General features: G+C 38.3%; 1 protein-coding gene and 2 long non-coding RNA genes across 3 annotated transcripts; 1 reads left to right on the top strand and 2 right to left on the bottom strand.

The window, feature by feature from the left end:
• Positions 1-19,537: 19,537 nt before the first annotated feature.
• On the bottom strand, positions 19,538-60,040 carry LOC148675365 (uncharacterized). Its single transcript, XR_015935496.1, has 2 exons — positions 59,752-60,040; positions 19,538-21,128 (listed from the first exon to the last, which is right to left on the bottom strand). It is a non-coding gene; the product is annotated as an uncharacterized LOC148675365 (long non-coding RNA).
• Positions 39,930-43,415, top strand: LOC148675366 (uncharacterized). Its single transcript, XR_015935497.1, has 2 exons — positions 39,930-40,101; positions 42,720-43,415. It is a non-coding gene; the product is annotated as an uncharacterized LOC148675366 (long non-coding RNA).
• Positions 60,041-63,098: 3,058 nt separating the features above from the next.
• foxa2 (forkhead box A2) lies at positions 63,099-65,839 on the bottom strand. Its single transcript, XM_088626633.1, has 2 exons — positions 65,489-65,839; positions 63,099-64,676 (listed from the first exon to the last, which is right to left on the bottom strand). The coding sequence occupies exons 1-2, from the start codon at positions 65,555-65,557 to the stop codon at positions 63,504-63,506; spliced, it is 1,242 nt and encodes a 413-aa protein (XP_088482759.1). The 5' UTR covers positions 65,558-65,839; the 3' UTR covers positions 63,099-63,503.
• Positions 65,840-72,089: the final 6,250 nt, after the last annotated feature.

Below are 72,089 nucleotides of genomic sequence, written 5' to 3'. Positions count from 1 at the left end.
TCCATTACAGATTGGCTCTGGCTCCTCCACCATCTTGTATTGGATAAAGCAGTCAGAGATTTATTTGGCGAACTTTAAGTAAGATGGAGAAGAGGCACAACTGGAACAAAGAGCTTTATTGTGGTAACTGGCTACGGACACTGATGGCAGGTCTGTGAGAGTAGAGCTGCTGGAATCCCCAAAAGAAACATGTGAGATGTGTATATAGGTAGAAGAAAGTGGGTGAGATTAGAGTTTGACCTCTTCCCAAAACTCTATTAAATCTTAATATCTTGCTGTTGTATTCCTTGTTTCCATTTTGAAATGAACATGAATAAGCTATGAAACATACAACTTTAACATTTTGCACAATTTGATAGACAAAACAACAAAACAAAAAATTTTATTGATGACTTTTCCTGACCTGATACACAAACAACATTTATGACTTTAACTGAACATTCCACATGTTTAGCTAACAGAGAATATTTTTCTTATCAGTTATCGTGTCATACTTTGAATTTCCTGGAGATGTTCGAGAGGTTGAAGTTATCATTGTTTTTATCCGTGCATTTTATCTTGCGTTTAGCTTGCTTATTGATAGCTTGCTTCACCGAGAAGCCAGCCTTTAAAACTATGTTGCGTTTGTCACTGTGCTGCTGACTCTCCTCAGCAGCCGCTTCAACAAGACTTGGTGTGGCTCAGAAGAGCCCAGGCCCCCTGCTATCCTCTGTATATGTACACTTGGTCAGACTGTGTAAACTTTGACATGTGGATGTCGATCTTTCTCATATTTGCAGTTGGCTTTATCAGACCGTGATTAGTTTCCAGAACAAATTTGAGCAAATGAAAACATTACCTACAGTATGTAAGCCAACAGACCAGCTAGTTTTCAGCTTTGTGTATTTACATGGGCATTGGGTGTTTTGCTAAGGCTCTCTTAAAGTGATGATAATTGAATAGTGCCAGTGAAGGATGATGAGTTGTAAAGGTTTTATAAACAGCAAGGGGGAGAGATCTGGCCAGTGCTTTTCCAGCAATGTTTGTTAATCTTGCTGAGTGCACTTCACTCAGTGTAAATACTTTACAGAAGGGGAAGGTGTCAATAGTGTAACTTTACTGTTTGCGAAATCATTCCCTGATATCATCAGCAAGTTTGCTGACGATCCCATTGCCAAATATATTGAAAAGCTTAAGTGAGTTCTTACAGCGCAACAAGTAGAAAATAAATAAATTAAATATAAAACACTTCATCTGTTTACCATTTTTATTTCCTTTGCTGTTTGGAGAAGAAACTCAAATAAGGGTAACAATAATAAATACTGTCAATACTATCAGGGAGTATATTTGTAGATGTCTCCCATTGACAGACTGGAGACCCAGTAGTGTTTGCTGAAACAAATGTACAAATCAAGCATGTATTTAAGCAGTAGTACATGATATTGTTGTGATTCTGGGTCAGATTTATTTAAGTGTTTGAGGAATATTTATGATTGCTACATAGAATCCCTAAATTGGCTCTACAGTTCACACTCATCTGTTGCGCAGAGGATGTTCAAAGTTGTGTCCTATAATCAAAATCTGACTGTAGTAACAATACTTAAATTAGTGTTGTTTGATTTTTGATATTGACAAACAGAGAAGACATTAGTTATACAGCCTAACAATCTAGCTGCTATGTCTCAGCAGGGTAAGGTTTTATGTATTTATGAATGTAAAGAAAACAATAATATAAAATGATTTTAGCATGTAGGATCATCCTCTGTCATTTTTATTTACATAATGACTTTTAAGACACAGGATAAGTATAAGATTATATTTAATTCAAATAGACAGGATCATCATGTCTTTTTATATCAGTGATATATTTTAGCAGTATCTTTGTTATCTTCAAATAAACATATACAGTCATTCAAAAATGATATTGTACAGTATATTACCACTATCAGTAAAAAAGCATGAATCTTTACTGCTACTAATGATAACTCCTCACATTTATATAGTATCTGCTATATCCCTTTCTGAAGTGCAGCCATCACCTAAACGGTACACAGCTGTCATTATGCACAGCAGATCAAGTGGAGAAGCATGGAGCTTTAGGTAGCTTTAGGGCAGTGCTTGGGAGCTTTAGGTAGGTCAGATCCCAAGGGAGCACCTCTTACAACTCAGTGTCTCCAGGTCCATACTGGGGTGTTGATTAAAACAATTCTGATCCAGAGAGATCTGTGCCATTTACTGGATCATCAACACCAGCTACAGCAGCACTCCAGATTATCTTGGTGGTCTCCCATCCCAGAACTGACTGGGCCCAACCTTGCTTAGCTTCTGATGTCTGTCAAGATCAGCCTATGAGATGGTAACACTGCAGAATCAATCCATTATTTGGGTAAAATCCTTGTGGTAGAACAAGAAAAAGAAAAATGTCTTGGCAATGGAAGTGCACCTGAAGTTATAATCCTGTACATTTGTCCTCAACAGGGCTCGAAGCCCACGTACATAAACAACATTACCACATTTGAAGTATCACTTTATTAGGCAGACATATGTTTGACAGATCCCAAACATCAAGAACCATCTAAACCTCTTTGGATTCTGGATACAACGTCTAAGGGTATTGCATTGGACAAAAATCACCATCCCAGAAAACCATACCTTTGGTCCAACACAGCCAGGCTCGTAGGCAGACCAACAAATGGAAATGATCACAGACACACCTTTTCTGCAGATACCGTTTCCCTGATGTATGCCAGCAAGTGAGACGCAGAGGTGCAGAACGATACTCTAGTGGTTGTGTACAACTGACCAGTTGATGGGGAGGTCCAGGTGTGAGGAGGAGTGCCTTCATTGGCACAGTGACTGTGCGGCACTACATTGGTCGAATCCTGGCACCACACTGGCTGTCCCACCTGTGTCATATAATGATACAACAGTAGTAATGTTGTGGGTACAGTGCGGTTTGCAGCACTAAGCAAGGGTACCCAACAGTTACTATAGTAATGGACGCTTGCGGCCAGCGGTGTTTTTCTTTCATAAGATTAAAGAAAACATCCAGCTGAATAACATACTTCCTCTTGCTACTCATATCACAAAGGCATTCTCGCGAAATGGGAATGCGTCAGGATGTGCATGCCTTGCTTGCTAACCTCCGCTGAGAATTTGCGGGATGAGTTGAAACAACATGTGGCATTTAGGGCTCACTGACCAGGGATCAAAGAAAAAAGCCACAATCTTACACAACACAGCAGTTGTAACTTGGTGCAAGGTATGTGTCACAAATGAACGGCTCGTCTGTTTGTCATATAGAGCACCTTATGTGTCTCTCTTGTTTGTTTGTCACATATAGCACCTTGTGTGTCTTCTCTTGTCTGTTCACATCAGTGCGGTTGCAGTTAAACAGATTTTTCACTGATAACTGAAAACTTTGTGAATTTTTTTGGGTGTTATAAGTGCTACGTTTTTTAGGCTCAGTTCATTTTAGTAAAACGCATAAAAACAGAAGCAACAGAATTTGAGTGAAATGTAGAGGATAAATGGCAACATCTCTTTGTTATGATGCCCATTCACCAGTACATGTGAAAGGGGGGGCAAACTAACTAGATGAATATACTGTAAGTACCTGGGGACTGCTCTGGACTGCAAGTCGCATTTTGGGACAAAAGGGCACCAGCATCTATTTTTCTTAAGGTACAGTAGCTTCAACATTTTCAGGTTGGTAATTTGTTGTTGATCATGTCTTATCAGTCTTTTATCAGACTTATACCCTGAGATGTTAGTTTGGGAACCTGATTCTGAGGAGTAAGGAGAAAATGAGGAGTATTCTTAAACTATGTCAGAAAGTTATTGTTGCTGATCTTTAAGACCCCAAATCACTTCTATCAGTTATGAGTCTTACATAAATCATATTCCATCCTAGAGGAGCCTTCACACCCTTTAATTAATTTCCGTTACTCCTCTCAGAATGCAGGAACAGACTTCCCCATTCAAAAACAAACAGGTTTAAGGTCTCATTTATAGTTTTGGCTTTGACCTCGCTCAACAAATGTTACTTTGTGCATGTATATGTGAAGTGCTTGTTGTGTTTTCTTTATATTGTCTGGTGCTGTAAAACAAATTGCTCATTGGGAATAATAAAGACTCTCAGTTTTGTTAACCTTCAGCTAACTTTGACCTGCCTTTGGAACTCACAGTTGAAAAATATTCAGACACTCCCTGTGGTGTCCCATTTTATGAACAAAATGATTTTATTTACAAAATGATTTATACACTTTTTAAAAATGTAATAATTTAAACCCTGAAAGCTCAAACTGATTTTTTTTTTAATTGAACCATGTTTATTGCAGGAGTATTCAGATCCGTGAACTTGATATATTGATATATTGATTTGTACATTGTACATTTTCCTCTAAGGTTTGCCAGTATTTTGCTCCATGTATGTTCCCATCAGTCTTAAAAATCTTTTTCAGTCCCTGCTGATGAGAAACAAAACTGTGATATAATGATGCTGCCGCCACCGTGCTTGATAGTAGGGAGGGTGTTGACTGAGTGTTGCACGTTGCTGGCTCACTACTGTAGGTCAGATGTAACTTTGCATTGATATTAAAAAGTTCTTATTAGACCACAAAACTTTCTACCATATGTTTTCAGTATCGCTTAGGTGCCTTGCTGCAATCCCTATGCAACAAAAAAATTATCAGATATATTGGTACTGAATGTGAACACTTGCGGGTTAAGGTTCATGGTTCAGGTTATCATTTTTGTACACAGTTCGAGAGTTTAGAGCTGTAGTTTAACCATAGTCAAGGTTCATGACTGTAGGTTAAAAGCACGATTTGGTTGATACCCAATTCCCCTCAACACCCTGGGAAGCTTGGAATATCACAGAAGGCAGAGTCTGGACTGAGGAGAAAAGAATTTGGGTGACAGTGTCCCCAGAACAGCGAAGCAAGGGGACAGTGAAGAAAAACACGGCCCATATCAGCTGAAATGTTACCTTTTAAACAGGATGTGAGTGACTAGTGTAAGGGTTGTCAAGGTGCTCACGCTGCTGACAAGCAGAGACATGTCTACAGGTCTTTGAAATGTTTTTGTAACCTTCTCCTGATCGGAGCCTTTGTACAATTGTATCACTGAGTTGTTTCATGTGTTCTTTGGTTTTCATGGCAGAATCTTTTGCTTCATATTCACCCATGAAGGATCTTAAGAGGTAGATGTATTCTGAAATCCTGTAAACTACTATTGTCCCCCACACACAGTGACCAAACAGCACATTTTGTGGCTCATTAAGGTAATTTTGTACACCTAAATTTAGATTTGCCACAGCAAAGGGTTTGAATAGCTATGCAGTCATGACACTTCCATTTATCCACTTCTTTTTGCTTAAAAAGTGTAGAATGGGTTGTACAGTATGTAAAATACACATTAACTGGTACTTTAAAGTGAGCTGCACAGTGGTGCAGTGATTAACATTGCTGCCTCGCATTGCGGGGGTCCTGAGTTCAATTCTGGGCCTGGGGTGCTGTCTGTTTGTTTAGGTTTCCTCTGGGTGCTCCAGTTTGCCCCCACAGTTCTAAAACACAGTGGTAGATTAAATGGCTTCTGGGAAAATTGGACCTGGTGTGAATGTGTGTGCTTGTGTCTGTCTGCCCTCTGATGGACTGGTGTCCCGTCCGGGATGTGTCCTGCTACGGGCCAATTCCTTGGCTGGATAGACTCCAGCTCCCCTCTGACCCTGAACTGGAAGAAGAGGTTAGAAGACGGATGGTGCGTCAAAGTGTCATGACGACAAACTTTAAAACAACAAAATGTGACAACTGTGCAAGGGTCTGAAAACGTGTGCGAGGCACTACACTGAGCAAGCAGATGTGGCTTAATTAGACCCCAGTGACCTACAGAGTGTTACTTTTGCCACTGAAGAGCCTTTTGTAAGGATTACAGAGTAAGAATACTGAGATTTCTTCTCACAATGAGGCTAGGCTTCCATATATATACTATATTCCATTTTTCCACACAGCAGTATATGATCTGTTGCTGGTGAAATCTGCTTATTTAGAGATTAAATATGAATTCATGATTATTGTGTAAAATGTCACCAATTGTGTATACTGAAGGAAAGGAGACCAAGACATGCAGAATTCCAGATGTATAAGCTCTATCAAGAAGACACGTGAATAGAAAAACAAGACTTTGAAAAATGTCACATCCCACACAATCTATTAACATCCCACATAAACTGCCCAGGTATTCACACTCTTGAAAGGTGGAATTAAAGCCTACACAGCATTCATACTGGAGCTTAGGACTTCCCTCACTAAACACAGCATGGAGTTCAGCATTAAGACAGTACCCTTAACATTTTGATCTTCACGTTTTGTCTGCCTCATCGCTAAAGCAGGGACATCGTGGAACCTGACTAGCGGTTTTGTTCTGTTTAATAAATAGCATTTGTTGAGAAAATTCTGATATTGACCACCGCTGGGGAGATGAAAGACTGGTGACATTTTAAATGTGGAATTTGCAATCCACAAATATGAGCCTGACAGACCTGGCATGACAGCACATAAAATCAATACAAATAACCTGAATCCTTAATACCTTGATCCTGTTAGTAGACGAATGCATTACAACTAAGTCACTAGGATTGGAGCAATAGCATTGGATGTAACTGTTCGTATTCTATCGACAGTCTCAAGGCTGACACTACAGTAATAATAATTAGTCTGGTCTGCAATCACCTATTTTCTCTTCCTCTCTGTTCAAACCTAAATTATGAACAACATTGTTTCAGACTTTAAAGTTGTGACTACAAAAATGTGTTTTCAACCTAATGCTGAGTGTGCCTCCTAAAACATACCTTGGTGTTAGGTTTTAAAAGACCAACACCCATGTTCATTCCTGTTGCCAGTTGCCTGTTGCCAGAGTTTCTGAATGCACCTTAAAGATTTAAAAGGCATGCATTAAAACCAAGGAATTGCTAGTACCTCTTAAGATAGTTTTCTTTACTTCCTGATGAGTGCAACCCAGAGTAGCAGGTTTGGTCAACTTCCAAGCTGACATGTGATTCCAGCCACTGGCATCTGAACTGGACACACTTCAAAGGGATATATCTCTGAAGGTAAGACCACACAAACACAGTACAGTCCTCCTACTTTATATCTATACCCCGCAAATTGCTGTGGTCTTGACATAAGAGAATTTGCATTCAAATTATATTCAATGGAAAGTGCCATGAAAGAGCAGAATGAAATGATCCGAAGATACCAAGATGGCTGTGACACAAAATGTTTGTATTATTTCTCAGATTGTATTGTGGGTACTGAACTCTTTTCTAACCTTTGAAGAGAATAAGAGATTCCCCTCCGTGGTTTTGTGCACTGACTGTTGCGGAGCAGATATGGGGGCAGTGGCAGGTGTGGAGGGAAGACTGCTGACGATTACCGGGGGAGAGCAGAGGTGCTGACAACTGGAAAACAGGAAGAGGAACTTAATTTGCTGATGGCTGTTGAGCGGAAGGTAGAAGGTAATCTTCATTATGTGTAGTTTCTGTGACAGTGATGTTTTGCCACTTGGTCTCTAACTATCTGACACCCTTTATTGATCCCAGTTACAGAAGGTGTCTAAAAGGGTGGCATGACGCATTAGTCCACCTTTCCCTCCTGGTGTCCTACACTCCCAACAAAGGCTACAGATTCCCATGAGCCTTACTGGGATTTCTACCTCAAAGCATTCACCTTCAATGTTCTTCTCCACTGGAACCTAACAACATATACTGTATGTTGGGGCCTGCTTTGTAGCCAGGCTTCTCCAAACAGGGTAGACGAACGAGAAAAGAGTCCTGAAGAATGGGCCACTTGGCAAAGACAATCAACATATCGTCATGCCTTTGAGAGGCTGGAAGACAACACAGCAACCACAGAACACCCAGTGCAAACACGGGGAGAGCATGCAAACTCCACACTGACCTCAGTCCAGTCTGGAAACAAATGCAAAACCACATTGACCAGCATTAACCATCACGCCTCCTTGCTGTCCACAGCATTTACCTCCCGTTTCAACTCCACAAAACCATTCAGGAAACAAGCGTGACTAGTATTATTACAAAGAGCATTTGCATTGCTAATAATTCATAACAAAATAATAAAAAGTCAGATTATAACATGTACTGTTTTGGTAAAATAATGTTTTTTTTTTCAGGATTGCCCAGGCTGTTTAATCTCCTGTACTACATAGGCTATCAAAATGGCTGGCTTTCTCTGTTTTTGACACTGCTCACAATGCTGGATTACAGAAGCACTTCATCACCACCAAGGAGTGTTATTCATCAGCAAAAACACAAATATAATACCTAGAGGGGGTATTCCAGCTCTGTGAGACATGCCATCTTTCATCTGACTTGCCAGGGGGGAATTACCTGCTAATTCTGTTCCCACGTCACGTATACATTTATCAAAACTGAGCTGGGCGTAAAAAGGAGCTGATAACTCTGCACCTGTTCACTTTCCTTCCTGTGCTGAGCACCTGACTCCACCTTGTACTCACAGTGCAGCCCGGTCCAGCTGAAACAATATGCACCCTGGCAACGGGTTCTGAAGGCTGCATCTGTGCACGTCATGACGCTGAGTCATAGACTCCTGCACCACCACCAGTAAGGTCTGACTCACACTTTGTCACTTATTATTAGAGTGCAATACTCTCACTACCTCTACTACCTGTACAGATCTGCATCCGCCCAGTACAATTGAAAGCCTGCAAAGGATCAGGTGATCTCTGTGTGGGTCCTTTAGGAATGGTTCCTTATTAAAGTGTCATTTTTCTTAGAAGAGTGCATCGCTTCCAATCTTGAAATTAATTATAGTACAGGTATGGTACTTATAGAGACGTTTCTGAAAATATTCTCCGGCTGGTCATTTTCAATACGTTCTTTAAGATTTGTTATCAATAGACTGAAATGCTTGTCCCTCTATCCAATCTCTCCTGAATGTGAGCCTAGAGAGAAATGGCTCATGCTTCAGCAGTTTTAATGAGACCCTCAGTTCAATAACAGATGAGGCAGGTGCTCTCAGTCTTGATTAGGACGATAATAATAATAATCGATAATAATTGCTTACACTTATATAGCACTTTTCTGGACACTCCACTTAAAGTGCTTTACAGGCACTGGGGACTCCCCTCCACCAACACCAGTGTGCAGCCCCACCTGGATGATACAACAGCAGACATAGTGTACCAGTACGCTCTCTTCACACCAGCTATCAGTGGGGAGAAGAACAGAGTCATAATGCCAGTTCAGAGATGGGGATTATTAGGAGGCCATGATTAGTAAAGGCCAATGGGACATTTGGCCAGGACACCGGGGTAACTCGCCTTCCCATTTCGAGAAGCCCCCTGGAAGTTTTAATGACCACAGAAAGTCAGGACCTCGGATTTACGTCTCATCCGAAGGACGGTGCCTTTTTACAGTTTAGTGTTCGCATCATTATACTGAGGCATTAGGACCCACACAGACCGCAGAGTGAGCGCCACCTACTGGCCCCACTAACACCTCTTCCAGCAGTGACCTTAGCTTTAGCTGTCCCAGGAGGTCTAAATAGCAAGACCATGCAATACCATGCAATAGTTCATAAGATACAAATTACTTATTATGTTTTAATCTCCTGTATGTGAATATATATATAATGTTTATTTAACACACCTCCAGGATTATGCTTGCTGATGTTTTCCTCGTAATGTAAGATGCATGAGGTTTGTACAGGTTTCCTTCAATGATCAATAATAATCTGAGCACTAATTGTGTTGCCTAGCGCCCCTCTCACTATAAAAGCTCCACCATCTCCTTCCTCCTGTCAAGGAGCTTCAGTATGTATGAGCTTCAGTCAACTCCTTAATTGGAGCTCCATTAACCCAGGATATAAATATTTGAAAAAATACAGTATAATTCAGAATAAATCAGTAATTGACTAGTTATTTCCATACATAATTTTATGGCGGTTATTTCGCTTTACTGGTTAAATATCAATGCTTTTTTTTTCGGATTGTTTCATCGGAATTACAGCTACATTACGTTTACTTGGTAGTTACATGGATGTCAAAATGGTAAAATGGTTTAGTTTTCTTTGATAATGTCTGATTTCATTAGATGTTTTTGCTCAGAATTTTTGTTTGACTGACAAGAACAAATTTTCTTGCATAGTAATGTAAGCAATATATGAGGTCACAAAGTGCAATGAAAATCTGTTTTGGCTTGGGCCAATTTTACATGTTGTACAATACAATAAATGTACGTTGTATTATACTTTATATATACTTTATTTTAATTTATGTTTATTCTCCAGATACTATATAGCAATGTTTGTACAGTTCCTACAATACTGTAGTACAATAATGTATTATGTCCCTGAATGACTGTTTTATAAACAATATTGCAATGTCATTTAAAAAGTGAGAAAAGTTCAAACTTAGCTGTGGGTGGGTTTGGTCTATGCTTCTTTAGACAGCCTTCAAGAAATCTTCAAATTCGAAACCTGGGCCACCTCACAGCACCGCTGGTGAACCGTGAAGGTGGTGACAGCGGAGTTGCCACAGGATTTTAAGCCTGTGGTATCCACTAGAAACTGTTTGCCCCCTGTTTCACTTTAAAAGCTCTGCAAAAGTAAAAAAGGCAATCATCATTATGTTGAGAGGCTGAGATGTGATTGTTAATGTGTGTGCAGAGTTTTTCTGTTTGTTTGTAGCCTCTCACTAGAAGTGTGTCCGGTGTTGACTTTTTGAATTTAATATTGTTTGAATTTTTCATCAAGATTCCTGGCTCTGCGACAAGAGCGCTTTGTTTCTGGGTTGTTTGTACATGCTTTGTGTGCGCGTGTTTCTTTTTCTCCCACTTTTCAAGTAGCCCCCCCAAAAAAGTTTTCTCGGCCACTCCACCATTGTCGCAGGAATCAAGAAGGGGGGAACGGCGGCCCATCTGGAGTTGATGTCTCACAGGCACCTTTGTGCAAAGAATGCTGGAGCTGCCTTGTTAATGCAGGTCACAGCAGGTTACTGACAAAACCAGTGAAAAGAAGGTTTTGTGTCTTGCAGAATGGATGATGCAAGCGTTTAAAAATAGCCTTCCTCTATCAATGCACTATGACTTAAAACAGCTGGCTTGGCTGAAATGCAGCTTTCTTTCGGGCGAATGAAAGTTTTTTTTTTTTCCTCTCATTGTTGAACTGTCTCGGCGTAATTGTTCCTTTTTATCTGGTTTTGTTCTGCGCTTTTTTTTTATTATCCGTGTCCTTAAAAGTGGCAGAGGTAGTAACTGCAAATGTTGGAGAATGAGAAAAAGGTGTATTCTTTAAAGTTGTTGCTATATACTGGGCTACAATATCTTTTCTTGCATTCCTTTTACTATTTCATGTTAAAAAGTGCCTAGATTTGCAAAGATACTACCTACAAGTACTGTGTTGGAGAGCATGTCTCTTGGAGTGCCTGTCATTAGCATGCTGATCAGCAGATTTGTGATTAGTTTGGTGGGGGGTACAGTCTATTCACTCATTCAATATGATGATATTATTGAAAAGGGTCTTTATGCTAATTATTATTTAAAAATGAAACTTTTTTAATCTTGTTAAAAACTAATCATGCAAATATTCGGACATGTTTTTTTGCTGGTACTCTATATTAAAAACGTGTGTAAAATTAGCCAGCACGATGGCGCAGTAGTTAGCACCGCTGCCTCGCAGCTCTGGAGCCCTGCCTGAGTGTAGCTCCTGGGGCGAGTGCCGTCCCTGCTTTGCGCCTGGTTCTGGCCAGGATAGAATCTGGCTCCCCCACCAGTCTGTGCTGGAAGAAGTGGAGGGGTGTATCCCATTAAAGATCCACAGTGATATAAGCGTTAGTGACAGGGACACTATACTGTAAAAAGGCGCTGTGCTTTGGATGAGACGTAAAACCGAGGTCCTGTCTCTCTGTGGTCAGCACAAACCCCAGGGCGTTTCTCGAAAAGAGTAAACGGGCCAAATTCCCCCCTGGCCTTTAACAACCAGGGCCTCCTAATAATCCCCATCTCTGAACTGGCTTCATCACTCTGTTCTCCTCCCCACTGAGAGCTGGTGTGTGGGGAGTGTATTGTGCTGTCACATCATCCAGGTGGGGCTGCACACTGGTGGTGGTGGAGGGGAGTCCCCATTACCTGTAAAGCCCTTTGAGTGTAGTGTCCAGAAAAGCGCTATATAAGTGCAAGCAATTAATTATTATTATTATTATTATTATTATTATTATTATTATTATTATTACCTGCTGCCGCACTGCTCCTCTGTACTGGGTTTAATGTCAGACTGGTGCTGCTTCTGACTGGAGCTTTAATTGGTTTCCTTGGCTTCCTCCAACCTTCCACAGATATGCTGTCTACAGTAATTGCCTCTAAATTGTTTCTCTGGAATGTGCGGGTGTGTGTCCTGCAGTAGACTGGTGTCCCATCCAGAGTGCGCTCCGACCTTTTGCCCTGTGTGCTCAGGAAGAGTTTCCAGTACCCAGACCCTTGCTACGAGGGACCATATTTCCTACCATAGAAGGATGAATGGATTAACCCACTGTCGCTTTTTTTATTTTAGTGATTTAACACATAACATTGGAGCGACTAGAAAGGCAACCTACTGTGATGTGAAGAAACCTGTTCATTATTCTTTGCTAACAAGCCAAGCCACCATCAATGCTCTCCAAGAGCATTATCAGGCTGTTTGACAGAAGAAGCAATTATTTACTACACCATTGTTTCTCCTCTCTTAGGGTTTCCCACTTTATCTTAGGAAGTTTGAATTTATCCATAATCTTGATGCCTTTTATGTGCTTTTCTTATCTTATCGTGTTGTCATCTCTTATCCTGTCTATCCTGACCCAGTGCTCTGGATCAGATTCATTCATTAATCACTTAGCCTCCTTTCCTGCTTGAGCTCCATGGATTGATTGTGCTTCTCCGCATGATACAATCCCAGGGCTCAGACCTTTTTCACAGCACCTCTGCTCTTCTTCATGTTTTGTCATTTCCTATTCTCTGCTCATGGGGGAAAACACGATACTGTACTTCTGCTAATAACTGGTGAGAAAGAGTGGGCATGCTAATTCAGTGGATGTTACAAAACTGTTCATGTCAGAGACACTCTGGCTTTCTTTGAAATATATTGGTAATAGATAGAAACCTCCTGTTGTACATGTGCTGCTGATTATTCCAGCTTTGGCCTTTATTTTGGGTGAATTACTGAAGTATTTCTGTGTTTGCTCAAGGAAACTTTGACAACTTCTGTCCAGATCTCTCAGTGACCTGAGGATCATTGTGTTGTGTAGTTAACTAAGCCGTCACTGTGAATTCAACACATTCTCCATATCAGGAGTCTAAAAGTGAGCTCCTACAGGGCTGAAGTGTCGTTTAGAGTTTATTCCATCTAAGCTCTCAAACACTTAATTAAGTCCAGCTACTTGTTTAATTAGACAAACTCCATGCTGCCCTCTAGGCTTCAGTAGAAGTGAAAGTCATTATTACAGTCTGTTGAATTGCATGTAATTTAAAATTATTTTATTTTTCTCATTTAATGAGCAGAGATAATACTGATTTCCAATAATACAAATATCGTTTTTGTGCAACTTGAAAAATGTGAGTGATCATTTTTTTGCAGTGAAAGATTGTATTAATTGAAGTATTTATTATTGACATGGTTGAATAGGTTCAGAGGTTAAGTAATTACTCAAAATTTATGTTATCTGTAAAACAATTGGTAAATATCAATACATATCCATAACAGAAAACACTTAACTAAATATTGTTAGTCTTTATGGCCAGCAGCCATATCACTCTGCAACTCACAACTGGCAACCCACTGAAGCTCAGCAGGTGTGAGCCTGGTCAGTACCTGGACGGGAGACCATCTGGGAAAAACTAAGGTTGCTGCTGGAAGAGGTGTTAGTGGGGCCAGCAGGGGGCGCTCACCCTGCGGTCCGTGTGGGTCCTAATGCCCCAGTATAGCAACTGGGACACGATACTGTAAACAGGTGACGTCCTTCGGATGAGATGTAAAACCAAGGTCCTGACTCTCTGTGGTTATTAAAAATCCCAGGGTGTTTCTCAAAAAGAGTAGGGGTGTAAGCCTGGTGTCCTGGCCAAATTTCCCATTGGCCCCTACCAATCATGGCCTCCTAATAATCCCCATCTATGCTGGCTTCATTACTCTGCTCTCCTCCCTACTGATAGCTGATGTGTGGTGAGCGTTGTGCTGTCCTACTCCCCAGGTGGGGCTGCACACTGGTGGTGGTGAAGGGGAGTCCCCATTACCTGTAAAGCACTTTATACACTATATAAACAATGTAAGCAATTATTATTATTATTATTTATAACTATATATTATTAAAGAGTACATTTGCCAAACACATGTGGCAACTTAACTTGTGGAATTTATATTGGGCCAAACAGAGTTATAGAAGTGTACATTATCATGTTTAATGGTGGTGGTTGTGTATAAGAGACTTCTGGCTCTCCAGGCTATGAACTATATAGACAGTAAGGTGTAACAATTCTAGTCCTGAAGAGCCACTGTCAGCAGGTTTTCACTCCAGTGTGGCTCTTAAGCAGCTCTTAAACTGCTACTTTCACCGGTTACTGGTTCAGCAAGACAAATTTCTTAGCTTCTCCCAGAGCTTCAGACGCTGCTTCTTTAAGGAAACCTAAAACTATGAAATTTCAGAGCCTTGATTATGCTAAAAAGGAGTTTAGAAACCATATTGTATGTGGAATTATAAAGCATATCCTCACTACATCCCTCCTTCTTTTCATAATTCAGCCAGCCTTTTTGTTTTTTGCTAGATATTGATAGACAACTTACCCTAAGTACTCCTTTTGTTTTGCTTTATATTTTGGTCCGAGCTTTTCTGAACTGCAGCTGCTGATATACGTGAGTTATGATGAATTAACCTGAATGACAGGTGATCAAACATATCTTAGCAGCAGCTGCCTAAGCAACCTGTCCAGCTATTAAGTATCCAGAGAGGGTTTTGTTGGGACATGTTGTATTTGAATGCATCATATATACATTATGAACACAGTGATAGAAATGATTCCCTGAAATTTGGGAGCTAAGTGAACACACTTTTACCACCGTATACAAAGAAAAAATTATGGGCCATTTTATTAGGGCTGTTTTATGTTTCATTTAGTTTGTTATTAAACAGCAGTGGAAATATAGTTCCTTCCATGATGCTTAAGGGATATTGTTTCTCCTTGAATTCTGAAATCTGATTTCAAAAAATGTTTTATTTTAAAGCCACCCCTCCGTCTCTCCAAAGTTTGAAATGATCAGTTGTTAATCATCTCAGCTTGCCATTTTCACACTCATGCAAACTCATGCAAACAAGAAGACCATGCTTGCCTTCCTCTAAAACATGCACAGTACCAGCCATGCCCCATTTTCCACAGCATGAGTTCCACTGTGCTTTCAGAGCTGTGAGAAAAGGTGACACACTGTACAGCAATACCGCTAGCTCGCCAGCTCTAACCAAGATGCAGGCAGGTCACTGTTGTTCAACAAGCCAAAGCCGGCGTCACACTACAGGACAACACGACTTCTAGTCAGAGAGCATGTCAAATTTAATGACTGCAGTTGCTGAATCTCGCTGCCTTTTCTGTCCTGGAGGATGTCGAATTATACGACTAGGAATCGCAGGGGGTGACTAATTATACGATTCCCTCACGACTTTTCATCATGGCTCCTAATCTCGTATTGAGCCGTGAAGTACCACGAGGTCGCCACGTTTTGGCAGCCAATCCACATGGAGCACACCGGAATAGGAGGAGGAGCGCCGCACGAAAGTAAACAAACAGCATGGAGAACAAGCAGGTAAACATCTTGAAAAATGTGACACAGCCATTGTTTTCCACAAATAAACATCTCCAAAAATATAATTCTTCTTTATAAATATAGAACAAATGTACAAAAATAAAACACAGTTAAAAATATAAAACACCTTTAAAACATATATTGTAAACAAATAAGTATTGCGCTATAACGTATAATATAATGGGCACATTATCTCACAAGTACACATCTAGTGTAAACTAGTTTGATTTTGTCGTAGTGATTTTGAGAGAGTCGTAGGGGCTGTTAAGAGCGCTATGACTGAGTTGTTGGGGTGTCACACTACACAACTGACGGCAACGCTGGGGGTGTCACACTACACAACTGACAGAAACGGGCGTGCGCTGTGACTCTCTACAACTCGCTGTGATTTTCTTACGATTATGTAAATGAAGGCTATGACTGAAAATCCTAGGAAAAGTTGTGTTGTGTAACGCTGGCATAAGGAATTCCTTATCAACTGTAAATTACCCCACCTTAGTGGGGCCCATGATCTAACCCAGAGACCTGCACCATCCTACACTGGGATATAGGGATCAGTCTGCCTTCCAAACAGGTACCCTGTCTTCTCACTCCAAAAATCCGTTTAGAATATTTTATTTTGGAATTTATTATGATAACATAACATCCCTTTATTAGCCCTATACAGTTTCTTGCATTAGGAATTCATCTTTTCACATACCCCAGCTTGCTCTCCATGAGACACACAGAGAAGCCTAGGGGTCAGAGCGCAGGGTCAGCCATTTATACGGCACCCCTGGAGCAGTTGGGGTTGAGGGCCTTGCTCAGGGGCCCAACGGAGGAGGATTCCTCTGCCGGCTGTGGGATTTGAACCGGCAACCTTCCAGCCACAGATCCTTAGCCACAGAGCCACCGCTCCACCCTGATTTAATATTTATTCAAATGAAACTTATTATTTTATTCAGGAATTTATCGCAGATTTTACCAAGGCTTGACGACATACTGCTTTATGAACTCGGGTGTCTTCATTTTCGAACGCACACTGATAAAAAAAAATAATTCTAAAACAAACTCCATCTTTAGAATCAATTCTAAAAGGCATATTAATCTTAAGGGGTTGTCAAATATTATTTTCTTACTCTGCAGTGGATTTAAATTTTTAAATAAACACCAGTTAATTGCTATTAACATTAATGAGAAAGTGAGTCAAACAGTTTAACTGAACACCGCTGTGTGTTTACTCTAATACCCTGCTGTTTTAAGAAACATATTTTCCTGTATACCCATCATTTACTTGAATTCAAGCATGCTGATAGCATCTGCGGTGCTTTCTTGCAGCCTCTGACCTTCTCCATTTCGGCATTTTTTTGTCCAAGCGGAGCACCATGCGAACCAGATTGTGTGGCTGGTGCTGGTCCCCCCCCCCGCCTGTGGAAAATGAATACGCACTAATGGCTTCAGCAGCTAGTCACTTAAGACAGCTGACAGACAAGGTGAGTCGAGTCTGGGTGAGGGCCCATACCTGTCGGCACTTTCCCGAGTGTGCACCTGTCACTGCTCGAAAAGACGGATAAAAACAACACTCTTTGTACATGTGCCGTGGCTATTATAGCATGACTTGGATGAAAGACGGGGGGGGTTAATTGGGAGTTTTGCAGCCCAGGGAAATAAAAGGCAAGCTCCGTTGTTTTCTTGCCTTGGCGATTTGTTTTTTGAGTTATAATACAGTAGTATTATCTCCCACAGACATTTTTCGAGGATCCCTGGTCTTTTGATCCTTTGGGAACCGAATGCGTGGTTGGTTTCAACCCATAATAACATGCCCCAGACATTTAAAGGTTTTGTTAAAGGTTAATGCAGATTAAAAGAGTAAGGCTGCACAATTGTGTGCAATGATTGATCCCACAGCTCTTTGCCACAAGCACTTTATTATGCAATTATTCAGCCGTTGCAATTGAGAGTAAGGGCAGCTGCTATTTTTCTTAATAGTCGGTGATTTTCTAAAACTGCACAGAAAAGGGGTGATGCTCAACAAATAACTGATTAATCTGTGTACTATCAATCGTTCAAATTAGATTTTCTTTTTCTCTGTCTGATAATAGCTCATCTAAAGCGAGCATTGTCTCTCTTTAATATTCTGAGTTAATTTATTACTTCATACATAACTCTCTGTTTTGCAGTTACATATGGAAAAATAGCATAAAAAAAACATTTTCCCAATACCTACAGTTTACCAGAGAAATGGTGTTAACAGCATATTGTGTCTATCCTCTTCAGGCTTAAAACGATTTCTGCGTTATTATATGAAATTAAAAATGCAACATGACTACAGTAAAGAACATCAGCACCTGGACTAATTTAATGGTTCTTCAAATTAAAAGAAGTTGTGGGCGTGACCTGAGATAACTAGCCCAGTTAGGTGTGTCGCTATCTTTAATAAGCCACTATAAAGGCTTTTACAGCTGTTAGTAAAAAACTCTGCTTTGAAGTGACTCCACTTTCAATTCTATTGCATGTCAATAATGTAACCTTGGGGTTTAATTGCACTTCTAAGTCCTTATAGGTTATAAAACATACATTTATTACATTCCACAACTGCAACTACACATGTCCATTTGTCTGTTTTACCAGAATTGCTGTCTTTAAATTCCTTCATTTTTTAAACAGTCGTCTCTAAAAGGATGTTAATTTCAGAACTGAATTATCTTTTAAAAAATCATTTATTTTCATATTAAAACTTAAATTAAAATGGATCATAGATTATTTCAACACGACAGTTCTACCTTCGTGTATTTATACTAGGTTTATGGGAATGACCTGTGTTCTTTGCATGTCCAAATTGTACTATTTCCTAGAGATGCAAAGCCAGTTTGTAGCAGGTGATAATTACAGTACTTGCTGAATTTTAATAAGTAGGATTCGTACTTGAAAATGTGTGGATAACAAAAATTAAACAACTGTATGTTTCTGTTTCTGTCGACGAAATGATCCATAAATATTGAAAACAGGAGAAGTCTCATTTGATTTACCATATGTCTAAATCGACATCGTCATCTATATGATCATTCAGCTCAGAAAAAAAAATCAAATACAATCAAATACTGTATGATATCTTCAAATAAGAGATCTCACATTATTTTTCGCTTTTCATTGAAGGGAATATGATTCGATACAACAAAAGGCAGAGGTTAATTCAGTGCTAACTTTCTTATAGCACATTTGCTCTTTACAATTTTCACATTGTGCCCAGAACTTCAAAGAGCCTTTGAGAATATTGCCATTTTCAATGAGCTTTCATGCTTTACCTCATTACTTGAAACTTGCTTTGATAGCTCTGTTTTCACTGACAATAGAGCAGACATCTTTTGCGCTTGTACAATGGGTTAATAACAAAGCTCAGATCCTTTTGCTGTGTTGTGTGACATTAGGCCTTAGGCTTTACTATACTGATCTACAGTAATGTGGATCCTAAAAACTGAAGATGAGGATTTTGAGCCATACAAATGAACCATCTGAGGAAACTTTGTTCCAGTTCCTACATAACTTTGAAGGGGTGCCTTTGTTAACTGTCTGAAAAAGAGCTTAATCCACAGCAATCAGAATGCCTGCCTACATCAATGTAAGTAGTGCCTCATCTTCAGTTTGAAACTGCTGTGTATTAACTTTTGACCACTTCTTTAATTATAGCCAGGTCTTTAATTACTGACAAAGTAGAGTTGCCATGCTGTTTGAAAATTTATTTTTAATGGACATTTTCACCAGTGTCGTACATGCCATTTCTTGCTCACAAATGTTATTCTGTCCCCCCCAAAATGTTAAAAAAGCATGAAGGAGTAGTTTTGAAATAATATAATTTCCAGACACAAAATTTAGAAATTCTTTAAGACAAATCTAATACGCACATAACACACTGTTGCGTGTAACGTTTACGGTATATAAAGTCCCCAAATTGACAGTCATGAATCATTTAAGGACCAAGAGTGAGCTGGAAGATATTTATTTCATTTTTCATTTGACAATATTTGCTTATTTGGGTTTTTCTTTAGAAAATTCAAGACCCATGGAACATGGAACATGGACATGAAAGTATAACCAATTACAGACCAGAAAACATATTCTGTAAATCATAGCTGATGTTGTAAAGTTTAGTGAACGTATCCTATATTGACATTACTTGAAACATGCAGGCAATAACCCTTCCACTGAGCTGAGCACCCTGCTGTGCTGACCCTGCTCATATCCTTTTCTCTATTTCTTTATAACTTTATTTCCTTTCTTGTTGCTTTTTACTGTTTACTTAAAACACCTTTATCATCTTTGACCGATAATCTGGGCTTTACTAGTCTCCTGTAATTGCTGGGAATTTGAGCAGAGAGGACTGTAATATACAAATATAAATATTTGAACAATAAAAGACAGCCTGCCAGACATGTGCCAAGCAGAGTATTAAAATAATATTATCCACTAGGGGGACCTTTCCAGCACTGGGATAACTTTGCAACCTTGTAACATTTAACTCATAGCACAAGTAGCTACGTATGTGCGCTTGTATTGAGCAATTCAAGCCTCTTGCAAGCCTCTTTTGCACTATTCATATTCTATGACTTTGTTCAGGTGCTTCACATGTTTTTAGCTACTGGTTGCAGAATCCTTGTGTCCGTTGCGTGTCACGCAGGGTCACAGAAGTAGCCCCACTTGAGAAAAATACATTTGTTTTGTTTTCGAAGCTGAAGACTTGAACACGGTTAATTAGTTTACTCTTTCCCCACATTTGGCCACCAAATGCTGTTGCTTCAAAATAGCTGTCTGTTGGGGTCCCCCTGCTTTTTTTTTTTAACGCAGAGTGTGAATGGTTGAGAATAGTGGCAAAAGACACTGGACTTGAAATGTAAGATCTCCAGGAAGCAGAGGCAAACAGAGGAGCTAATTTAGCCAGGCATAGCTGGTCTTGTTTGTGGTTGTCCCTGACAGCAGTGCTGACTCCAGAGCACCTGTGTTTGCTCACTAGCTTTCCTCAATCTGCTAGAAAATGGCCTGAGCATGTCACATGGCAGCCAGATAGCCCAGGCACCATGGGAATACAAAAGCCGGGGCTTTTAGCACAGTTAATCATTAATGCAGCCTTTCTTTGTCCCATTCAGCAGTGCTGACAAGTGCTTTGATATTTCATATTTGCCATCAGGTTAGCCACAGTCATAACCAGGTACTAATGAACACATGTACTCAAAAGCCTCTCTGTATCTCTTTCTGAGGGATGCAGGTTGATACAGAGAGCAACTGTCCTCTTCAAACATCCAGTTCCAGGACATGGACCTGTTGGAAAGAAAAAGTGAAATCAATTGCAGAATATAAATGCCAAATGTATAAACCACATTGAGTGGATTGCGAGAGGTTTTATGACGTTTGCCAGAATTCTGGAACTAGTTGTGGAAGTGCGGACAGAATAGTAAATAAAACGTTGCCTGCCTTATTTACTATTTGCGTGGTTAAAAACAAAATCCTTCAACACCTCTTTTCCTAGCGTAAATGTCACCAGCAGATAAGATGACAGGTTTTCATGGGAGGCTATTATAAACATGACAAGGAGGAGAAGATGGCCGAATGACCTAAAATCACACAACCTCCCGATAAACTATTTTCTTCAACCAAGTTTGAAATTTCAGAGAGGTGCCCACGGTTAGGGCTTAATCCCACAATATCAGACTACAAGGTTGTGTTAACATGAATTAATGCTAATTAATTAGGTCTGTCAATCCCGATTTAACACGGCGGTTTCAGCTCGCTTTTAGAACACCAACACTTGACACCACTAAATCAATCTGGTTCACTACCGAGGTCTGTCACTGCTGCCTTCAGTGAAAAGACTGGTCCACAGAAATGTCTTATTCATGATTCCATTCCATTTTATTCTTGCTTTAATTAATTAAAAGTGGCTCTAAAAGGTTTTGTGCCTTAGCTCATGATGTGAATGAGAGTCCTAATGCTCATTTCATTGCAGTCAAAGCTTTGTCTTGGGAGGAAAAAAAGCATGAGCATTCTTTTAGAAAGAGTCAGTATGCTAGGGCACATTTATCTTTAAGGAATTAAGTGTACACAACCACATTCTTATTTTTGTGTAGGGGGCTGGGGCAATTCTTATCTTGCTTTTGCCTGAACATGCAAAAGCTTTTCTAAAGAGGGTTTGTCTCCCCACTAAAGTGAGAGCAAGAGACGTACCACGGCACCACTAGAGCACAAGGTTAAAATATGACAAAACTTTCCTGAATAAACACTGCGTTCAAAACATTTGAGGTCTGCAGTGGGAGTGGTGGGTCAATCATTTATAACGCACATTCTAAGGGATTTGTTCTGGGACATTTCATAGAAGTAGGTGATAAATAGCAGGTACATTACAGGAACAAGCTCAGAATAGTGGCTTGCATGCTCCCCAATATGATTAAGGTGTTCAAGAAATATAATTTAGTTTGTTACAGGCAAGGCATAAAACAACCTGAGAGGATGTGTGATACCTTGTTCTTTGGACAGAAAAGGAATGTTTCAATGGTTTATTACACTGTTTGTACTATAACACATGGATTTTCCCACCCAAAAAATCCTTCGATGAGACTTTTAATGGTAAACAAGTGAAAATGATTAAACTCCACCTCAAAAATTCATGACACGCCTGCTTGAGACATACATCTGTTTTCACGAGATCAACCAATCGCCGACGTCGGAATATTGCTCGAAAAAGTATTCTATCACAATATCAAAAATGCCATTTTTAATGGCATTTCTAATGTTTGTTGTGTTGTCTACTTCACCATTTCAAGCCATCAGTGTATCTTAGAAAAAGAACTATACAGCGATGGAGCAATTAAGTATGTGACAAGGTAAACACTTCTACAACAGCCTTTTTAATTGAAGGACATAGGAGACACCCGATGTTTACAAACTCTAACCTACAGAAAAGAACTATTTTATAATTGGTTGATAGGTCGTTAGGATACATCTTTATGAGTGTAAGTGTCCTGACAACATTACTCTATTTACTCAAAAAGTTACTCTATTTGTTCGAATTGTATGCTGTTAATTTGTTGTAAATTATATTTATACCAATAAAACAGTGTAAACTTTTGTGTCTACAATGATGATCTCATTGATGAAACTGTGTTTCATGTGCTCCTTTGGCTTTCTTTGTAAAGCACATAACAGCCTACCATATCTTTTCACTTTTTAATACTGTAACTGTTGTGTTATATAACGCTGTTTCAGAGTGTCAGGCGTGTTTTATCTATCATAAATGCAATTTACCTCCCTGGCATTCAAACAGGCAAATCGGTAATCAATTGAATATTCTTTTTTCCCTGAAGCAAAACAGATGACGCTTGCAGATGACAAACATTTCCAAAGTCACCTATTTTCTTTGATAAAGTCCTTCCAACCCAACATAACTGCATAACTGCATAACTGCTTACAATTTCAATTTCCTAAATGTGTAATTTTTTTCGCATTGAAAATGGTTATCATCCTAAAAGTACAATTTAAAACAATAATTTTAGTAGCTGTTTACCTGTAGTAAATGCAGATTTTTACTTTACCACACTTTTACAATATAAAGTTCATTACTACATGGTAACTAAATGTCAAAACTATTTTGTATTTTCTTTCACCAGGACAGAATTGTTTACTGTGAGACAGATTTAAATGGTGAATCAATTAACATTCTCTTGAGACACGAGAAAAGAAACTCAGGAACTTTCTGCCCGGAATGGTGAAAACAATTACAATCTTCTTTTGTTAATTGTGCCATATTAAAGACTACATATCGTATGTATATACTGTATGTCTGAGAGCATTTTGCTCAGCGGCCAAAATAAATTAAGATCCCGTAATAAATTGAATACAGTGCTTGGATCATAAGGATATAAATCGAGTTGAAAAGTTGAAAGCAGTGAGAAAAGGAGCCTAATGACTCCATGGTTCAAACAAAGGTTCCTGTTTAAAGAGAGCAGGTAAAAGATGGATGGCTCGTTAAACATTGCCAACATACTTGGCTGGTGCCATTGGGCGGTCACTGCTAATAGCTGAAAGAACATCGTGCCTCTGATCCATCTGCTCATAGTAGCCTCTGACTTGCACAGCATAATCTTCTGTCAGCCTCCTCTACAGACAGTAGCACTCTTGAATGTTTTCACGTTTTCCAACATGAAAATAATCTTTATTCATTTCTGTAGCTGCGACAGCATGCGTAGGCTGCAAAGGAACAAGTAAAGGTCTATTCCACGCTGAAAAGAGAAGAAAAAGAAACAACGTTTTAGCTGTGGAGCCTTCTTCGGGTGTCCACAGCCGAAACGTCGTGTTTCTTTTCTGAGGGCCTTGCCCAGGGCCCAACGGAGTAGGACTCCTCTGCCGAACCGCGGGATACAAACCAGCAACCTTCCAGCCACAGAGCCTTAGCCACAGTATCACCGCTCCGCCCCCCAATTCCATACCCTTTGCGTTTTAAAAGGAGGAACCTGTATTTAAACGTAAATCTCATGCAAAATACACAAAGAGAGTATCGGTTCTGGCCTTTTCTACACAGTTAAATAAGAATGATCAAATGGCAGAATTCTGAGGAATCTTTAGTGTGCTATTAATTGCATTAGCATGTCAGCTGCTCAACTGGTCTGAGGCCCTCACGTCAAAGGTATTTACCTAGCTGGAGAGATAACAGACTCACACATGGAGAGGAAAATTCCAGGTAGAAAATAAAGGTGAAGTTGGTGACTCACAGCACAGCCTGGACCATAACAAGGAGGAACAGTGAGAATTCCATTGTATGTGGAATGAGCATGTGATTCCTGATATGCCTGTTGTGAGATGTTTAGTGTCGAGGCAGATGTTTTGTAGATCAACAGCTTTGCCAAACAGCTTTCATCAAGTGATGATACAAATTCCTTTTCTGGAGCCGAATGATATCCATTGCAAAAAAGATATTCAACATAACAATTAAAAGGGAAAACGGTGTTAAATTTAAAATAGATGCATGCGTGTCATTTTCCTTGCTTGCTAGCTAATTTGATTAGTTGTCATGTACCGTACAGGTAGAAAAAAGATTAAGTAAAAAATTGTAAGACAGAAGACAAAGTGCTTAAGGATGCTACCATGAAAAAGTTGTTTTTCTTGACACAACATTTTCCCTCATTGACAATCTGGCGGAGCAAAAACAGACTAACACTACATAAGGATGTTTAGTCAAAAGCATCAATTTAAATGAAGAAAAGTTATTTTAAAATTGTATCACACATTTAAAAAATCCCATTTAGTATGTAGTGTACTGTCTATAACAAAAAAGTTCTTGCTGCTTTAGAACTGATCCAGATAAAAGCCCTCCGGTATATTTACATGCTTGAAGTTCACTAGGAATGACAACGCCCAAGATCAACGTGTAATGAACTACAGTATTATGGAGCGGATATTTGGCTTAACCTGCTTGGCTGAGGGCCGACCTCCTGGCCACAGGACGAGGAGGGCAGGACCCCCACGCTGGGTAACCAAGGGGCAGCTGCAGAGGTGGAGTTGGGGTGGAAGTGGGATGTGAAAGTCGCACGCCAGGGAGAGAGATATCGTGTTGGTATTTATAGCGTTCGGTTGGGGTTGGATGAAGGGAATGATTGCTAATCACTGACGGCTGGGAACGATTGAGCGTGGTTGTTGTCATCACTCCCGAACTTTCGTTATATAAACTCCATGAATGTCCAGCACTCAGATGATAACAAAAACTTGAATATCTATTATTTACTTAACTGTAATAAACTATGTTTGGATCAAGTATTGAACACTACTGACTCAGGTAGTGGACACTATTGACATAGTCAACCCAATGGGCTTTTTTCTTCAAGATTATCAGTGGATAATGAACCACAGGCCACCAACGGAAACTGCAGGGAAGGGCAGTTAAACCTGAAAATAAGAGTTGCTTTTTTGCATAAAGTGTTTCTGGGATTATGGAAGAAACCACACAGCCATGCTGAAGCTGATCTTCTAGTTTCTTGCAAAAACAGGTCGATACCCTCTGTTCACTTAGCTACTTTGCTTTCCCAAAGTCTTGCTGGTCAGCAGTGTGTTGTTGGGTAATTGGGCACTCAAAAAAGAGTGCCATCTTAACAACCTGCTGTGCCTTGATTTCAATACAAAAGTCGAAACAAAAATCAAAGATGTTTCTGTTACAGAAAACCTGTCCATATTGTACCTAAAAAGGTCTCAATCAGAACCATGTCGCTGGAATTGGACGTAATAAAATCAACTCGGAGGAATATAATGACTAGGAAAGAATCCACATGTATATTTACGAATCATTCAAGACCAGGTCGGGCAAAAGAAACATCTACAGTTAATGACAAAAAAAGCATCAGACCTGTCAAGGAAAACCATAATACACCACTCAATGAAATCACGAGCAGCTTTCAGAGTGCAAGGGAGAACGTATCGAAATACACGGAAAACTGAGACGACACTATTACCAAAGCTACATCCAAAGTGCCAGATTCTAATTTGCTTGGAGGTACAAAGATGAGCCAGGAGAGGTTTGGAACATAGTTTTCTGGACAGATGAGAGCAAGATTAACCAGAGCTTTACCGAATTGATAAAAAAAAGTTAAAGTGTGGAGAAAGAAAGGAACAGCACATGCTCAAAACAACACCACCTTAGCTGTGATGCACAACGGAGGTAATACAGTAGACATACATGGGAGCTTCTTGAAATGGTTTACTCATCTGTATTGATGATGTATCCAATGATGGCACTGGCAGAATTAATCCTAATGTTTAAACAAGCATTGTCTGCTTATGTGGAAAAAACTACTTCCAAGCATATTGTGCTGTGTTTCAACATACAGCAAGAAAATGACCCACAACATATGACGAATGCAACAAAAAGGAGTTTATCTTTATATGGAAAATCTTAACTGCCCAAGTGAATCACTACATTTAAATCCAACTGAACATGCAATTTTGGTGCTAAAGAAGAGATTGAAACACCAAATAATAGGCAAGAACACAAAAAGGTATGCCAACACCATCTCAAATGATTACACAAAGCTTGGTGACATCAAAAGGGATATGCAACCAAAGGCTACTTTTAAAACTCTGTAATTTAAAGTGTTTTAAATTTAGTACTATTTTGGTCTCGTGAAATAACTGCATTTAACACAAAGAAGGTTTCTGTTCTAATATGCATTTCAAGCAGATGCCCCAAAATACATTTTATTATATCAAGTAGGGAGCTGCATCAGCACGCGTAGGCTGCAAAGGAACAAGTAAAGGTTTAGTAAATAAACCCGAACAAGGCTCCACAGCCGAAATGTTGTGTTTCTTTTCTTCTCTTTTCAGCATGGAATAAACCTTTACTTGTTCCTATTTTATTATATGATACTTATCTGTGTTAGTGTCATGATCACAGATGCCAATTGCTTGATCATTAAAGAACATAAATACATAAATGTTTTTGGTTTTTACTTTGCATCTTTGGAGGCCACATCAGATTGAAAGAGTTTCTTCCTTGTTTGTAAACTTGTGTTCTTATGCCCATATATTGAAACCTTCTTAATAAAATATTAAAAGCTTCACATTTGTAAAATTTTAGAATTTTTTAACAAAGAATTTTCATGACTCAGCTTCTTCAAAGACTATTATTCAGTCAACAATGATCAAACACAAATCCTGTTTTTCAAGTTAGGTAAAAATAAAGAAAGATGTATGGAACTTGGTTTGCATTTTTACTTTCCCATGTTATAAGAGAATCGAATATATTTAAGAGTTTGAAGTACAGCTTGTCATATGCATAGCTGCAATGCTTGCAAATGCTTACTTCCACTTATACTCCACTACAAAGACATTAAGGAAACACCAAATTCAACACACAACAACAGCAACAACAAAGTTACAGTACAGTGATAAAGGGGAAGAACAATAACACATATCACCTATTGAATGCAATATTTTAAAAATAAATTATCTTGCATGATCAATCTTTTTAAACCCAATTGTATGGCTCAGCACAACTACAAACAGTGGTATTGTGGGACCATAGCAGACACAACACTAATTACTCAAAAGAACTTCTGTTAGTTTAAATAACAAATCATCATAGAGTTACTTTTCCATCCAGGATTTCTTCTTACCAACGTTTGCACTGTTAAAGAATGAGGAATGCTAATTTAAAAATTAATATTACACACAAACTATATAAAATGCTTAAAAACTGCATCTTTTCATGTTCTTAGGGGTGACTATGTGACTGGGTCTTGGAATCCAAGTTAAAAAAAGGTCATTCCAGATGAGCAGATAGAAAACAAAAGATCTGCTTTTGCTGAACCTCAGAACATATGAGAACAGAACAATAAAAAATGGCCAAACTAGGAATACACAAGCATAATCTACAAAGATCAGGTGAATAAAGTATTTTTCACCACACTATGCCCATTGACATTTTTGGAAACAAGAAATAAGGTGCTAAAATTACAGAGTTCAAAACAAAACTCTTTAGGTAGCTCTTAAATTGATGATAGAACTGAAAGAGTTCTGTAGATCTTTATAACCTCTTCCCCTTTGTTTTCTACATACAGTCGGACAAAACCATTGTAGTCTTAGCATGCTGGTAGTTGATTCACGGGTACACTCTAGGTTAAGGTATAAGCAGCAACACCACTGGTGAGACTTAGCCCTCCTCCGGAAAGATTTTGATCTCATTTCAATGAGGCTTTTTAAGATTGTTAGACGTAAATTAATAAAAATTCACTAGGGACAGCAACATTGAAGAACTGAATGTTTTGTGGATCCTTGGTCAGCTACGTTTGGCTCAACCTCCTTGGTTAATGGATAGCCTTCTATCCAGGAGGAGGCTCGAACCCCATTCAGAGCGAGTGAACCAAGGGGAAGCTGCGAGGTGGAGACGTATGAGACTATGAGGGAGGCGTTGTGAGTTACAGCTGGTTTTGTAATGATGGTGATTGGGTACAACCGTGTGAGTTTGACATGTCATTGTTATCCCTTCATAACTCCCGTGTAATAGGACAATGAACAAGAGCAGAATCAAAAAGGCTTTGATTACATTTAGAAAGAGTTAAAAGATATTTTTAAAATGAGTTCAGTGATAGTATGACAGTGATGCAAAGCACAAAATCAACAGATCAGATTCTAAACGGGAAAAGGTTTTGTAGTAGTAGAAAGAAAAATGGTGGATCAAGATACAACTTTATTTCAGGTGGGTAGCTGCGTCAGCTTGCGTAGGCTGCAAAGGAACAAGTAATAGGTTTATTCCATGCTGAAAAAAAGAAGAAAGAGAACACAACGCCGTGGAGCCTTCTTCAGGTGTCAACTTCAGGTGTAACTGTCCAACTACTTACATCTCAGCCTTTCTCGACAGCCTCATGAGACTGCTGGTTGAAGATCTTCCCTCATACATCAAAGACACCAACCACGCGCTCCAACTTTTCAATGATTTCCAATTTCAGGGTACCGAATGCTACATTTTTACCTCACATCTCTGTACACCGTCATTCCCCATAAAGACGGCCTTACAGCCCTCAAGCACACGCTGGACAAACGCATAGTGCTTGATCCACCCACCCACACCCTGGTACGCCTTGCAGAACTGGTCCTCACACTGAACGCATTCTCTTTCAATAATCTTTTTTACCAACAGGTCAGTGGAGTTGCCATGGGCACCAGAATGGGACCCAGCTATGCCAATATTTTTGTCGGCTGGGTAGAAGAACGCTTCTTCGCTTCCTACACTGGCTATGTCCCTGACCTCTACAAACGATATATTGATGACGCTCCAACGATCAGCTTGAGTTCTTCCTGCACCTAAAAAAGACACCTGAAGAGGGCTCCACGGCCGAAACGTTGTGTTCTCTTTCTTCTGTTTTTCAGCATGGAATAAACCTATTACTTGTTCCTTTACAACTTTATTTATGTGTGTTTTAATTTAGTTAAACTGTCAATAGCCCCCAGCCTTGCCCAAAGCCCCAGGACCTTGCTCAGAGACAAAGAAAAATGTGTGATAAATTATCCCCTCTTTTTGAGTCTCATGAAAGCCACAGAAGCCAGGAGGCCCACCTACTGTAACTCCCTTGGTGTGGAGAACAAAAAGGTGAAAACTCACACAATCCTTAAATAAACACAGACACACACTGCAAAATAAAGTCCAGCCGTTCAGTCAAATTCCAATTATGATGAGATGGAATGACAAATATAAAGGTATAGTGTATTTCATATTTTAGTGTTTGGTGTTAACTCAGCTAGCTGAGAAATGAACCACAGAGTAATATTTATATGTAAGAGAATGGAAGTGCAAAATCACAACGACCCTCTCACACACTTCTGTTTAGCTACTCCATTTTATTAGTTCAGACAAGTTCAAATTATGCAAAGAAGAGACAACGTATTTAAAGGAAAAGTATGCTTAATGTGTGTGTGGTGTGAGCTCACCTGACTAAGGAAATAAACCCCCAAATCACTGATGCTGATTTATTCAGTGAATGAGCTACTGGTGCATGAGCGTTATTTGATCAATTAATTTGGATAGGCAATGTAACAGGGAAACACTGATTGGAAAATATGACTTGGAGCAAATGAGAACTACATGTGATGACACTGAGCATGTGGAGGGGGGGGTGGATGCAGAGATCCAGGGAGGTGGAACTCAAATGTAGTAAGAAACCTTTGATCTATGAGATCGATCGATGCTGCTGTGTCGACCCAGACAGAGTAGCCTGAGGTCAATTGCACTAATGCATAAGTAGAATAGGAACTCCTAGTCAGATAACACTTGAGTTACTAATTGCTGAGGTTTCATAAACTCCCCCCTCCCCCAAAACAAAAAAGTTTGTGGAACCCTCCAAAGAAGAAGCAAGATTTCTCCCTCTTCTTCTGAACATGCTGATTGAGGCATGAGTGTCAAAATCACTTATTTTTAAAATGTGTAATAATCTCCATTTCCACTCAGAAGTCTAAAAACAAGACATAGGAAAGCATAAAAAAACATTCAATCAGCAGCCGTCTGAAGGACCAAATAGACCAAATTTAATCACTTTTAGACACATCTCAGAATTCACTTAACACGATTTTAAAAGGCACCTCTAAAACTGTATTCATAACATTTTCTATCAGTAGGCTATTTGTTGTTGTTCACATAGCAAACAACACAAATATGTTGAAAAGTGTTACAACATGATTACAAACTCCTACAACATGACTTTGCACAAAGAGTTGTGGGGCTCTGGAACCTCTGATTATCTGATCTGATTATCCAATCAGAAATGATAACTTGGCTTCTTTAAAAGAAACGGGGATAACTGATGAAGTCGAGTAGCTACTAGGTACCATCTGGGCAGAATGATCTCCTCCAAATATATTGGTACAGTTATATACATTGGCAGACACATATGTAGAATTATACTGTACTGATAAAGATTAGAAAATGCTTATATAGTACACAAGGTTAGATATAACACCATTTATGTCAGCAACAAATTTTATTTCTGAAGCAAATTATTTCTTTGAAGAAATGTATTTGTATGCCGTAGCTCTATATATTATCTCTTCATTAAATATGTTTTTATATTTAAGATTTTGAGTCAGAAAAGTAAATAATTAACGTAAATAAAAAAAGATTTTCCGAGCATAAAGGCTGCAACGAGAAGTTTTCTTTTCAGTTGAACGTCGTTATTTGTCTTATACAGAACAGGTTTTGTTTATGTCGCTGCTACCATGCTGCTTTTACTTGCAATGTATGTCAATAGTAACGGATTCAGCTCACCGCTCGGATCTGTTGATTTAAGAGTTGAGCTGCGTAACCTGCCTAACTTTCTGACCGACTTGAACTAGTCGACCGTCCTTCTATCGAATACTCACAGGGGTGCAGAACAAATAATTATTTATTTATAATGTACAGCTCTTCCTTTATTGCCTAGATACGTTGCGGTTCTACGGTAATCACCCGCCTTTAATCCTCTGATTTCAATGGGATTGTACAGTCACAACCTCTGAAACGGGAATCAGGTCAGTATAATGCGACAGGATTGACGTAGGCAATCAGTTTGTGGCATGCGTATTTTATATACACTTTGCATTTCTCCCGTAAAAATATGACCTGTGCCTTTTCGGTCCATCCGATTCCTTTCTTTTTTTCTCATTTGCTTATCGTCCATGATGCAAGACTGTGTAAATGTTAAACGAATACCACGCGCTGCCCTCGCCACATCCCCCGGCAGATCAACGCCCTGCCACACGTAGCCCGTTTTCACTTTGGATACTGCGCATCCATCATTTATGGGATTTTCCCGAGACGTTTGGTATTCTGTTAGTCGGAAAATCAACAGTTAATACGATAAAAAAAAGTTACTACTGTTTTGTTCAGTTGGTAAAAGATAAAAAGGGAAAGATGACGGGTGTAGGGTAACATAGTGAAGGAAAGGCTGCCAAGGAAAAGACGAAGTCAAATTGTAGGAATTATAGTATTTTCTTGTGTCGGTGAAATCAGAGACGGCAAGATCAAGCTCTTGTTTGCTCTGAGTTGGTAAACAGTATCACGATAGTTACCAGTTGTCAAAACCAAACACTCTGTTTCTACTGCAGACATTTCGATAGCAGCCACATCTATTCATACAGTGAAAAATATTATTCTTTCCTAACAAACGGCAGTTATGCAAAACAAGACATTTTCCCTTTCAGATTTAAGACTGGTATTAATACGAAACGGACCTTCAAGAGACTGCAATGTTAGGAAGCAGTTTTTTCACGAAAGGATTTTAATCCACAATTTGAGATTTATTCTACCGCCCGTGTCGTCTTCTAACACATTACATTTCACAGTCACAGTAAATCACTTAAACACTGAGCAAAAATGGTCATATACAGTATATACGATTATGGTTTTTTTTTGTTTGTCCATGACTCTGTGTTCCAAAAGAGTTACTTTAATTGGGAAAGTTTTATCCTTAAAAATAAATGGGGTTCATGAAATCATTTAAATTGAATTTTAAGTATAATACCTGTTCCAAAAAATTGAAATCTGAAATTCTGCTTTGTTCTTGTATAGAAGCTAAATTACATTATTTCTTTTTGATCTGTTGTGGTTAGTATATGATGACAGGATGTGTCGTTTCGATTCTTGTATAATATTAAATAATGACACGCTCATGAGAGAGGCAATCTTAAGTTATATCCGTTTTGAAATGTTGGCCGTCGATATTATCATAAAGGGGTATATTTGATATTTGGTATATGTGATTTTACTGCTCTTTTGCCTTTTAGTGATTTCAAAATGTATTAATCTAAAAGGTTAAATGCATAAATTGTACAAGCAGAAACAAGTGTGTAACCATGATGCAAGTTATGAATGTATCTCATATTGTGAAACATTTTAAAGATAGTAAAGTTATGTACCTGTACCTTTGTGATTACAAATAAGAATACTATCTGGGGGAATTAAGTTGGAATCTGATAATTTTCCAGCAGTATTGCAGGAGGATGTTGCTTGTCATTAAAAACTAATGACTATGGAATCATCAGTGGAGCAAAGAAGCCAGCATAAAAAAAATTAGTAAAGGGTATGATATTGACTAAAGAATAAGGACATGGTGTGGCAAGAAATTGTCGTTATTTCCACCGCATTTAGATATATGAATTATGGAATTACAAGTAAGAAAATGCTTCACAAGATCTCAAATAAGTACCTAAAGTACGACACACCACCAGCTGTCACTGCCTGTTTGTTATATCCTTAAATATACACACAGAATGTGGAAATGTTTTCTTAAATAACCAGCTTTAACCGCACAGATGAAAATTTCAGGTTTTATGTACCACGATGTTTACATTCTAAAATGTAAATCCTAAACACAGGCTTCGTGCAAAATCGAAGAGCTTTTGCCTGTCTGCCATTACAATGACCATTTCTCTCTGTCTTGCTGGGTTCTTTAAAACTATGTTTGAATAATTGAAATAATTATAATCATCATTATGGTTGTTGTTGGTGTCACAGTTTATAGGTATATAGGTATTGTATACATCCATAAAGATACAAACCTCAATAGAAAATGGAAGGATATTGTACAGTATTTTTATTATATCTTAGTTCTGTGTGCCAGACACATTCACCCATACATCAACACCTCCAGAAGTTGCACACTTTGCATTTTAAAAGAAAAAGACTGTTTTATTATATTTTTATTATATGCCCGACCAATTTGAAATCACCAATTGTCTTTAGACTCAGCTTTCTCTCAGTAATTCCTGTAGCTGCTCTGGAGAAGATGAGGTATATAGACGCCATCTGACACTCTTCAAGCTCCAGGAAGGTCAGTGCCCACTAAAGAAGTCCTTCTTACCTCATTGACGTTATTGGAAGTCTGAAGTCATCCAGCATGTTATGAGAGTCTCTATTGCACCAAATGCTGCCTAACCCCTACATTATAAAATCAAATTAAACAGCTGCAAGACATTCAAACAAAGGGAAATCCATATTTAATAATCAAATACAAACAGGAGATTACCTGTTTAACACAAGAAAAACACTCAAGGCCCCATATTCAAAACCTTCCGACACTTCAATCCCAATTGCATCCTTATATTGAAAAAGTAAGTTATACTGAAAACATTTAGCGACTTAAATTCCACATAACTCCCTTGTTGTTTTCTCTCAGAGCTGAAAAACTCAAACATTGTTTCAGATTAAAAAACATCTCCTCTGATGGACAGTCTTTATGGCTTTAGTGCCCATTCTAAGTGTTCAGCATTTTCTTAATCTCATTTGATGTTCTTGACACGGCAGCTCTCAAGATACTGAGCTTGCTGAATTTTTGTTCTCAGCAAACTGCGTTCTTCCTTGGAAACAATTAGTTTTGGTAGTTCAAACTATCCTTCTGTCATCTCTTGCAGTTTGAGGCTTGATGGCTACTACTTACATTGGCTACTAACATTTTTGTGTCTGCTGATTGTTGTTAAAACTCTGCTTTGTGAAACATTGAATTTTTTGTAATTTTCCCTTTAAAAGACCCTTCCTTGTTAAAGCTCTGCTGTTACCTTATTATACTGTTGGAAGATATGAGAAGTCAATGATGGAAATAAATGGTTGAACAGTTGTTCACAGTTGTGTGACAGAATGCCCACGGTATACTTGAGTCTGTACAGTACCTTGCTGCAATTTTACTCCAATTTGTATTTCATTACTTGTTGAAATAAAATGTCTGCAATAGCTGTTCAAGTTAATCCTTTTGTGAACATGGGCTGATATTTCAGTGAAAAGGAATTGCAATATTGTACATCTTTGCTCTCTGTATTCATTCCTTGGTTCCCTGCTCAATATAAAATATGAACTGTTTATAATTGCTAATGATATTAGTGTTAAAGAAATGATCCTGGCATAGAAGAAAATCCTTATTTTATATACAGCTCATCCAGCTGTTAGGTGAACGTCCCTATACTGTCTCCATCAGTGATGGTCATCCCCATTGTTTAGGCTGGCCATCCTCTTATGGAAAAAAATTCAAGTTCATGACCTGCCACCTGAACATGCACTTTTCTAGACGACCACAAAGGTGCTCACATACAGCATATCTTTCTAAATAGAGTTGATGGCATTGCCTTCAAATGTTGTACTACGTAGCATCAATAAAATAATTGTGTCAAAATAATGGGAGGTATAAAAAAGCAATTCAGTATTTCTTAGTGTCATTTTCAAATTATATTTTCAAGAAAAAAACACAAATGTGGTGCAACGCGGTACACTCCTTGTGCATGCAGGCATTTTTCCTTTTCGCACTAAATTGCAAAGAATTAAAAAAAAAGCCCATGAAAAACAAGTTTGCAAATGTGACATCGGAAAACATGAACATTTCAAAAACAAAAGTTAATTCCAGAGCCGATATCGCCCTTGGATAGTTCCAAAAAGGTTTTAGCGGTGAAATGCAGGTGAAATGATTCTGGATTTTGTCTTGAATGCAGCAAGGCTTTTTCAAAGACTAGCTGAAGCTCTCTGCACTCATAAATTACACCGAAATTGACAGTTGTAATACGTGGTGAAATGCCATGAACAGAGCTTTATTTCAATATTGCTGAAGCGTGACACTGAGAATGCTGCCAAGTTCTGAACCACCCCATTGAGATGCTTTGTCTTAAAGGCAGCGAAAAATCTGTAATAAGACACCTATTTATTTCTTCATACCTGAGGTCTGACAAGCTGGTTAAGTATCCGAAGAACACAAATGTGGCATTTCAAAACATGTCTTTCGAATCGTTTCCTAATGTTGAACCTTTGTTCTAAATGTATGTTGCACTTCTAATTTAAAGTGCTACCGCTGAAGTAAAAAAATATTTCATGCTCTTTGGCTTCTAGCTTCAACTGTAGCTCTTGAAATTATCATGGTTTACAAATTTCATGGTTAGCGGCCTTTTTAAAAGACACTTTTCGTGCAGCTTCTAAATCTCCAGCTTGTTTAAAGAAGTCTGCGTGAAAAGTGTCTTTTGATACTGCTGCTGAACATGATACCAAATTAAAGTTTAGTCTCTTCTACAGTTCAAGAAAGTACAAATGGTGATCATAACCGACTCCTTTTAATTTGTAAAGTGACTTAATTGCATTAATTGACACTTGGAGTTTGCATCACATTGCTGAAAATATCACGTTTTGTTATTTTTATAAAAGCGTCAGTTAAAAAAAAGTGCACTAAAGACATGCTAATTAAAATGCTGCAGAGAGCTGACATCACATTATCAGCCATGCAGCTCATAGTGTTGCTAGGCATTTGTACATTTCTTAAAAAGAAGCTTGTAATTGATCAGTCTTGCACACTACTTGGAACTACTTGCAACTACGTAGTCATTACTCTTTTTCTATTAACGATTTCTTACCATAGTGTCACACTTCAGATACATGTATGCATGTTTCTTCAGTCTTTGGGCCAGAGGATTCAAATTATTAGCAAGGCAAAGAAAAGACAATATTTGGATTACTTGAAAAAAAGTCATTAGCTGATAAGAGGTAAGTGAATACAATTAAACCCAAGTTTAGTGAATATGTGCATACAAAACTTAAGGAAATGCTTTATGTAGTGAATTGACACATACAATTTCTAATTTTGCATGTTTATCACCAGGGTTTCATATAATGCCATTTAAATTCCAATACAGCACCGCTATGAAGGAAAAGGATGTAAAAGGCACAGGCACAGCAGGCAGGGGCACTGTGACAAAGTTTTGACTTCTCCCACTTGTCTTGCTGCAGCCTCTCGCTCTGTTTAGAATTCCTTTCGGACAGAGCGCAGCCGGTGTTGAGCACAGGGATAAGTGTCTGAGACCCAGCTAAGTGCAGCAGGGCCGCGGATCAGCTCAGATAAACAGGTGTTTGTCTTTCCTGGAGACGTGTGATGTCAGTTTTTCAAGACAGTGCTTAACAGCAATCCTTTGCCTTTCAGCCTGCGAGTCTGACCACCCAGAGGGCCACTGAAAATGTGACCAGGACTGAGGGGGATGGGCAGGGTTGGGGGGGGGGGGGTGTGGGGGGTGTTGTCTAACTTTAGACAGGGAGTGAAATGTGTGTGCTCTTCATTTTACAGGTGAGTGTTTGGATTGCGTTTCCTGAGAAATGCTAAATGGTGCTCCAGATGAATTGCGTCCATTTTTTTTGTACAGCGTTTTCTGCCGAGGACAACAATGAATGCTATGGAGAGACATACCGTTAAGAGTTTGTTTCTGCTTGCTATCGTCTCACAGCTTTCGGTGTAGTTTGTTCTTTTGTTTTATCTTTTTAGGTACCTTTCTCCTTGACCACTTTTGTCATTTCTAATAAAATTAACAATATCTCAAATGATATAAACATTTGCTGGAATTATTTATGGCTAAAAGACTTCCAGATTCTGTAGAATAGCCATTACTTTTAAGTAAAGTTCACATGTAATTAGCAGGGACTCTGTGCTCTTTTCACAGATTAGTAAATGAGTCATTTTTTCAATACCAGATGTTTAAGGAACATATTTTAGATTGTGGAAGGAATCAATTGATTCTAGAGGTGCTTGAAATCTAGTTTGTGTTCCGCTTTTCTTTCAGTAAGCCAATTTGTATTGCTCAGCAGAGCTGACAACCAAAAAGAAAACAGCGCTGCAGGGAACACAGGCGTTTGTTTTATTTGCTTACTCTCTCCAAACCCAACAAAGCATTTGAGAACGGAGCCCCCCATCATTTGCAGTCTTTCCCCTTTTTACATCCTTAAATGGTGGACAGAAAGCTACAATTGCTGCAACTGCTTATTGTTTTATTATTCTGTCTTATCAGGGAGATAGAACAATAATATCCCAGAGCCTCCCTTGCAGATTACATAAATGGGAATTAATTGCGGTGCTTTCTGCTTGACTTCTGATGCTTTAGCTCTTGAGCGGAGAGGGGGTCAGGCTTTATCCCACTCTCACAGCCTTGCTTATGTTTCCCGAGACTGTTTCTGATCTTACACCGCGGTGCGCGTTTAAGGTGAAGCACCCAAATAAGACACGGAGAGATAAAAGCTTAAATTCGGGGATCCAAATGCAGAATGAATAATACAAAGCTGGGTAAATGACCATACAGTAAATGTAGAATGGGTATTAAAAGTATAAGGCAGCTGTGCTCTTATCTGGCCAGAGGAAGAAGCCGAACAACAAAAGAGCCAAAGAAACCCCAGTTGATGCATGGGAAAGCCATTGGCCAACCATTGTGGCTGCCCTTCTGCTGAGCAAATAGTTCAAACTGTTCATTCCTATCTCCTATTCTCTCCCTGGTACATTGTTTGTGGCCTTGCATTTCATTCTGTGAGGAAGATTGCTCTCTGGGCCTGTGAGCAAACAGTCCAGAAAAGAGCCAACTATCTTCTGCAGTTCCCTGGAGAACTAGCATTTTTATTTCAGCTCCAAGCTGTCAAAGGATTGGAGAGTTTATGTCAGTATCCTGAATTAATTGCTTTAAGCTGGGGCCGACCACGTTTATCACCAAATGTTCAGTAAAATGTTTCCTAGCGATTATGCCTCACTCCAGGGCCCCGAGTCACCAAAACATTTGTTATTTGATACATACTAGATGAATTTCAACATCCAAATTATGCAAGTTGTCATCCCGTCTACACAATGTCATGAATAATGATGGACGAGCAGCTTACCACAAGTTTGAAAAGAAAGGAAAATGTCTGAAATCTTTTTTTTATTATTATTATTATTTCAAGCTTCACCAAGGTTGGTTTTGGCTTTGCAAGGCCTGCAGACAGTAAAACACATTTCTGTTCAAACAGTTGGTCATCTGCACTTCTGTATGAATCCCCAGTTTAACTGTCCGAGAAACCCCAAACCTTCTGTTAAATCCCACAACATCCCATGTTGGGAGTCATAAACCGTGGCAGGGAAAGTAGTTTATGCAGTTTGCAGAGATGGACATGGTATATTTGTGCATAATTTCTTAATATCCACATTAGAAATGTGGGTTGTAACATTTGAAAAATGCAGTCAAATATCAAACAGGTGACAAATCTTTAAAGCTATTTCTTTCACTGCTTATTTTATTTTTTTCCTCTTTCAATTTCTATTTTTTTTTTACTTCCCCATGTTAATCCTTCAAGCTGTTTTGTTTACACAAGCTATTTTTTTATTGATTCCACAGGTACACAAATGATGACTGGGCTGAATATTTTTTAGTTTTTTCGAAATTTAATTTTATATATCAAAATATTTTAGGAAAATCAAAATTCCTAAATTAAGATGAATGAATGACGCTTTCAGAAGTGTGGCTTTTAAAAAATTTCAACCAAGCAAAGTTCATTTCAATTATTACAATCAAGCAGCTAAAATCATGATACTGAGTGGAAAGGATTTATTATGAAAATCCAAAAATGATACACACCAAATTCAAGAATACTATTATACTTACAAGTAACTTAAATAATATTTCATTGTCATATTTCTAAACCTTGTTATCCACAGTCGAACTAAATCATTGTTACATGTCTTGAGATGGTGGACAAAGAATATGTTGCAAATTCAATAAAACGCTTTATTACAGATTTTCTTTGCCATCTGGTTTTTAGCCTTACAGCCTTATTAAAAAATGACAGACTCATCTTGCCTTTTTACATCCCAGCAAAAACAAATCTGGATGCTGCTAACCGTCCACTTGTTAATAAGTAACTGTTGACAGATCGAAGTAAAGTCCTCACTGCTAGTCATTCCAGAGCACAGGTCACTGCAGATACTGCTTTTACCTGGCAGACAGGCAGAACTAAGGGCAGAACATCTTTTGTCAGGTAAGACCTGAGACAAAATATCACTGAAATAGGCGCCTCTAAATTGGGTTTGTAAAACTCCAGGTCACATTTTTACTGCAATTTAGAACTAGAATCGTGACCTGTTCTTCTGTTCTGTATTTTCTAAGATCACATTCCCAGATATCAAAACATTTGGTTTTGCTTATTTTTAAGGTACGCAAAGTGCTTTTTCTGTAGTAATAAACAAACTGGCTGTGGCTCCTGTTTTTTGCAATTAGACAGATGCGAGCTTTATTTTTTTGTCTGGTGGCAGGTGATGCCATGTTGGTGCTATCAATGTGCATTTTGCTGACTAATACTGCAATTATCTGTGATTATGTAGAAGTCATCAGTCACAACTCATGTAGCACAAGCATACAAAGCCTCCACTGCTATTCCTGGCCTCTCACAAATAACACAAGAATAACTAAAACTGCATCTACCACATAAACTCACTTAAAAAACACGCTATATATTTCTGGCCATGAGCATGAAGTATCCAGCTTTTAGAATACTTTTCCCCATTCAATACTTTTTAGTTTGTTGATTGTTGCTCTCAAAAACGTGTGAATAAAACTATTCGTGTTTTCATTTAGAAAAACATTCTGAATGATTATAGTATAATAACATAAAGTAAACATAAATGTAAATATGTAAATATTTTACATTATAATGTACATATATAGTGATTAATAACCTTATACTTTCAGAAAACAACTTTGAGAGCAAATACAAATACGTTTTACAAAAGGCTACGGTTTGTAAGGTTTAAAGCTACTCTACTACTCTTTAGATAAGGTAATAGCTGTATGTATATTAAAGTGTATTGGACTTTTTTGATGCACAATATTTAATGAATGTGTCTATTAAGTTTGCCATTTATGACTTTTAACTTTAACATTCACTCCATGTTTTGTTTTTTTCATTAGCTAAAAATTAGGATCAAAATACTAAGTAGATTCAGTAGATTTTTTCATAAAGGTTTAAGACATTGTAAAAAATCAGACCACAAGCCGTGCTCAGAATCATTTTAACAGAAATAATCTATTTTACTCTCAAAAAATCTGACTGGCTGCTATATGTGCTGAAGTACTCCTTTTTTATTATTATTTGTTTGCTAACCTAATCAGCCTTCTTGTTTCTCTTAATCAAATAAACATTAACATCATGACTACTGTGCATTGATCATTTTAAAACATTAGTGTGTAATTTGAACTTTGATTATTTTTAATAAAGTAGGAGACAACTGTTTCTCAAAAAGCGTTTTGATAACAATATATGAGACATTTCAGTTTAAAATACTGTAAGTAACAACATCTATCAACGTCTGTTTTGCCTTGTGAAAAGAAAGATCCCATGGTGATTAAACATGTAAAACACATGTTATGTGCCAATGGAGGTTGGACTCTTTTTTATATGGAAAATGTCATTAACTTCCTGAATGATTTGTCTCCCTTGTCATCAGTTCAATATCTCTTTTGGGGGTCTTTATATTGCAAATTGCAAAACAAGGAGATCCAATCCCAGCAAATAAATCTGGGGTGTTACAATAGTTTCCTGCTTAATCTGACAGAAAATTAAATTACTCTCAGCACTCAGTCATTGTCACCAGTTAACAGCCTTGGGAAAATTGTGGCCATCAAGGGAGCAGTCTGATGAAAATGTATAGTCCTTGCATCCTTGCATTTAAGTGATTCAGTCAGTTGTAACATAGACAGCCTAAGGGCTCAGAAGAGAGTTAAATTTACCACCACAACCAATTAATGTACGTTTAATCCGAGGATTGTTTTAACTCAAAGAAGGGCATTCGAAATTAATAAACCTTTTCCACTAAATCTATGTATCTTGTCCACAGTTACTATGACTAAGGTTATATCAGCTTCATATTTTGATTAACACACTTCCCTTTGACCTCTTGATCAGTTGTTATTAAATTGATTGTAATAATTCATTCTAACAAGAGGGGCACAAGTGATCAGTTTTCTTCTGATCTGTGAAAGTAAGTGAAAATGAAAAAGCAAGAGCTGGTTCTAGTTCTCTGTGGGAGGAAAGGGCGGGTTTTGATACTGCACACTCTAACCTTGTAAACAGGATCAAAAGGAATAAAAGTAATATATTTACACTTCAATGCTCCTTTAATTATTTTATCTCTATCTGTAACTCAAATGACACCCAAAAAACGTAAACACTGATAATTAATTTAAATTATTGTTGCCTTGTATGGTTTTGACATGGCTTCAATGTCAGTGATTTTTTTTTTATCCGTGTTGTTTGACTGTGGAATGTGTAATTTGAGATGAAAGGAAAAAATCATTTGGGATCACTTGCCTTTTGTCTTTGATTTTTACATGTATTCAATGGTTTGATGCCTGTTTTATTCTGTACTGGGTACTGTTGAAAAAAAGTCCAGGGGGAAGATAAGAACTGCATAGTTTTTCATACACTGCCCTGTAGCACAGAGTCAGGGGAGAACCAGGTCCTTCACAAGACCTGTATGTATTTGTAATGCATTATTTTTTTTAATAGTGAAATAACTAGCAGCCTGTTTGGGTTTTATGTGGGTTGCTTTATAAGTGTAAAATTTATAACATCCATCCATCCATCCATCCACTTTCTAGGAGAGTCAGAACCTTCCCCAGCAAGCAATGGGCACAAGTCAGGATACTCCCTGGACAGCACACCAGAAGCCAATTAACCTACAACCTTGGACTGTTGGGAGAAACCGGAGCGCCCGGAGCAAACCCACCGCAGAATAGGGAGAAAGTACAAATTCCACACGGATAGAACACCAAGTCTGGAGTAGGACCCAGGGCCCCAGCACTGCAAGGCAGCAATGCTCACCACTGTGACTCCATGCACGCGTAACCATTTGATGGGAAAGGAAAGGAAAACTTTAGCTTTCCTTGAATTAACCTTTTCTTTTTGGCTCATTAAAAAAGCATGACAAAAAATAACATTAAACAATTATTTATTTTTAACCTATGCAGCCATTTTTACTAAACCCTTTCAGCCCTAAATGGCTGCAGTTATTTAAAATCAAAAGTGTCCAGATTTTACAGTTCACTGATGTGCTGTACCATGATGTGCAAAAAAGGGAAGTTTTTCCGTTTTCATACCTATGACACCTGCCTTCTGCTTGTTTGCTTAATTTTTTGTCCATCAGGAGACACGAATGCTGAAAATCAATTAAAAAAATCAATTTTTTTTGTTTTTGAAACTTCTCTCTGTGCATATGAGGAAGGGGAATAGCTTATTGGCTGTGCGTAGTCTTCTCATTAAAGTACGATAAACTAGATCCTTTTTTCTCTAAGAAATTATGTCTGTTAATTATTATTACATAACACTGACATCTGTTTTGCAATCTCCTCATGCATATTTCAATGTATTAAAATGATTGCAATCAATTCCAATTCACCACAGCTATGCAGTATATTGGTGCCCAAAAATGCTTCTCACTGTGGAAGAGGTAAAAAGGCAATTATATGTCAATTAAGAGATATAGGTGAAGTCATCCTTCACACCATCTACATCTCAATAAATAAGCAGGGAAAAGCACAGTGATGCACTGCACTGCCCTGCAGAGAACAGTGAACCTCCAATTTCAATCAAATTTCGAACCGGAGATCCAGTACTGATAAAATAGCTACCTATTTGTTTCTTAATATTGGACAGGAAATGAGTTCTCTCACCACAGATGTTAATACATTTTCAAATTGAGATCTATCACATTTGGTCTTTTCTCTGATTGATTGATTCATGCTAATTTAACAGTAAATTCATTAGGTTCGACACCTATTTAGCAACATTCTTTTCAAGCATAGTGACTTCCGATCCATTACTTAATCTGTTCAAGTTCATTAAACTCACAAATTATAATCAGTTTCTATTCATGCATGGGAAACGGTTCACCACACATCAGACTGTGATCCCAGAAAAGAATGATGCAGGATCAGGGTTGACTGATTTTTAGCTTTTACCTGTTATTTAACTCTTGAATTGAAAAGACGACAGTGACAACTAAATAAGTGTATTCTCATCTAGTTACAGCCTTTTTTGTCTTTCACCTGAAACAGAAATAATAAAAAGCACCTTTTAAACATAAAAGATCTTACATCAATAAGTCTTATCTATCTGTTTATAGGAAAACATTAAATCATTTCAACCCTTCTCTATAACTATCATGGGGCCTTTCTCTTGAAAGCTACAACATTTTCAGATCAGAGTCACATTAACCATGCATTTAGTTTGGATTTTAACAGTTTTTTGTGGAAAAGTGTTTGCTTTAAGAGGAATGGTGTGGTAACTAACTGCCTGTTAAATGCATGATACATTAACACAACACTACTGGCATTTTTTTAAGTGCCAAAATCAGAAATGATTCATGTTGCCTTGATGAATTATGTCAAATGACATTCTTGAAAAAAGATGTCTGAAACTGTTAAGAGATAAATAATACATAATTTAACAGAGAGACATTCACTGCAGTGTTTGCAGGCGTACGTTTTGAAAATGAATATCTATGGCATATTTTTCTAAGATTAATCCTTTTTTAACTAACCCACTGTTTGACGCAGTGATTTAGTGTTAAAGGCCTATGGAGTAAGGAAATAGTGAAACCTGGTTCACCGGTGTTGTTGTAGATTTACATTGCTGTAACACTACTGCTGTGTTTTATTTTTATCCCTAATGATCAGTTTAAACCACACCCATAGTGAATTGTTCTGAAAATATTTTAAAAACATTGTCTTAAAATTGTAGCACCATTATGATTTTGAGAAGAATCGTTTTATTCCTGCATGGCTGGAGTTTCCCAGTAAGCCTTACCTTTTTCCATTTTCTACATTTAATACCTCAAGCTATATTCAGACCTTGTGTAATCCAGATTTCAGAACACCTTTTCTGCATGGTTGATCACGCATGTATAATCTTGTGCTATACCTACAGCATCTCAAGAGTCCCTGTAAAAATAATCCACCCATCTTTTTTTTTTCTCAGAGCATGCCTGAACTATGGTTACTCCAGCAGAAACACTGGTTCTTTCTATGCTGTGGTGCATCTAGTTGAAAAAGTGTGATTGCAGTAAGAAGAAAAAGTCAAAATACTAGATTTACTGTCACGTCATTTTAATCGGTGCGTTAATGAAAGTCTTTCTGCGATCATAACAATATTAAGGCTGAAATAAATAGGAGATCCTCACTTTTTTAGTTTTTGACCAGATGTTGTGCAACGTTTCACTCTTTTTTTTCTACTTAAGACAATGTTTTTGATTAAAACGTGGCGCGGAACATATTCAGTGTTGTTATACTAGCATTGTTCTATTCTTTACATGCTGTAATATCTTGCTGCTGGCAGTAGAATATGATAGACCCATGTTCAAACGTTTTCAGTAATACTGGAAACACAGAAGAAAAAGATATTCTTCTGTTTGAATGTAATAGGCCCTTCGTGCACAAAATCTTGTGTTATGTGTGCAATCAGCAGGCGGCGTTTGCCATTTTGCCAGCAGAATGCCTTCTGGTGTGTAAGTGGCTATGAATTGCCAGTCTGTGAGAGGAAGTCTAGACCTAGAATTTCACAGCATGCTGAAAAAAAGTTTTGTGGCAACCCCAGGCGTCTATGGCATTCCCACTATATTTGTTTTTCCAGGGATTCTCAATTTGTTCCTTCTTTTTTCTTTCCTCGTCTCTTCAGTGGCAGTGCTCTGCAGCTGTGCTCAACAGCCTGCTACATGATGTCTGAAAGAAACTGTATTCTACTATCTTTATAAAAGAGCTGCATGCTTAAAACAACCTCTATTCTAATTACCTGGACAGAGTTCAGAGTTCTTTTCATAACCGATCTCGGTGCTGGCCACAGAGCCAGTGGCAACGTGCATGACTAATATGTTAAATATTGTGTATAACTCAGTCAAATTCCAAAATATTATTCAAAACAGAATAACAGAATTTATCAGGAGTATTGTGTAATCACATGCGATCATAAATGCAACAGTATAATACACTAATGGTGCTCGGATAATGACATTAAATTACGCTTGGAGGGTGGAATGTAAGAAAAGGAAAGCTCATTTTTCACTTACAGCCATTTTTAAATAAACGTTGTTTACAATTCTAAAATTTTTGGTAACCTTCTTGCTTTACATGTTTTAAAAAGCATTCCTGCATGCATAACATTAAAAAAATGTGGTCAGATCACACATTTTTGCTTTTGTCAACCAGAAGAGACTCCACAATCATCTGTCAAATGACAATTTCAGGTTTTTGGACTGCTGCTATACTGGATATAAATATTTGTGCACATTTTATGTGAGAACAGGAACTATTTTACACATTGGCATTGCATCCTACTGTAGTGATTGGGTCTATTTATCTGTGAAAGATTAGAACATATTGTATATGTTTTTCTGAGCACACTTCACACTAGAGACATAAATGTCTCTAAATTTCTTTCTCTATAAATTTCTTTCTGTGCAGAAGACAGAATTTGAACATCATAATCATATTCGCCTCTTTGATGATTATAAACTCATATACTAGCTGTGGAAAGTGAAAAGGAAAACACAATGTAACTACCTAGAAAGGTAGGGAAATGGAAAATATTTTTTCCATTGTTAATGCAATATTCTTGCATTCCTCTGCCTTTCCTCCTGGTTTTGGAACCCTGAATGTATATGGTAGGTTGGTTGGAAACAGTAAATAAGGTTTAGTATTTTTTACCTAATTACTATGCTTCTGACCACACAGTTACTTATTATGGCTTTTCAAGGTAAAATCCTGTAAAAAGCTTCAAATACTTTCACAAGAAGTAACATGCCAAATCAATTTACTAGTTACAATTAACAGAAATCCCCATTAAATATGCCATAAATCAGTCTTCACTGTCTGGTACTTAAGTTATTGCTCTATAGTTTAGGATTGTATAATCCCGTATTGCATCAGACCTAGGCATAAAACACAATCTGCATCTCTACAGAACAAATCAGTAATATATATATTTAAAGAATTACACAACATACTGTAGCATACCAGTCACATTTAAACCAAAACTGGTGAAGCACAAGTGAATAAATACTAATTTAACATTTAACACTGTGCTATGTACAGAACTATTTTTTCTAATTCAGGAAATAGCACAATATATTTAAAGAGTCAAATAAATCCTTACATTATCTGATTAAAAAATTAGATTAAATATTTGAGTCCCAATATGTATATGTGTGGGTTACGCATATTTATCAAGTAATTTGCACCAGTCTTCTGTGTACTTTCTACTTTCATTTTGTTACCTTTAATAAATAATGGCACAGGTACTATTTAAACTAAATTTCACTTCAATGAATATTTAGTGTTTGTCAGACTGTGAAGAGGGCATCTGCAGTCACATGGTGATGCAAACACTGAATCCATCCAGAATCTAGGGAGAAGACAATTTCTGACTACAGGTCCACATTGGGATTTTCACGAATACTTTGAGCCAGAGAAAACTGCAACACAAATCCGTCACAAAAATCAGCCCCCAGATCATGAGAGAAACGAAATCTCGCGCTAAAAAAATGACATCAAAGTGGTTTGAAGTCTTTTTGCTCCATGACTGAGGTCAGAGTTGTCTTGGAGGATGTACTTAGTGCTGCACGTTAACACTAATATCTCCAATGATCTGGTTTAAACAAGACTTTTGAATCTGGAAGTATTCTTCTTTATTAACAATATCCTTAGCAAAAAGTAAAAAAACACTCATTTGCCCCATGGAGAAGAACACGTTTGGATAGTCATTAGGTAATTTAGCCAAAATGCTATGTTAAGTTATAAAATGTTAGAAATGAATGTTTTAATCTTATCTCAGTCTCTTTCTAATTATTTTCTAATAATTTAAATGTAAATCAGGTCAACTGAAGACCAAAATCAACAAGCCTTGAACAGTTTTTTTTAATCAATGTTTTATTTTCTCTTAAGGTTTTCTGTTCATCACTATATAATTAGTAACTCTTTTCATCGCTTTGACAAATGTGTTAGTCGAAGTCATTAGGCTAGAAAGGGAGTTGAAGCAAGCTTAAAAAAGAGGTTACTAAACTGCAGAGCTCTCTAATCCTGCTGAAAAAGGCAAAGTTGATTTCAAGTCATTCCTCTGCTTTAATAAGATTGCAATCAGATCAGTTTACACAGATAACATCCTTAGGTAGGTAGGAACTTAGACTAAACTGAATATCTCCAAAATAAATGATAACAACATGATGCACCAGTGGGTAAGCCGCAATGAGTACATATTTGAAGTGGGAGGAATGTTACAATAATATGTTCACCTTGTTCTCTATGCAGGTCTGGAAGTAGCACCTGTCTAAAAAAATAAAGGAAGAACAATGTTAAAATGTGTTGAAATGGTGAAAGTTTCACAAAATAAAAATAAATAAAAAGTTTTTTTTTAAAATAAAGTATGTTTTAGTTCTTGGAAGACCTTAACAAAGTTTCAGAAGGCAGGATGACAATTAAACCACTTTCACCCCAACTGGTATAATTCATAATAGTTTTCTGACAGCTAAGGAGGCCTTAAGTCAACCTGTCGTTTTCACATTCATTGGCTGCATCCTTCCTCCAGCCCATCTTCACCTCCGCAGATGCCCCTTGGCCACTCCTCACTCTGTACCCACTCTGACTGGTGGTCCCAGCCTCCTCGTCCTGTGGCCAGGGGGCTAGTACTCTTCAAAGTGGGTTAAACAAAATCTCATGACAGTGAATCTAAACGCTCAATAAACGTTCTTAAAAGCTTTTAGTTCTTCTTAGGTGTTGTCAGTCCTTGAGAACTGTGTATTGTAGGCAACCAGGTCAAAATTCAATTGTCTGTCCCATTAAGAAGGCAACAATTTTAACACATGCTCAATGAGGACATAGGTAACAGGAAGGTGTTTGTCTGGGCCTAGCAGAGCTCCATGAGAAATTTTGAATGTCAACTGTTAACGTTAAACTCTCCTGCACACTGGTGTGAGCACTGTCCCTTGTGAAGACATCCTGGGGCTTGAAAAGTTTGCCACCCAGACTAACAGTAACAACAGCCCTGACACATTCAGGGGATATGAGAATCACTGCTTGACTTGGAAATCTCTAAAAATCAATAGAGAAGGAAAGCACTTAGAAACATTCAGAAGAAATGCCAAAAAGAAAAGAGCGAGTACTTAAGTCTCAGGCAATACCAGCAAAACAAAGCATAAAGTATGTAGTCAGATGAGGACTTCAAGGAAAATCATAATGTTTGGGCTTTGGTTATATTAGCTCCTGATATGAAGGGAGTTGAGAAGTGTATTAGGAAAAGACTGATGGGAAGGGAAATCTTTTAAAGAGAAATATTACAGAACAAAATAAGACCTGCTTCAGCAAACGTTTAGTCATACTTGTTAAGAGTGTCAACAAACTACTGAAGTTAATAAGGGTGAGAGCAACATCCCCCTTTGTCTGACAGATTACTGCTGCTAAAATACTCCTAATGCAAAAGAGTTAAACTGGTGTTTATCCAAGGAACAGTAGAAATACACCTAAACTAATTATTAATTTTACAGTGACTTCTTCCCCTTCCAGCAGTTATAAAGCCAATATCTACATTCGTTTCTGAAGTTAATTTAAATGATGTGTCAACATAAAAACATAAGCTTCTTTCATAAGCACACAATTCAAGCTGGGTGTTTCCAATTTTGTATTTATAGTTTGTTTTTACTATCTGCATACAAAACGTTGTCCTTGTGTACATTAAACATCTCCTGTCAGATATTTGCCGTTTTAGTTGTAATCAAAAATCTGTGAATTTCACATGCTGCTTCTACAGTCTTTGTTAATCTTAATTTGGCATCTTCTGCAAATTTACCCAGTTAAGAAGAGCTGTGGTCCCAATACAGATCCTTGCAGTACTCCACCAATTACATGACTCCAATTTGAGCATTCACTTCTCATCTGTACTCTTTTTATTTTACTGGTTAATTTTACTCTGTTTATTAACCACTTCTCAGTCCAAACACACATGTATCCCTAATGCCCATAGCAATAAGGAGCAACACTGATCTGTCAGATGTAAGATTCAAATCTGCTTCTCCTCATGAGCAGCATTTATGAGCTGTAGAGCGCTAAACTATTGCATATTATTGAAATTTTTATCAAACTAAAATGAATTTAATTTGTACCATTGATACAAAGTAAATGAATATTGGTTTTAGCAATATAAAATGCATCTCTACATTTAGTAATTGTGCATAAATAAACAAGGCTTCAATGAACACCTTAACGTCTTATTCACTTATTAACTGTATCTATCGTGTAAAAAGTTACTTTTTAAAAGTAACTTACCCCAATGCTATTCAAGTATTTCGTAAGCATAGCAAGTTCTCAATGTGATCTGTACATTGGTTCTACATTGCTTTTTTAAAGCAGAAACATAGTCACTCTCTATTATAATAGTAAAATAAATTCAAAAATGCACTAAAAGAATGCAAAAGGAAGTCTCCCGGCCATCTCACAGAGCCACAGAATAAATTTACTAAAAATTTGCCTTTAATGCATCTATTGTAGTATCAAGTATCAAGTGCCAAACATACATATTGATCATTTAGCTCTGTAAATGAATGCACCTAGCTCTCCCAACAACAGGATCTTTGAAGTTAATTATCAAGTTTAGGTTTTTGATTGTTGCAAATTTGTTCCTGCAAATATTCTCACTTTGCAGAAATCCCTGCCACAGCTGCAAACACTGAGATTTCTGCTGTTCCTGTCCCAAGCTGAAGATCATCCACACTTGTCAAACCAGTGTGTTCATCATGACACATGACGCAGACATACAAAAAAGCAAAGTCTAAGTGTCCTGCCTACATCTGTGGCATTACTGTTAGACAATCGAGCTGTATCTGTGGAGTGGGAGCTATCTGCTTTGCTGAACTGGACTTTCTTTTATAGATTCTGTTGCTAAAGGGTATGCTTGAATTTCTATGCACACAGAAAGATGTCATTCAGTGAAACAGCATGTTGTTTTCTGGAGGCTATTTTACTTTGCTGTACTGTAATTTTTAGTGTTGTTTTTTAACACCATTAATACCGGACTGCCTCACTGAAGTGCATTTATTTTGTGCTTGTGGACATGTATTCTGCTTCTCAGTGGGAGAAGCATGTGTTGATTACATTCAAACCTCATATCTCAGTGTTTGGGAGTTCTCTTATTTTATTATGGGATGTTTTATCATATTTGTTTTCATCTGATCATAGGTTATGTTTGCAATCAGCTGCAGAATATGTTGTGCGCCATTTTTTTGTGCAGAGGATTCTAGGGGTACACAGAATTGATCACCTGAGTTGGAGCTATATATATGCAGCAGTGGAAAAAAATGTTTTGATCATTAATTAATATAATCAATATTGTCCGAACCCTATACAACACTTCTGCTGCTTGTGTGCAGCCTTGACCCCTCAGAGTGCACTGTACAGAGAAGCAAAGTCTATTGTACTGAATGAATCTGTGGCTTTACTGTTACACAGTCGAGTTGGATCTTTGGAGAGGAAATTGTCTGCTTTTCTGACTGTACTTTCCTTTTATAGCTTAATTTGTCATTATTGATGATAGATCAGAATTTGTAATGATTTTAAAAGATCTGTCATAATTATTACCACAATTATTTGTTCCTTCATAGCACCAGCTATCTGCCAAAACATCAGTATTACTCCCATTGCATCGACATTGTCAGCCCATTGATATATAGAGGGAAATGGCTGAAATTAGCCCTTATGATTAAAATCCTACTGCTAATACAGATTCTCTTGCGGCCCCATGTCCCATATTCCTTTTTAGTTAACACTCATCAGGTTTTACAAAGTAGATCTCCACTAAACATCAAGTATATTCCTAAAGGGATTATATATACAAGGTCCTGAATAACATTACAGTGCCATCAGGAAGTATTCACCCCCACCCCCGAACAATTGCGAATATTGTTGTGTTCCGCCCAGAATTTTGTCAATCACAGCCGAATAGCTTTCTTCACAGGCTACACCACATGGTAGGATTTCCATTACAAAAACGGACAGATTCCCTCACATCAGTCTCTGATTCTCCAGGATCCTCGTGTCACTCTCTCCACAATACCTAGAACAAATTCGTTCTGGAAGAACTATTTTCATGTAGGGGGATACACAGCCTAGGGCTCTGCTGACAGCTCGAGTGCTCCAAAAGCTTTGCTGGGTTTTAGATGTCACTGCTGGGATTAGGGGGGTGGAGGAGAAGCTGGCACTACTCTCTCACAGCCCTTGGACCCTGGCGCTATTGCAGGCTGAGGTGCCGTCTGTGTGGAGTTTGCATGTCTTTTCCTAGTTCCATGAGATCTCCAGTTTCCCCCCACCTCGAAAAGACATGCAGGCCAGGTAGGATGGGCTACCCCAGATGGTCACTTTCCCCGCGGCCCAGCCGGGAAAGAGGGGGAGACCTGGGCCGCCCCAGCCCCCGCCGGCGCAGGCAGCTTCCCGATAGTGGGCGGTCATTTCCATAGAGGACGCTGATGACATGGGCGGCCTCATGGTGTCCACTGGAGGATGCTTGGAGACCTCGGGATCTGTTCATTTCCTCAGCCCCAGGGCAGTACCACCTCCCTGCGAATGGGCACTGTCGTCGCTAACTCACTGGGAGTTTGGGGGAAGGTCGTCGACTTTCTCAGAAACCCCCCTCCCCCCCCAAAAAAATATCCCCTTATTACCTTGTTCTAAGTCCTACCCTTCCCACCCTAGTCTGAAAGTAATATTTAAACTCTTGGTGACCTTTTTGATGACAACAGATTGAGCATATTTTACACATTTAGTGAGGCTTTCTCTCCTTGAATTTCCCTATTTTATCTATCTTACAAGTCCTCTAGGCCTGACTAGACATACCACCCTCCCAGTTGCCTTTATAAGGGACAGAGAAGTAGACCAGTCAGATGGCAGCCTGGATCAATCATTTCCTGTGATCCACTTTGACATGCACACAGAGATACACAGAGATGCAGCACCACACTGAGATACACTCCAGATACAAAGTTAGGTTTCCTCCTGACTCTCTATGCCACAGGTGCCATCAGAGTATGCCCAGTACGTACCTGCACTTAATTTGCTGCAGAGCTCTTTTGAGAGCAGGAGACTACTGCTCCTGCTCAGTGACAATTCTTAAGTTCTTAAGTTACTACAGTATGTTCAGGGATATCACATTTTGTTTGTGAGTCTAACGACAGCCCCCAAAAAAGTGTGTTTAGGAGCCTGGTGAAAACTGGGCTGCCCTTGAACAACACGTGGTTCCATTAGTTTGTTCTTCGGGAAAGGAGTGGCGCTAGTTTACGATTAGTGAAAAGACTATATCAAGGGCAAGTGCCTGGACAAACTCCTCTCCCCTTTACCCTTTTTTGTTATCTTATCTGTAATAATTTGCTTCTTCTATATAAAAAAAATAATTGAAGATGTGTGGAAAACGTATCAGAAATAATGTCAACGTATTATTCTTTAAAACGTGTAATCCTTAAACAGTCTCTACTAGACAAAGGATAATTAAATTGTTTTTTTTTTCATGATTCCCCCTAAAACATTTTTAAATGATTTTATGTCAGTATAGTATATTTTGTTTTCGTCCTGATAACGTATCTATGTGTCATAAATATGGATTGTACGTTCTGTATGTGGACAGATACAAAAGGGAAAATCAGGCTACCAGATTACATAATTCCCTCATTTCTCTCTCCCATTTTCAGTAGCTCAGCTGTAAATTATATCAGAGCTTATTCTGGCTCTGGTGTATTAGTCTACATTTTGTCTATATGTTCCAATACATAATATATCTAAACGGTGTTATGGGCGTTTAAAGTGAAGTAGTTACCGATTTTCATTGACCAGTTTTGGAAAACTCTCAAACACGTTATATTATTACATGACTCTGTGGATGATGTTTTCTCAGGAAGCCAATTCCTCGCGGGTGTGGTGGTGTTCGGTTCTGAATACTTGTAGAGCATCACACTAATATTACACTTCAGAGATCCACAGTTTGTGTTTTCGTAAGACCTAAATGCAATGTGTTCACAATCATTAATTCGCCTGTCTCCAGTGATGTAGTCCGGTGACACGAGGTTGAGAGATTTCAGGGCGTTGCACCTTGCGTTGAAAACAAAATTACAGGCACCAGAAAACCCCACAGAAAGGTGAATTCGCGTTTCTCTGAAGTACTGTAAAAACACAAGCTACTATCATGGGAAGGTGTGCTGCCTTGTTTGCATTGAAGATTTGCTTTTGCTGATTTTTGGCTGTTAAACCAATTTGCTTGAGTACTATTAAGCTTTACCCTATAACAACAATAGACAGTTCATAAACCGTTGCAAAAATGTATTATATTTAAACAGCATCCACTGTCTACGTGAATAATATTTTCCAATAAATGGTAAATAAATCACTTCTTAAAAATCGTTTTACAGCGTTTTAGGTGTTAGAGCTTTCAATATCAATATTGATCAATATTAATTGGTTTGATTGATATGCTAGTTACATGAAAAACGTTTTCCCTCTTGGCCTTCAATTTTGTGAGTTCCTTCAATATTGTTCAGCGTCTAAATAAAATCTATATTTAATACAAAGTTGCGGTTCTGTTTTTATCGTTTAGGTGGCAGTGGAAAAAATGTATGAAAATATTCTATTATTCAGAATGTCGTACATATACGCTGAGGTACAGGATACACGTCTGTCAGAATACTAAATTCTAAAGACAATTTGGAGTGCTTTTGAATATGCTTCTTTATGTTGTTTACAGAAAAAACTGCATAAATACCTTCAAATGAGTTTAGAATAGAAGTAAATATATACTAATATTACTATCATTATCGTCATTAAAGACAAAACGTTGTTTTCCCGTGCAAGATCGGGTTTATCGAGTCAATTTAGCACAGAAGATGTTTCTTTTTTTTTTGCAACAAGTCAAATGTCTATTTTTAAAACCATTGTTTTGGCAGCAGAATGGAAGACTGTTTCATTAAACAAGTTTTTTTTTTCCCCGTGTGTTAAAGATGTAATATCGACGAGGATGACGATGGTTATGAAACTATTCTTTCTTCGTCTCCTGTAAACATTGGCTCGCGAGCGGACGACCACCAACGCAGACGATGACCCAGCGACCCTGCTGTAAAGTTTAATGTGAAGGTGCAAATGAAAAGAAAGTTCCGTTTTCACTTGTCCAGGAGGAAAAAAATCCCAAACAACCAATTAATTCCTTTTGAAAATAAAATCAGTTTTCTGTTCGTTTACAAACTTAATATTTGTTATGTATATATGATGTCCGCAGTTCCTGAAAAAATACCTAGCCTATTAACACAATGAATAAGTCACAAAAACATAAATAAACATTATATGGGCATTATAGATTGCCTTCTATTTAATCTAAATCTATTTTTGTTTTACTTCTTCGCTATGTGCATGACATGTATTTCTGAAATTTATGATAACCAAATCCCGTTGAGGCGAACTCGTACACCTTCATGACATGAAACACATCCAGCGATTTAATACAATGCGGAAACGACGATAACATATCATCTTCAACGAATTTTGAATCAACAATGTAATATTTGCCCCCCAAAAAATCGTATGATAGGAAAAAAGGCCGTCGGAATCAGAACCGTAACTACCGAATCCATGCGTAAGAGAAACCAGGGATTGTTGAAAGGACGGCTTTTACGTTTTGACTTTGTTGTCCTTTAATATACTGTGGGATAGCAGTTTCCCTTGCAAAGATATAGGATTAGGAGTATTTCCAATGAAAGAGCAGTTAAGTCGGGATAGTGTGAACTGTCCCACCCCTGCAATAGGCTAAGGCAGAATTACAGCTTGTAAGATTGGTATCCAGCAATCTCCCTGGAGACTGTTCTACTTGGGTGTTCCAGGCATTGCAAATTTGAACCCAAGATGGGTATTTCTGTGTGCTCCTTAAGGTACAATACCTATCGGAGACTTTGTGTTCATCTAAAAATATTTCCCATGGTATAGGAAAGGAAAACAATACTATGAAATTGTTACTAAATTATTGAACTAAAACTTCAAAAGGCAAGGCATGACTGAGGCGTTTTTTTCCGCTCTATTCGTAGTCCATCGAACAACAAAAAAACTGTATTTAGCATTAAAAAATGGCTTCACAATTCTTTTTAAGTACTAGTTGCATTTGAGAGCAGTGTTGTTCAGACACGCTATTTATAGGACTGGCTTGATGGTGGGTTAAATCAGTATAATCTTTATTCTGGCATTAAAGTGCGTTTTCATTTTAAAACTAGATCATCTGGTGAATTGATTAAGGTAATTGAACAGATGTAAAGGGGTTTCGTTTCGCGGATGTGTCGATTGTATATTGTCTTGCTCAGTTTTTTAGACTCAGATTTTTTTCTTTAGACGTTTGAGATTATTTTGGACGATTTCATCCCGAAATGTCTTTTGGGCAATGCGTGTAGCTTGCTAGACCCTGCATTGAATTTTATAAATACTATTGTTTCTTTGTGGATGTCAGGCCTTATTCGGTGAAAATATGCAAATAGGATGACTGGTAAGAAATGTAATTAAATCGGGTTACCAAAGTAAAAGGATCAACAAGCTGCCTTATGGACCATCGCTGATCTTGTTGCTATAACAACAGTAAACGGGTTGCCTGTGATGTACTACGAGAGCCTTTCGCAAAGGCACTTCGATCTCTGCTGACATTTCAAAACCTTTTTGTGTCTGTGTGTGTGAAATCTGCTTGGGTGAAAATGTGCCTTCTTGCCTTTTAAAGTCTGCATCAGGTTATTTGAAAAATGACCAGGCGACATTAAAACAAAGCTCTTTTTCACATATTACCGTGTTACAAAATAAGTAGAAAAATGTGTGTGTGTGTGTGGGGGGGGGGGGTTCTTGTTTAATTCAGACTTCACTTCTCCCGGGAACTTGTAAAGGAAGCGATTAATCGGGTTTAAAAAGAACAGGGTACCTTAATTAAATCAATTAATTCTGAGGCTAAAAAGAATCCAATCAAAATCGATGCACTGCTGTAACTAAAACGGTATAGCGTTGCGAAGTTTTATATATAGTCGTCTTAAATAACAAATTTCATCAAAGGGGTATCTTATCTGGATTTCTGATGGAGTGATACTCAGTGATGTAGTTTGGGTATGACAAAGAAATCTTTGCGAGGGAGGAACATTAAATTCATTGCCGTAAATTCTTCTTCAATTTGTCGCCATTGCTTTGGCAGACTCAAGTAAGAAGCCGGTTACCTTTGAACCTAAAATATCAAAAGGCCATTCCCATTTAATTCAACACTGAAGTGGGCTTGACTGAGGTTATTTCCCCCATCAAAGGGTCTGGAATGAAGTACGTGGGTATACACTCATTTAATGACAAGTAATTGACAAATCCGAGGACTTCCATTACCAGTGGAATTGGAGAGAATTAATTATTTAAAAACGATTAGCCTTTCTGTGTGTTCTGCAGAGATTTCATCTTCGTCTGGAAATATAGCCTGTCAGAACAGTCAGGTAGCGGTGGTCAGAGACAAGGACAGACAACCAAATGAAACAGGGAGATTATTATTATTATTATTATTATTATTATTATTATTATTATTATTATTATTATTATTATTATTATTATTATTATTATTATTATTATGATGATGATGATGATGATGATGATGCTATTTAGCATAAGCACGTCTATTTTCATTCAAACACATCCTTTATCATTTCAGTTATCAGGTTAGATATAATGTCACAGCTTTCTGCGGATTTACTGGAATTTGACTGGTAAAAATCGCAAAGCTCGAATGAATAACATTTATCATTTTACTTGTTGCTCTGTGACACTGAAGAGGCTTTGGAAGCGTAGATGTCTACCCGGCGAAAATAAAAGCGACTGTGCTGCTTAAAGTGACTTTTTCTTATTCTTTCGTCGGAGTCACTCGCATTTTCAAACCTTCATCGCACAATGAAAGACTTCGGTGCTATTAATAACATGGCTGTGGACAACTGTGCGCCCACTCCCATCTTTTCAATAGCCTAGCAAATATTTTAAGTGGCCACGATAAGTTTTTCCTCGAAAAATGTGGATGTAAATGCACCCATATATAAACAAAATCATCTCAGCATTTTTTTCTTTGTTTCATTTACTGTTGCGTGAAATATGAGAGTCAGAAAAACGTTGTTCAGTCCTTTGACATAACGGTCGTATACTTACAAGTTTTATAGCTACGCAGGGAAGGCAAATGAATAAACTCCAACTTTGTTTTTAAATTTTACAGAATTCCGAAGGGGTTGCAGATTATTATAGTTTTACAGCGTATTGGGAAATTACAGGTGTTTAGAAATTGTAGACCTCTGTAAGCGTTGAGTGCACTGAGGCGCTAATGATATCTGTGTGAAATGAAGCATTTTCTAAGAAGATGATAAAACTACGTAGCCCACAGGTTGCTGTTTATGCTCCTAAATATATGCACACATATATTTTTTTAATATTTTAATGTTTTTAATTTTTTTATTTTATGTTATTTTAAAGAAATAATATGATCGTGGTTATTATTCATTTTTCAGCATTAGCTGGTGATGCAGTACTCAAAGCGGGGTGCTCTGGTTATGTTAAAAACGGAAGATAAAAGAGAAAAACTTACCTGAAACTTAATAGAAATAATCTATACATGATACATTTTGTACAGATAAAACTCAATTATTTTTTCTTTGGTGTAAGCTATTTGTTTCTGATTAAAAGTACTGAATTGTTGACCTGTACATCATTCATATCCGTGATTGTGTTCGCATACTCAATATATAAACACCCGTCTACTTTTCTAACATCCCAGCATTTGTTTTAAAATCAACACAATTCCACAAGAAACACGTCTTTTGAGTGCGTATTTGAAATGTTGTAAATATACCATGTTATTATACACTTCATATTTTTATTTCCGTTGCTCTAATTTTTAAATATGTAAAATATATCCACAAATAAATATCAACTGAAGATCCACTTCTATTCCATTGTAATTCATACTTGGGTTTTAAAAATTCAGTAAATTCATTTGGTTTTGATAAAAGGTAAGGTTTGGTATTAGGTTTATAAACTGTATGAAATTTGGTACTCGGATTTTTTAAAAAAACATAATTTTAGGTATTATGCAGAAGTGATCATAATAAAACATATTCAATAGATGAAGCAAAACGTTCAAAGAGACAATAGCGATGCACGAAAGTACGAAGAAACGCGACTACCTGTTAAATATTATTAAATATATATATGCATGAACGCGCGCGTGTGTGAGAGTGCTTGTATGTCCGCATTGTATTTTGAAAAGAAAAAAAAACACCGTGCGCACTTAGGGTAAGTGAGTTATCCTGATAACATCGAGACTATCAATCACCTGTTATTGTTAACTGACCCATAACAATAAGGTAAAGGAAGAAAAACCGACCTGCCGTACTGAACTGGCATATGGGTTTGGGTTTCTCAACGGTAACCCCCAAAATACGTTATATTGCTTTGAAATATTGGTACTTTTTTTTTCTCAATCCGAACTCGGAGCTATATTTAAAACAAACACTTTGATGTAGGTGATTGTCTCTGTTCTTTAACACTCCATCTTGGCATAAAGTGAAATATATATATATATGCCTACCTGGTGAGTTTGTTCGCTCAGCTGCACAAACGACCGGAGCCCAGTTTTAAAACGTCTCAGACAAGCCTACTGCAAAGGGCTCGAGGCATCCCGGCATTTATTTGAGCTCAAACTCTGCCACTGTTGACTTTAGCACAAAGCAAAGATTTCACTGCCCCGCTAGTTTAAAAAAATGATTATTTTACCGAGATATCGATCAGAGTTATAAAAATTCAGCTTAGCATTATGGCTAAAATGAAGAGAAACGAAATTTAATATCTGTGCAAATTTACTGAACTGTGACGTCTTTCTGTTCAAAGTTTGCTCTGTTGGAATTTGGTATTACATGTATATATATATATTCATTGTTTACAAACTTTGTTTATTCACGGATCGCGGGTGTTTAAAGACCGATCTGTGGAATGGAGTCGGAAAATACATGTACAGTGGAAATAAAGGGACCAGGAGCGACGCGGTGAGAGAAGTTGGACGTCCGTCCGGAATGTGAGGAGGTAGCCATGGGCGAGACACCCAAAGGCTGAGACAGGGGGGAAAAAAACCGATCGGTTTCTCCCAGTGATCAGAATGACATCCCCGGTTTTGATTTATTCGGGGAGAACTACATCTTATCTGTTAGGATCAGTGGAGTGGGAGACACTAAGTAGTTTAAAAGTACCCCCCTGACAATGGCTGTGTGATACAGAACATAACAGGTTAGAGCATCACATTCAGCCTCCATTGTTGCCAAAGCCGCCCCATTCTCCTTCTCCCCGGGAGGCTTTTATGTGATAATGAAACAAATTTCATGCTTGGATCGCAACGTGTGTGTCCTCCCGGAGGAGAGAAACAGAGAGAGAGGGCGAGATTTCGACCCGGGGACTGCATTCTCGGGACAATGTCGAATTTAAGGAGGATTTGAATGTTGTTATGTAGGTGCGAGTTCAGACTATCTGGTGGTATACTGTGCGTGGGAAACCCGAGATACTGCACGGGAATAATACCGTTTTTTTTTAAATAACATAGTAACTGTTTCTTAAATACGAATGCATTTAATACATTCTCCTCTGGACGCCTCCCGGTTTTCTTTTGAGTTTTCAAGTTTTGAGATGAAAAAGTCCCCCCCCCCCCCCCAATAAAAAAATAAAATAAATTTGACATTTAAACCTTGAAATTAGGCTGCTGTTGTGAAGAAATAGTGACGTCTAAGAAATTGGACTAGTAAGGATATAGAGTATTAAATTGTGTCATACAGAAAAAAACGATAATAGGAACCTTTCTTTAAGTGCTTCAAGGGTCCTATTATCTTGTTACAGAAATTAAAGCAGTAATTGCGCATAAAACCACAGCCCCCTTTATTCTATATTTTTATTACTGCGCTTCTAAGAAGTAATAATTGATTTTTAATCATTTCAATGAAAACTTTTAACAAACTTTTTTTTCATTCCTTTTCCCTTCGTTACAGTAATAGCGCCAAGTGAAGAACTATACTATTAAAGTCATCCTGTGACCGATTCCACAATTTCAGATTTATATCGAATCCTCACAAGTATCATCATCAGTGGTTTCATGATTTTAGGAGTCTTGTACTAGTGAATAAATCCCGAATAGCGAATTGAGCTAGAATGCTATACTCTTAACTTTTTAAGGTACAGCTAAATTAAAATTATATTTAATCAAAAGAAAAAAAAAGTTTTGCATTTGCAATGACATCAGGCTTAATTAAATTGATATCATTCGTCTGCTAACAAGCGACCGGGTGCTGTCATCGGCAACCTGACGACGACTGAGCGCACCCCGTTTGTGTCCATGAATTCATTGGGCACTATAATCGTTCTTAATCAATTTTTTATGTTTGTTTGGAAGTGCTCACACATATGTTAATAGAATGTTAATCTAGATTTTCTGAGGACTTGCTAGATTTAAGTCATCACTGCCCCAACACTAGTAATCATGAAGTGTATCAGGAAAAATATATGGGCAATAAAACCAAGTATTCATCGAGAACACTTCTCCTGTGGGTGTTTTGTCATTTAGCTGCTTTATAAGGTACAGCGAAAAGCGAGACGCACTTAATAAAGCACTGTTTCTCAGTACACTGCGCCATTTCATGGAATTTAGATTTCGCCACAAAAACGAAACTATATGCAGCATCGCTGCGTAGTAAGTGCTTTAAGCTGGACTTTAGTTTTGCTTACAACGATTGTTCCAGGCGGTTTGAACTAATCAGCTGTTGGTGAGGATGTCGTTTTATTTGTTTGACTGTAGCGGTTCAAATCTCTTTTTCTCACCTATTCCCACATCTGCTGTAGTTCACTGATGATCTTAACTCTTCTTCCTTTTCGCAGCTTTGGCTAAATGCCCTGCTGGGCTTCGTGGGGTTTCTTGTGCTTCGTGTTTCAATTCTGCAACTCACCGCGGCACCCAAAGCTACAAACACACACTGAAACATTTCACGAACTGTGAATATGATCACGCAGGTGAACCATAGCAAGAGAGTCCATGCAAGGAGTAAATAAGAGGACTTCGTTGTGTGTGTGAAATCGCACACGTTAACACATCAACGACACCGACAGGCCTGGCCAAATGTTTTTTTTTTCTGGCGCCAAGCAGACTGAAATATTTACCCTGTCATCTTAGAAACACGTACACCTCCATATATTAAGAATATGATAACATATTTAGCATATTTAGTTTATTCGATTTTATATTTGATTCATGATTTTTTATAAGGTCATCTGAAAACTCGTTTTACCCGTATATCAACGTTAAATTGTAGGATCTAACCTTTCAATGCAAATATTTCACGTTATTTGGGGAGAATAGCGGAAGGTGTAACGGGTGTACTTTTCCAGCACAATTTCAAAAAGGTAAAAACAGAATAAGTCCCAAAGCGGTTTTTAAAATCTGTTGAGTTTCTCATTGCATATTGTTCCGAAATGATATACAATATGTCACTATTTAGATCATTGAATGCGATAGGACATTTAGTTACTTTAAATTAGGCTCAAAATAATTTTGCGATCTGATTCTTAGTTTTGCCCCTTATGAAATCCGGACTGGTCAACATTTTACAGTGAACCTTTAGGGTGTTTTCGTAAAGGTAAAATACTTGGTTTTAATTAATAAATGTCCTAACTCTTAAATGAAGCAAACCACAACGTAACACCGTTTGGTATTGAAATAGCGAAAACTATACTGTTTTAAACCATGAAATGATTTTTACCATCGTAGCTAAAAATACCTTGTGTTGTTTCATGTTGACTTTATCAAGCCATACTGATGCGTTTCAATGCTGAAATATTTTCTATATAATATGTTCGTAATTACATGAAACATAATTTTACAGAAAATAAGACCAGACGATCATGTTCCCAAAACGTCCAAGTAACACTTTAATATATTCTGCCCTTGTTGTCAACTACAAGAATACACATTTACAAGCCATAAATAAGAAATACACAAACGATAAATTATTCGTCTGAAGCACTTCACTCTCCCAAATTGCATTTTAAATTCAGTTTTTACTGTGCCATAATTTGTAACATTGTTGTTTTGTTTTTTGTTCCGTTTCAAAAGCTGCGGTGGGAGTTTGAAAACAAACAAACAAATTTTGTCATATATTAACACCCCTTTTACAAAAAAAAATACTAAACAAACTTGACATCTAGTAATCATTGGGAAACATCAAAAAATATTTTGGAATGCGTGTGCACAAACTATTATTTTACAAAATGTACAAATTGCTGGAAAAGGTCCATTGTGTTGCAGAAAACTTAGGAAGAGTTCATGATCGGTCTAGAATACACACCTTGATAGTAAGACGTGTCAGTGGATATTGGCGAGGTCTCCAAGCCCCCCTTGCTGGTCATCGAGCCCATGGATAAGGCTCCTGTCATGGGAGACCCATACCCAGAGTAATGCATTACCTGCTCATAAGTCTTTAGGTCCATTTTGTGATGCTGCTGCTCCGACGACATTAAATTGTTAATGGAGAAAGGGTGGTTGAAGGAATAGTGATGCTCCGGCTTCAGGTGCGCTTCATGCGCTAGGACGGAGTGGTGTTGCGACAGCAGATGCTGCGCCTGAGATGTCGGGGACGCAGCGTGTTCGGGGCTCAGAGCCTGGCTGGACTTCATGTCCGACAGCGACCTTTTGGGCTCGGTGGAGGAGGACGCGTTGGAATGGGGAGACTCGTTGCCGTTGCAGCTTTCCGAGCTGCTGTTAGATCCGCCTTCGGAGGTCTTCCTGCCGGACTCCTTGGAGAGTTTTTTATCGCACTTGAAGCGCTTCTGTCTCCTCAGGTAGCAGCCGTTCTCGAACATGTTCCCGGAGTCCGGGTGCAGGGTCCAGAAGGAGCCCTTTCCCGGTTTGTCGGGCGACCGAGGCACTTTCAGGAAACAGTCGTTGAAGGACAAGGAGTGGCGGATTGAGTTCTGCCAGCGCTGCTGGTTTTGACGGTAAAAGGGGAAGAGGTCCATGATCCACTGGTAGATCTCGCTAAGCGTGAGCATCTTGTTAGGCGACTGCTGGATGGCCATGGTAATGAGGGAGATGTACGAATAGGGCGGTTTGGCGTGCGTGTAGCTCCTCCGGTACGTTTTCGGGTCCCTCGATCTGTTGATGTTGGACTGTCCGTACATGGGGCTCATTGCGTTCATGTTGGGGTAGGACGTCAAGGCGTTCATGGACGGCGGCTGCGCGGTCATCGGGCTCATGCTGGGGCTGAGAGCCGCGCTCATGCCCGCCATCCCGGGGCCCATGCCGTTCATGGAGCCGGCCCCGGCTGGCATGCCCGTCATAGAGGGGCTCATGCCCGTGTTCACGTACGACATGTTCATGGAGCTCGGCGTCATGGTGGCCGCCGTGCTCATGCCCGACATGCTCATGTACGTGTTCATGGTGTTCATCCCCAGTCCGGTGTTCATGTTGCCAACGGATGTGTAACACTGTGGGAGCAGAAAAAAAAGACACACAAAAGTTAAGATTTCGAATCACTGGCGGTTGTGTCAAAGGCGCTTAAAACAAACTTGGCACCACAGTTAAGTTTTTGTTTGTTAATGAAAACAAAACTTAAAAAAAAACAAAACAAAACAAAAAAAATGGTGACCCGCGACCTATCATTGATTCGACAAAACGACTTCTATAAATGTTGTTCCTCATCCAAGCGTTGTCTTCGTTCGAGCAGAAAAAAAAACCCCAACTCGAATCTGACATGAAACGTATTTAATATTTTCAGGATAATCAAACAAATGTGCTTTCAGCGGCTAATCTAAAATGTATAAAGAAGTCCCATGAGCGAAACTGATTTCCTCAAAGATTCTTTTCACGAGTTCTCCTTAGAACGATCACAGGACGTGAAAATATCAAATTGTACAGAAAACAATACAGAAAGTGTAACAGAAACCGAAAAAGAAACATTGAATGCATATTCATTAAGTAGTGAATGCAACTCGACAGCACTATATAGCAATTACATGTGTATTTTCCACTACAGAATGAAAGAAAGCAATCCTTAAAAAACAAATTATCCATGACTTGTATGTAAGCAGATGAAGTCAGAATTCCAGAAAAAAAGTTTCTTCTTGCATGCCAAGCCCAACTTTGTTAGGATAGCGCAGCTCGGAGATCGGGGAGGATTTGGAGACGCCTCAAGTCAATATTTGATCACAAAGTTAATATTATCTCAGGGCTAATATTGAGTTGTATAAAATGGGATCGGCTTTAGGAGGAAAAAAAAATATATATATAAGCTACCAACCTCGGGCTCGCCGTAATAGGTGCTCCAGTCTGAATGCTCGTGTCCTTCCATTTTAACTGCACCCAGCATTGTGGAAGCAGCGAATCCACCCGGTCAACAGCTTCTCTGGAGAAGGTTTTTTTTTTTTTAAAAAAAAAAAGTTCTCTAGAACAAGACTTCGGACCAACGGTAACCCAGATCGCTGGTCTGCTTTCTACTCGGGGACTCGAGCATGTGTAGATTTCAGACAGTGGTGCCCAGAGGCGCTGAATAGCGTCTGATGATGACAGGAGCTGAAATGACGTTGGTGTCTGGCTGTAAACGCTGTGATATAGCTCTGTGCGCCAGGCGAAATCTCCAATCCCTACTTCTGCGTTGCCCTATTTGAATAATCAGCTCACACCTAGGCGTGAGACTCCCCGGCTTGGCCGCCTATTGTACACCTGCGCTAACTAAAAAGAACAAACCCCATTTGAAAAGATTCATTATAACCTAATCTGATTGTTTTCCAGGAGAAAAGAGTTGAGTTTAAACTGTTGTTGTAAGAAGGCTTTTTATCATGCACTTTTTTTCAGCAGACGGAATTAGGAATGCAGAGAATTGCCTTCTTTTTGACCTTTTTTTGTTTATTGCCAGGAGTGTGGTCTATATTCCCTGTTAGAATCGTCAGAAACAAGACTAGATGTTCACTTCTGCTGTAAAGAATCGAATTGTATTCCATAACATGAGGTCAAACACGAGTAACTTTTCCTTTTTTTTTTGTTTTATTTGACTTGAATTTGTTACCGCTTACAATACTGGCTAATAAAAGATTTTTAAACAATGCGTTTTATCAAACGCATTGTAATCTCAATAAAACGTGTACGGATATCTCATTTCTTCCAGTTTCATCTTTCCCAATAGACGATTTACAAGTGATTTTATCAGTATTAAACTACAGTTAATAAATCCTAATATTAGTCGTAGAAATGTGTTAACATTCATCTACTCATTTCAGCCCTTTTGTCCTTCTAAGGTCATCGTCATCGGATAATATTTTTTGTTCTAATTCGTTTAATCACTATTTTAGACCGAATTCAGACCTTTAACTGTACAACCAATTCATCATTTGCCTGTTCGGTATCATTTTTTTAGCTTGGCTAGTTTTGGCCTAGAGAAAACCGAAAATCTGTTTTTGAAAAACACTATTTCCAAGGTTTGTATGCCCATGACATTTCGCAACTAAGTAAACTAAAAACGCAAAACGAATTACACAGAGCACAACGTGGACCTTGTTTTATTTTCTCTGAAGAAAACAAAAGGAAACATGAAATAGGATTTATGAGTGACCTGTCACCAAAAACAAGCGGAGACAATTCCCCGGTGGACCAATTTTAAATTTGAGCAATATTGGAAGTTATTTATATCAAAATTATATTTCAGCTACATTTTCACAGAGAAATCCAGTTTTATTTTCTCAGTTACAGGAGCAGCATTTGAATTTAGACTCATCTCGCACGCAGCCGCGTCGCAGATCACGAGTCATCATTTTATTGATTCTGGAGAACCCGCAGGCTGTTTGATATATTAAACAAAGTAAAGTTTATTTAATGTGTTTGACCATCAGAGATTTAACAGATCTCTCCAGCGATGGCTGATAAAGCAGGCTTCAGAAAACACTAACATTCTTTCAAGTGAAATTAATCGTGCTATTTCATTGCTAATATATTTACTTATTACACACACCAAACGGGAGAATTCTGCATGGACGCAGTTCCTGGAGTGCCGTAGAAAATCGCTGAGCGTGGATATTACTATACTGATGGTCTTTGAATGTATTTGTAATTTCATATAGAATCAACCCGACATCTAGCAGCATTTCACTATGTTTATTGATAATAAACGAGTTCTTTGAGTTCTTTGATAATGATTATGTATGTAAAGATTCGAAGAATTCAGGATTTGAGATTCGTCAACAAAAATAATTTCTATAGTAAACTATACAATTCCTTTTAAATCAAGAATAGAGATATTTTTTTTTAATTTCGATGGAACCGTATTGAGCCTTGAACCCCAGTACACATATCTTCATACATATTCCATAAGCTTCTCGTTCTAATTTGTCGTTAGAAAACACCGACCGTTCTAAGTAAAAAGAGGTTTTCAAATATTATTTATTAATGATACTCTTGATAATTTGAAGAAAACCAATCTGGGATTAATTCATTTGAGAGCGCCCTCTTTTGGAAATAATACAGAACACAAATCCCTTTATGCACAGGTGGAAACACTGTATTTGTGAACTCGCTGCCCCAGACATCAACGCGGAAATAACGAAACAAATCCGTATTTTCAAATGATTCATTACCGTTTTAAGTACTGCAGTCCTGGAGTCCCGTGATCTACTTCTTCTCTACCTCTTGCGTGATTTTCAACCTTTTCAAGGTAAGCATGCAATTGTACTGTAGGTATTTGTTTCAGACATACTCTTATTTCACGACAGCGGCATGTGTAAAAACAACAACAACTTGTTCTCTTCGCTCAGAGTTCGCCTAGAGCGCCAGCCTGTTTTTACAGGACTCTTTTTGAGGGTCTCCCCAACAATGTCTACCATGGGAATCTAAGACCACCACCCCTCACCCCTGCTCTGAACTGCTCCCCAATTCACTGTATAGATTCTTGGGATTAAGATGCAGGTAACAGTAGTGAGAAAGGGCTGTGCGATTAAGGAGTCTGGTAAAGTGGCAACAATCCCTGTTGTAGATTTCTTCTGTCACACAGATGGCACAGTGTTGTGACCTTTAGCACGTCTGCCTCACAGCTCCTGGGTCCCAGGTGGGACTTTGCGTGTGGAATCTGCATGTTCTCTTCCTGTTCAGGTGGATTTATTTGGGAGTTCTCTGGTTTCCTCCGCCTGTCCAAAGCCGTATTTTTCTGCCATCTCTTAATTGGCTCCTGTATCAAACTGTGTGCCCACTGCCTGCCAAGTTAGGTTCTCGCTTATCATGACCCTGTGTGGGACTAAGTTGTTACCGAAATGGATGGATTATTATTACATATCACATTGGCCAGCCCTTCGTCCCATCTGTCCCACTTGTATTGAATTCTGCGGCAAATAACTTTTATTCTACCAAGTCTTCCGTATCCTCCACATCTTCCATAACACCGCTGTGTGAGCTAGGGAGAGGTGGCTTTGTGCGAGAGCCACATGTTAATTGGAAAAACCTGGAGAACGAGGCATAGCTATTCTGCCTGAGTAATTGGAACTCAGTGGGAGTGAAATTCCACGTGAGGGAAAGGAGCTGCCAGTATAGGCTCTGTTTGGGATTAACCACACCTCTCGGCTAATTAAAAGGTCTCTTAAACCAGCTAGGAGATAAAGGGCTTTAAGACGTTGTCTGCTCTGCGGTCTGGAAGAAGTGAGACTCAGAGCTCTGGAGGCAAATAACAAAGTTGTATATACTTGACATGTAAAGTATAAAACAAAATGCCTTAATGTACAGGGAGTAAAGCATTCCTAAAACAGTATGGAAGACAGTCTCCCAGGTCTTCAGTTCTGTACTTTGGTCCCGTTGCAAACACATGCAATCATCACTTGCAGGTGTAAATGCAAGTCACAGAACTGTTCAGTGTGCAGGTGTCACGCTCGCCTAACGACTGTTGGAGGACTGGATGCCTTATTCACTAGGCAGTGTTCCGGTTCGGGCTTTTGTCAGAAGGGGATAATAGAGATGTGTGACACTGACCCACCTGTCTAGTGCCTTCGTAGTTATATGTAGATGTCCCAGACATGTCCCATCACTGATGTTACAATCAGTAGTGTAGTGTTTCAGAGGTGGCCTGATGGTTTTTCTGTAATATCAGAAGCAGTTAGCAACAGTTCTTGGAATAGTCCATCTTGAAGTACACCTGGTATTTTATACCACTCATAACTGGGTCATCATGGTATCCCCCTGTGTGGGATAGAGTCTTTCCATTTTTGAAATTGTGAATGCTGAATGTGTTTTCTTAAATACTTCAGTTCTCTGGGAAAGAACATACAGGAGGGATTAGACAGCATTTAGGGCTGGGCAGATCTAGATAGAATACATGCGATTCTAGTTATTATTAGTACTACTAGTGGCCCAAACAGTTTAATAAATTCAGACACATATACAGATGAAAAATAATTGATAAAATCATAGATATAACCAGATCCCTCTGAAAAAAATGACTATAATGAACTACAAGCACAGGTTATGCAATGGATGGTAAATCAATAATAAAGGTTTATTCTGTGTTACAGTAGTAAAAGAAGGGTGAGGTAAAGTGTTTCAGGAACAATGATGAAAATATAGATTATAGAGAAAGGCTGAAAGAACTAAACCTTTTTAGTCCCGGTCAGAGAACTTCAAAGGCTCTGATGAAATCAACCCACTAGACTTCTGCAGAATCAAAAGTGAAACATGAATCAAAGGATAGAAGTGGAAACTACAAAAATAATACAGTGATATGCATTTACTGTAACCCCAAGAAGGGTGTCACTTTTTACATACAGCATTATGGGAGTCTTAAAAAAGCTAACCAACAATGCCACTGAAGATGATAACCCGGCTTTTTCAAGAAACGACTGAACAATATGATCAAATAGCTACTGGCAGCCAAATGAGTTAGACTGGTCAAACGGACTCCCGTTTGCAATATATCTAGCGTAGTATATATTGCATTCTGAGTTGTGGACCACACAACAAAAAGGTTTTGTTGCCTTTGAAAGTGATTAAATTAAAGTGACCAGAATATTTTTGGATTGTAGAGGAACATCACGTACAAATAGGAAAAAGGAACTGAAACTCTCCAGTCTGAAGCAAAACTGATAAAAAGTCAGGAATGGAAATGATAAGAACAGCCCAAAGATAAAAAAACATATAGAGTAACAAGTGGAAATTAAGGGGAGAAATGGGGAGGATTTAATATGGGAGACACTGATTGGTCAGTCAGTTTGTTAAAGTGAATATTTTGAAATCCTGCAAGCAGGAGTTTATACTGGGTGAAATTTTGTGATTAATTATCTACTAGAAATCATAAAGTCATAAAGTCTAACAGATGGAATTTGTAAACCTTCTTATGTTCTCATGCTTTTAATTGTTGGATTAAAAATCATGATACGGCAGAATCAATAACTGTCATAATATAATACCAAAACAATCTCTTATCAATGCAGATGTAACTGTATAGTAATGACAGACAAAATCTTTGACATCTCTCTATGACCGAACCATAAGCCAAACTGTTCCAAAAACACAGGCCAGAGATTTAAAAAAAATAAGTTAATCTCATGAACAGAATCTAATGAGAAAATGAGGTTTTGTGATTCTGAACATTTGTGACTTTTAGTTTTGTTGACAAATACCATTCTGCTTGCAGAACGCGTGTGTAAGTCTGGATGTGTGTTTTACTGGATTCCTGAGAACTGGGTTCCTATTTTTTTCAGGAATCCCTGAGCTCTGAAAAGTTCCCCAGCTCAGTGTCATTGATCGGCACAGCAATTTCCAGGACAGTGTGTTGAAACCGTTGTGGGGCTTGGAAATGATGGGAAAGTGTTTGTTTACGTCAATAACTAAAGCACTTATGCATGGGTGGGGAAGCAAACAACGTACAGTACAGTTAGACTCTACCGCCTTTTGATTCCCCGAGGAAGACTGAGTGTGAAAAGGCGGTGGGATTGAAACACCTCAGTTGTGTACATTTAACATCAGGATTCAGGACTTCCTGCAAGCGCTGTTCCATTCACGGCTGATGACTGACACTGGCGTCATACCGCTGCTCGGGGTCTGAAAGCTGGTTGGCTAAAGCCGTGCTGTGTGTGTTGTGTGGAGAGCAGTACGTTTCTGTTTGATTTCCTGTTCTTGTCCTGTTATGCAATGGGCTGTTTTTTTTTTTCGGTACAGCGTGACCCATGACTATCTGGCATTCTGGGCTGTTTGTGCACAGATGGGCAAATTAGTGCAAGGGAGCTGCTACAAGTAGGACAAGGTCTGACAAATAAATGTGAAGCTTTAACCCCCTTTACTGTTCAGGGATTTGCCTCCAAAACATCCGATTTGAAACAGTTTTATTTTTTAAATCGCATTAAAAAAAATCAAAAACATTTTTACAAGCAGACATTACACTGTAAACCCAAATTCAGTCAAGTTCCAGATGAAACCTTTTCTGTTGAACTTCTAAAGATCCCTATATTGTTTTTTTTTCAAATGTCCAGTTAAAATAGTTCTTTACTTCTTTATCACAGGGTTCTCTAAATCAAATTGTTAGTCGGCATTTGTGTGGAAGATAACTACAGATGTTATCTTCCATGCAATCTTTAGGTATGCTATAAACCTTTGAAACCATTTTAGAAATGTTTTTATATAAACTCTCTACTTCAAGAAGACTTGACAGCTGAACTATTTTTTTTCTTTTTACTTGTCAGCGTGGAGTTAAACTGTGCTTGTTCATTTGCAGCCATTTGCAGTTTTTGTGTCTGTCCAACCATAAATCTCTAAGTCACATTTGATATCATTTTAGATATCAGTCAAAAGATCATTGTCTTACAATGTGCATGGAGGGAAGACATTTTGGAACAAAAGTCCACTTTAAATTAGAGACTTCTAAGGGCATTCAAATT

This window comes from Lepisosteus platostomus, chromosome 3 (genome assembly GCF_059453375.1).
Source record: "Lepisosteus platostomus isolate fLepPlt1 chromosome 3, fLepPlt1.hap1, whole genome shotgun sequence".
In the NCBI taxonomy this organism is placed as follows: domain Eukaryota; kingdom Metazoa; phylum Chordata; class Actinopteri; order Semionotiformes; family Lepisosteidae; genus Lepisosteus; species Lepisosteus platostomus.
Note: the sequence above shows the minus strand (reverse complement) of the source record. Positions and strands in the feature narration are given on the sequence as shown.

Excerpts from the sequence above, each read along its gene's own strand:
- foxa2 (XM_088626633.1), bottom strand. The coding sequence starts at position 65,557 with ATGCTGGGTGCAGTTAAAATGGAAGGACACGAGCATTCAGACTGGAGC. Across the intron at positions 64,677-65,488 it reads CCTATTACGGCGAGCCCGAG|TGTTACACATCCGTTGGCAA; the intron begins GTTGGTAGCTTA and ends CTGCTCCCACAG.